Source organism: Sceloporus undulatus, chromosome 4 (assembly GCF_019175285.1).
Source record: "Sceloporus undulatus isolate JIND9_A2432 ecotype Alabama chromosome 4, SceUnd_v1.1, whole genome shotgun sequence".
In the NCBI taxonomy this organism is placed as follows: domain Eukaryota; kingdom Metazoa; phylum Chordata; class Lepidosauria; order Squamata; family Phrynosomatidae; genus Sceloporus; species Sceloporus undulatus.
This window is the reverse complement of record NC_056525.1, coordinates 129285726-129357814: the sequence shown is the minus strand read 5'-3', so window position 1 is coordinate 129357814 and position 72089 is coordinate 129285726.

Below are 72089 nucleotides of genomic sequence, written 5' to 3'. Positions count from 1 at the left end.
AGTTTTCTATTCTTGAGAAGTTGACTATCTTTTTCTTTTATATGGGTCTCTTGTAGACAGATCACACTTGCCTTAAACTTTTTAACATAATGAAACACTTTGCTCCGCTTTTGTGGGGAATTCATTCCCCCTATATTCCATGATAGTATTTTCATTTTTTCCGTTTTACTTCCTTATTTTATTTAATTATTTATCTTTTTTTAAATCTTATTGGTTAACCTGTGTAATACTTTTTTCTCTAAATCTCTCCTTCCTCTTCTTCCTTTCCCTCTTCTTCTTCAGTTTCTGGCGTATTGTCTTTGTTATCTTTGCCCTTCTCTTCCTGTGGTTGATAATTTCTTTTCTCCAGTTCTCCTCTATATTTTTGAAGATAAAGTCATGAAACCTTTGTTTGCCAGGCTGCCATAGCCTGAGGTTATGTTAAGGGGTATAAAAGGACCCCTTTTGCAACCCTCCAGTGGGCTTGTACATTCAGTTCAGAGCCTGTGTTCCTCACTTGTAGAGCAGCCTGCTCCAAGCTTGCGTTCCCTGAGCATTTTGCTCTGCTGAAATCACTTGAGCAAAGCCAAGCTCACTATTAGCTTTGCCCGTCGGAACTCAGCTCCTAGCCACCCCGGCTGCCGCTTTCTTTCCTCGTTCTCATGGCCGTATCTCACCATTCACCATCCTTCACATCCGTCGCTTTGGAGAAGACTCCTAAGTTAATTATCCCAACGGTGCCTCTATCCTTTTCCTTTACTCCCGAACTCACCCCTCCCTTGCTTTAGCATTGAATGTGTGTGTGCGTGTGTGATTCCCCTTTGTTGTGTGGCTTTAATAAATGTTTTATATTTTTATTGCAACTCATTGGCATTTTGAGTCTTTTTCTCTCTGGAGGTGGACTAGATGACCTCTGGTATACACACAGGGACCCAACCCCCTGGCGTTAGGACATGCCTATCATAATATTTGAGCTAATTAAATTCCCCTGATTCGATCCTTCCGCTGGGAGAGGTAGTCTGGAGTTTGGGGGTGTGGTGTCAATCAACTCTACTACTCTTTTCCTCCCCCTTTCCACATCAATACAAGGAGGCTGTCCTGGACCTAAACCAGTGTCTGTCACCAGTAATTCACTGGATGAGGACAAACAAGGTTTGACAAGGTTCCCCATGACATTCTTGTAAACAAGCTTGTAAAATTTAGGTTACACAAGTAACTGTTACATTGATTTGTAATTGGTTGACCGACCAAACCCAAAAGGTGCTCAACAATGTCTTCTTTTCATCCTGGAGAGAAGTGACCAGTGGGGTGCCACAAGGGTCTGTCCTGGGCCTAGTGCTATTCAACATCTTTATCATTGACTTGAATGACCATATTGGGAGCATAGTTATAAAATTTTCAGATGACACCAAATTAGTAGGAGTAGCTAATACCCCAGAGGACAGGATCAAAATTCAAAATGACCTGAATAGACTGGACAGCTGGGCCAAAGCTAACAAAATGAATTTCAACACAGAGAAATGTAAGGTACTGGGGTGGAAAAATGAAATACACAGATATAGGATGGGGGACACCTGGCTGAAAGAGATTACATGTGAAAGGCATCTAGGAATCCAAGTAGACCATAAGTTGAACATGAGTCAACAGTGCAAAGCGGCAGCTAACAAGGCCAATGCAATTTTAGGCTGCATAAATAAAAATATAGTGTCTAGATCAAGGGAAGTAATAGTGCCAGTCTATTCTGCTTTGGTCAGGCCTCACCTGGAATACTGTGTCTATGGACTGATTTTGAGTTCCTGCATGGCGGGGGATTGCCCTTGTGGTCTCTTCCAACTCTATGATTCTATGATTTTATGATTTTATATGCATGTATACAGGGACGTAGCCAAGGGGGGGGGTTGGGGGGTCCAGACCCCCCCTTCAGGCGTGGGCACGTTCAAGCTCCTTCCTTCTCCTCCTCCCCTCCATCAAAAGTGCAGGGGACTCGGATGGAAATGGAGAGGGAAAGGGGGAAAGAAGTCGCATTATAAACAGGTCATGGTGCAGTGTGATAAACCAAACTCCTTATTTTTTGTTGTATGGTAGAGCACCAAACCTAAAGTACTTAAGGGTTTTTGGACAATTTGTCTCAGTGTACATTCCACCCCAATTTAGGAAAAAGAACGAGCCCAAAAGCCAAAGATTGTGTTTTGTGGGTTATGAAGGGAATAAGTACAGGTTCCTAATGGCTGAAAACAGGATTTTATATTCCAGGAGTGCTAGTTTTGAGACCCATGCTGGGTGGGAAAAAGTGTACCCTGATCAAAATGTTGTTGTCAAACAGGAAAACATTGTGACAAATAAAAAACAATGGAAATGGAGGGATACATACATCCAGGGATGTGGCAGATGAAAAACCAGGTGTGTTACAACAGACTGGAGGTTCAAGTCAACAGGACGCTTTGAAAGTGCATCATACTCCAGAAGAACCGAGCACTTCCTTAGACTTGCAACCAAAACCAGAGATAGTGACTGTAAAACAAGAACAAGTTGAGACTCATTGACAAGACACTGAAGCCAGTGTTAATGATAGTGACATTGAGGGTGGTCAAGGCACATTCATGATTCCCATGAGCCAGGGCTCTGGCATTTGTGGCAGAATGTAGCCAAGATATATTTGGTGGGTTGGCAAGGTCTGTTGGGCAAAAGAAATTGAGGATTGATAGCACCAGGGAAGATAGAGCCAGGTGTGCCAATAGCATGGGCTATCGAGTAGTAAGGAAAGGACAATGTAGCGGACATTATAATGAAACCTTTATCTGTAGAAAGGCACACGAAACTGGCCAACAAGTTAGTTTTCAGTGATTAAGCTCACAGTTTGTAAAGGATAAGTGTAAATGACACATGGGACACACCACATGTCATTTGGAGGGGAATGTTAGGAAATGACATTTATGTGTCCAGAAGATAGAGCTGTAGTGGAACCTATTACAGTTCCAGTGGCAGTTGACAGTTGACATTTGCATTATGGAATGTTGATGCTGTCAGTCCTTCTGAGAGAGTGTGTCAGTTGTGACAGTTGGTGTTAGCCTCTCTGGTTTTGTTGTTATGGTTGTTTGGTTGGCAATGTAATTTATTTATTAAAATCCTCGTGTAGAGTGAAAGCTTGAAGTGCTCTTGTCGTTATTTCTCAAGCTGGGAGCTTAAGGCCATTTGCAGTGGTAAAGGAATATTTTCCTTCTTGGCCTGAATACCTTTGCAGACATCTCTTCAGATTCCTTCTCCCTGGCGTCCTGTCGACATGGTTCAACTCTGTAGGTGGTTGTGGTGGACACAGTGCGTCTTTCCACACCCTAACAGCAAGCTGGTCCACACCAGTTTGAACTCTGATCTGAGCTGGCTACGTGGTCTGCTCACTTTTAGGTTAATGGCGGCTTGCTGTGGAGTCAGTCAGGGGTCATGGCTTCAGACTGCATGGCACCCAAAATTTTATATAAAACCATACTCGGTAACAACTATTAGCCATGATGACAAGGCATTTTCCCTTCAGTGCTGAGTTATGGGAAGTGACATCAAGAGATGGCCACCAAGTGTAATAAAGGGATGCAAAAGGGCTGTAAATGTGCAGAGTCATCTTGGATAGAGGACAGAGAACAGTGTGACACAAGAGGAAGAGGCCACATGGAGCCCTTGCTATAATAAGTGGAGTGCCTCAAGTCACAGTGTGGCTCAAGTCACAGTGTGGGTTGTGTTGGTAGAAGGTGGACGGTGTTGGAATTGTATGATAGTTGCTGTCCAAGCCTTGTTAGGAGACACCTGTCTGCAGTGTCTCTTTACTCATTTTGGAAGGGGAGAGGTGCTTCTCCAGTTTTGCACACAGTTGCCTGCATCACGGAAGGTGGTAATTGTGGTGCCAAATGTTGATGTGGTACATCATGGACTGTGCAACAATGCAAACAGTTGCTGCCCCCAAGCCAACCATCACACCACTCAACCAATCAGATGGTGTTGCAGTGCTCCAGCATTGTGGCGTTTATATAATGCACACCACAGAAGCACCATAAAGGTGCAGCAGAAAGGGTATCCTTTAAATCTTATTTACGTCATTCCCTTCATCCATCAAGCTGGTAATTTTATCAAAAAAAGAGATCAAATTAGTCTGGCATGACTTATTTTTCTGAAACTCATGTTGACTTTTTGTGATTGTGGAATTGCCTTCTAGATATTCACAGACTCTCTGTTTAATGAACTGCTCTAGAATGTTTCCTGGTATAGATGTCAGGACGATAATTTTAGGATCCTCTTTTTTCCCCTTTTTCAAGATGGGGGACAACATTTGCCCTCCTCCAGTCTGTTGGGACTTCTCCTGTTCTCCAGGAGTTCTCAAAGATTATTGCCAATGGCTCCGATATTACATTTGCCAGCTCTTTTAATATCCCTGGAAGTAGTTCTTCTTGTCTGGAGATTTATAGTCATTTAGATTAACCAGGTATTCCTGTACTATCTCTTTACTTATTCTGTGCTGAAATTCCCCTGTTCTGTCCTCTGCTCCATTATCTTCAGGTTGAGCACCCTTTGCCTTTTCTGAGAAGACTGAGGCAAAAAAAGTGTTGTGTAATTCTGCTTTTTCTCTGTCCCCTGTTAGCATATTGCCGTCTTCTCCACACAATGGCCCTACCATTTCCTTCTTCTTCCTTTTGCTGCGGACATACCCAAAAAAGCCCTTCTTATTTTTCTTAACTTCTCTAGCAAGCCTGAGTTCATTCTGCCCTTTAACTTTTCTCACTTTACCCCTACACATGCTAGCTATTTGAATTTCTCTTTGGTGATTTCCCCATTTTTCCATGTCTTATACATGTTCTGTTTAAAACTTAGCTCAGTTGAAAGTTCATTAGTCATCCATCCTGGTTTCTTGAGACACCTCCCATTTTTTCTTCCTCATTGGAACTGTTTTAATTTGTGCCTTCAATATTTTCCTTTTGAGAAACTCCAATCTGTCTTGAACTCCCTTCTCTTTTAGTATACCTGACCATGGGATTACCCCAGTATTTCTCTAAGTTTATTGAAATCAGCTCTCCTAACATCTAGAATGTATGTCTGACTATGCCTGGCTTCTCCTTTCCACTGTATAACAAACTCCAGGAGAACATGGTCACTCCCACCAAAGCATCCCACCACTAGCACCCCATTAACCAAGTCGTCCCTGTTGGTAGGAATCAGATCTAAAATAGCTTATCCCTTTGTTGCCTTTTCCACCTTTTGGACAATGAAATTGTCTTCCAGGCAAATGAGGAATTTGCTAGACCTCCCCCCCCTTTTTTTTTCCTTTTTAAACATTTTATTACAATTGACATTACATTACACATATAACAACCGTTCTTGATCTTTCAAATCAAGCATTCTTTCTCACACACTAAAACTGACTTCCTAATGTTTGTAATTTCCCAGGTATCTTTTGTTCTACTTCAATTAGAACTGAGAGGGAGTTCACCAGGCAGGTCCAGCTCCATCAGGACTAGCCTGGAAGAAGGAAGAGCCCTTCCTCCAATCCATCTGCCTTGGTCCAGGCCTCAGAGGGAGAGAAGAACCACTGGACCTCATCCCCTTTCCCTCCACCATTCCCTTCTCCTTTTGTTTCATGTCTTTTAGATTGTAAGCCTGAGGGCAGGGAACTGTCTGATTAAAAATAATAATTGTAAGCCGCCCTGAGAGCCATTAGGGCTGAAGGGCGGGATATAAATACCTAAATAAATAAATAAATAAATAATGTTCCTCATTTACTTCATTTACCTCATTATGCAGCAGTTTCAACCTAGGACCTTTCTTGCATTGTTTCACAAGTATTTACTTATCTGTCTAGTTAAACAGTTTTCTAAATTAAAGAAAAGAAACAATCTCTGTCCATATTTGGTTTTCCTTAAAAAAAAATTTCGATTTTTAAATCTTTATTTGAAATATAAAAGACAAATATACATATATGTACAAAAAGACATATATACAAACATCATAAGTCAAAAATAACATAATTATACCAATTATTCATCTTACTATCCACCAACTTCCAAATCTCCCTTCCAATGCCAGATTACATATATTCCACAAGAGGTTCACTCAAAACTAATGAAAAGAAAAACCCTCCATTGACTACATCCTTTTGATTAAAAAAAGTAACACCAATAATTGCGAAAAGAGGAAAAAATTAATAAATAAAAAAGCAAAATTTTAAAATTTCTGGCGTATGCCTATAAAGTACCTATTATATACATATATTCAAATATTGATCTACATGATACCATTCTTCTATCACATTTTTCATCGCCTTATCCTGCAAAGCGGCTGTTCAAATCAAGATTTCTTGTTTCTTTCAACTTAGATAACCAAACTTCTATTTTAGGACATTGTAGATTTTTCCAACATTGTGCAAATAATAATCTAGCTAAATGTAATCATATATAAAATTATCCTAGAGTATTTCTTCTCTATCACATTATCTAATTTATTGGCCATATTAAGCAAAAATAATAACGGATCCAAAGGGATAATGGTACATAATATCTCCACCATTTTCTCATGAATATTTTTCCAGTGTTCTACAGATATTGAACAAGCCCACCATATATGAAAGAAAGTGCCTTCTTTAACCCCACATTTCTAACATTTAACACATCCTGTTTTATAAATCTTATTGATCTTGGTAGGAGTCATATACCACCTGAATAGCATCTTCATATAATTTTCCTTATAATTTTGACAGACGGTAAATTTTTTTGTTACCCTCCAGGATTTTTCCCAGTCTTCCAATTTGATAGGGCTCCCCACATCTTGAGCCCATCTTATCATTGAGTGTTTTATGATCTCATTCTCTAAGTCCCTTTCTTTAAGAGATTTATAATACTTTGACAGATGTTTCCCTTTTTTTTATCTTCAACAATGTTATCCAATACGTTCTTCACAGTAGTAAAACCCATTTTATCTGAGTCAGTTTTAAATCTACTACATAATTGGAAATACAAATACCAATCAATCTCAAATCCCAATTAACTTAATTGTTCCCTGGTTTTCATGATCAATACCCTTTTATTATTCATATCTAATAAATCTCCATATTTTAACCATTCTGTCAAATTAGCCTTGGTCCTATTATAGAAAGCTTCTTGGGGAGATACCCAATAAGGCAATTTAACATAGTACATTTTTAAAATTCTGTTCCATACCCATAACAGGGACCTTCTAATAAAATGATGTCCAAACTCTCTGTTTTCATTACTTTTTCCAAACCATAAATAAGCATGTAAACCATATCTCAAGTCACAGCTTTCTAAATTCAGCATTTTATCATTAGTTAAGGAAATCCAATTCTCTAACCAACATAAACATGCAGCAAAATAATATAGTTTGAGATTTGGGAGTGCACAACCCCCTCTTTCCCAATCATCTGTCAAAATTTTCCATTTTACTCTAGCGCGTTTCCCTTCCCACAAAAATTTAGAGAGTTCCTTCTGCCATGTTACAAAAAAGTAATCGGGAGATTTAGAAAGAGATATATAAATCTTGGGAGAATATTCATTTTTATGGCAGCTATTCTACCAGAAAGAGAAAGGTGTAGCTTAGACCAAGTAATCAAATCACTTTTAATATTCTTCCAAAGTTTACCATAATTATTAGTAAACAGATCAATATCCCTATTAGTCAAGTATATTCCTAAATATTTTGCTTTTTTACTCACTTTAAAACCTGATAAATTAGTTAACACACTGTCCTCCTTAGCTGAAAGATTTTTGGTTATAAATGTGGTTTTTGCCTGATTATTTTTTAAACCTGAATAGCCTGCAATGATCTCTAATGCCTTTTTAAGGTGTTCAACACAATATAACGGATCTTCCAAAAAGCAAATCAAGTCGTCCGCAAATGCCCTTACTTTATACGTGAAATTTTTGATTTTTACTCCCTTTATTAAAGAGTCCTCTCTGATTATATTAAGCAGGACTTCGAAAGCCATAATAAATAAAATAGGAGACAAAGGACATCTCTGTCTAGTGCCACGTTCAATACTGAAAGCTTCTGTTTTTTCATTATTCACAAGGAGTTGCGCTCTTTGTTTCTGATATATTGAGGAGATCCACATATACATATTTGGCCCCAAATTTATATTATTCAACAATTCAAGTAAAAAAGGCCAACTTAGCCTATCAAAAGCTTTTTCCTCGTCTATTAATAATAATGCTAATTTTTTATCATTGTGACACTCGAAATAGTCTATAATATTTATTACCACCCTCACATTATCTTTAATCTGACGTTTAGGAAGGAACCCACATTGGTCCTCGTGGATGTGATTGACTAATACTTTCTTGAGTCTTTCCGCCAGCACCTTGGTATAAATTTTGTAGTCTGAGTTAGTTAGGGAGATTGGCCTATAATTGCCTAATTCAGATTTGTTAACCTCGCTTTTGGAAATTAAAGTGATTGTCGCATCTTTCCAAGACTCAGGTATACCATTTATATGGATATCATTTATGGTCTCTTTTAAATAAGGGACCAGAATCTCTTCCATCTTTTTATAGTAGATCATTGATAACCCATCAGGTCCGGGGGCTTTATCAGTTTTCATACTCCTAATTACAGAGGAGATTTCTTCTGCAGTAATCTTTAAGTCTAGGTAGTTCCTTTCAAATTCATTCAATTTCATCATTTTTTGTTTCTTAATATAATCCTTAATATTCTCTCTTTTACCCTGATCAAATTCAAAGTTACCATAAATTCCTTCATAATAGTTCTTAAACAATTTCTTAATGTCCTCTTGATGTGTATAAGTTTTACCTGAATGCTTAATTTCCGTTATAATTCTATTGTCCCTCAATTTTCTTAACTTATTAGCCTCTAGAATTATAACGGAAAACTTCCCAGCTTTATCTCCACTCTCAAAATATTTTTGTCTCACATAGAGTAGCTTTTTCTTTACCTCCTCAATTTCCAATACTTTCAGATCTTGCTTAATTGCTTCAACTTTAATTTTTAGATTTTTATCACCACTAAGTTTCCAGTGTTTCTCAATCTCTTCTAAAGCTTCTTTTAGATCTATAATCCTTTTAAGATTTTTCTTCCTTTTTTCCGAATTTAATTGAATTAAAATACCCCGTACAACCGCCTTGCTAGCATCCCATAAAATATTACTTCTAATGTTCTCCGTCTTATTTTCTTTGAAATATAGTTTCAGCGATTGCTTAACCTTCTCATTAACGACCTCATCATTCAGTAGATCCCTTGGTAATTTCCAAAAATATTCTGTTCTTTTTTTCAAAAAGTCTCATATTTAATAGATTGTGGTCAGAGAGAGTGTTTGGTTCAATATCCATGGCTTGGATATAGGGAAGAATCTTTTTGGACGCTAACATAAGATCAATTCTAGACCACGAATCGTGTACCTCTGAGTTTTCCTTAAATTTTGCTTGTCCTTATTCTTACTATATTTTATAGTTCAACATATTTTTCCAGTAATTCCAGTGTATATTCCAGTATGTGTTATATTTTTAAGTAGAAATAAAAACAATCATCATAATATAATTTAGATTGACAAAGAAGCTATAACATAAAACTAGTTCTAGTCAAAAAAGCATTTCTTAAATATACCACTTATTTTCCTTTTGTTCTTTAACCTAAATCATATTTTATATTCCATTAAAGATGAATGGAATATAACAAAAAACATTATTCCAAACCTTTATCATTTTGCTTGTATTTTGTTTGCGTAAACTTCTGGTCATTTTATCTGACTCAATTGTGTCGAGTAGTTTCTTCATCCATTGTTCTGTACCTGGTATCTTTTGTTGCTTCCAAAATTCCGCCAAAGTCATTTTAGCTGTCGATATTAGATAGAACAACACTCTACCATAAGTTTCCTCCAGTTCTTTCTCAGTAACATTTAATAAGAATATTTCTGGAATCATTTTCAAATTTATCTTTAACATCTTATTTATTTCTTGACTAATCTCTCACCAATATTTTTTAACTTTAACACAGGACCACCAGAGATGGAGAAAGGTACCTTTTTCTTTACCACATTTCCAACATCTGTCAGAATTTTTATTCAAAAATTTTATGTAATTTTTCAGGAGCACTATACCAAATAAAAACATTTTATAGTACTTTTCTCTTATTACTTGACTTGCTGTGTATTTTAGTCTAATTTTAAAAAAATCCCATTGTTCTATGTCAATATTATATCCAAGATTCCTAGCCCATTGTATCATATTTCCTTTTATTACTTCATTTTCCATTTCATATTTCAGTAAGATTTTATACAATTTAGATATCAATGAGCCTTTACCTGTACTTAATAAGATACAGTGGACCCTTGTTATACACTGGGGTTTGGTTCCAAGATCTCCCGTGTATAACAAAATCCGTGTATGCTCAAGTCCCATTGAATATAATGACATAGCAAAATGGTGTCCCTTAGGTTGGTTTTAGGTTGGGTACCGACAATCCGCCCCTTTCTTGACTGTATTGCAGCTATCTGTTTAATACTGGGTTTTTCCCATTCCAGATGAAAGCAGCAAGTTCCTTATTCCAGTCTTTAAATGGTTTGGCATTTGTTTTTATTGGTAGATGTTGAAACAAAAATAAGATCTTAGGTAATATCACCATTTTAAAAGCAGAGATTCTACCTAACAATGACAATTGTATTTTTTTTCATTTTTCCATTTTTCCATTTGAAGTTTTATTTTCTTCCCAGGCAAGTGAGGAATTTGCTAGACCTTGAGGATTTGGCTGAGTCTGACTTCCAGAAAATATCAGGATAGTTGAAGTCACCCATCACTACCACATCTCTCCTTTCTGAATGTGTGGTCATCTGTCCTAGAAAGGCATCATCCAATTCCTTCATCTAACTTGGAGGTCTGTTGTACACAGTGGAACTTCTTCTAAGAATAAAAGCCTCATCTGAGAGGAGTTTACAGGGTCTCTTTGCTCATTAAGAAATGGTGAGGTGTTTCTCCAGCTCACAAGCTGCTGACTACAGTCACGAAGGTGGAAAATCTGGTGCCAAATGTTGACATGTTGCCTCAAGTGCTGCGCAACATCAAAAGCGTTATAACAAGGGTTATGGGCCCAATGTGCGCCTCAGGATCTACCTGTGCATCTGAGTGAGTGGCTGTTTTGTGAACAGTTATCCAGAAGAGCAGCTAAAAACTGTCTGAGGGCCAGAAGGAAAATAGTTAAGAAGCTGAGCTGCCAGCCATTTTCTTATATTCAGAAGATAGTGAGAGCTGTGGAAGGCTGTCAAGGATGAGCATTTGTTTGTTTTGTTGCTGGCATAGATTTTGTGAAGTTCCCAAAGTTAAATGACTCCAATGGGCTCTCTAAGCTGAGGCAGTCCTAATAAGAGAAGGATTCTGGGATGTAACTGAAGAAGGTTTAACTGTCAAAAATGCTGAAGAAGATCGAAGAGCTAGAGCTACATTATGTCTCACTCTGGAGCCCAGTCAGTTAGACCATGTAAGTAAGGGATAAGGTATCTGCCAAGGAGGTTTGGAATGCACTGAGAGAAGTGCATCAGTCTGACTCTGCATTGGCAAAAAATGCTCTGGAGCAAGAGACTGTATGCTTGTAAGATGCAAAAGGGACAGTCCCCAGAAGAGTATCTGTCCACCATGTTCCTAGAGGTAGAAGACAGAGGAATAAAGTTGGCTAAAGAACAAAAAGCATACATCTTACTAGGCAGCTTATTCATTGAATTTGGTCATATACCGTACAGATTACAGTGGGTTCCAGAGATCGAGCTCTCAATTGACTTGGGGTCGACATGTGTCTTGGAGGAATGCTAAAAGCGGCATTTTCAGATAGGCATTCAAAGACAGCAACATGCCGAACCAAGGTCAGCAAACAAACCATCAGAGGCAGTTGAACAAGCCAAGAGCGCAGCTGTTTGCAAAGTCAGGAGATGCTACAATTGCAGACAGCCAGGCCACCTCAAGAAGAACTGCAAGAATCCACCTGCTGCCAGAAAGAAGGAACAACACAGGTCTCCTGGGCACAGGAAGGGAATTGTATCTGCAGTGAAGAACAGTGACTGTCAAGCCCATCTCACCGCTAAAGCCAGATACATTTAGCTTGTTGACAGTGGAGCAACCCATCATTTAGTTAACAGGAAGTTTGTGCTGTAGAACTGCAAGCCATCATGTGTAGACTCTGTGGGTTTGGCTGATGGGGGTTCAAGCCAAATAAAGGACATGGAGACTATGTATTTTCCTGAATTTGCTAAAGACTTTGAGAATGTGTTGTGTGCTCCCCAATTGCAAAATAGTTGGGTCAGTGTGTTCTCACTGACTACAGACGGATATGCCCTACATTTTGAGGGGGATGACTGTGTCATTACTAAAGGAGGGCAGGTTTGTGCAAAAACATACAAGCACAACAAATTATATTTCTTAGAGGACCATGCAGAGTGTACTACAGTAAGCAATGTGCCTTTGCACTCAAATTGTGCACACTATTTTCATAGGGTGCTGGGACACACTAGTTTTACTAGTTTGTGGAAACTGGGAAGTGTTTGTCCTGGGCTGAAATTGAATGACTGCAGGAAACATCTGGATTGTTCTGTGTGCAGCAAGATAAAGCTAAAGACTTTTCCTGTTGCCAAGAAAACAAATGCGCCACCCAGAGACCTTTCCAAATGGTGCATGCTGATCTGGCCGATCACTAAATCTGTGGGCAATAGTAGATATCTGATGGTCATTGTCGATAGGCACATCAGATACTCCTATACTTACACACACAGGGAAAAGAATCACTGCTGCCACATTCAAGAACTGGGTGAAGATGGTGGAAAGGGAATTTGAGTACAAGGTTGGTACTCTGGTGACAGATAGGGGTGGTGAGTTTTTGTCCCAATGTTTGAACAATTGGATGAAACAGAAGGGCATCCATCATAACACCACTAATGCTGCCACTCCACAGGAAGATGGTTTGGAGGAAAGAAAGACTGGGTTGTTAAAACAGAGAAAGAATTGCATGCTGCTTGATGCAGGGGCCCCAGAAGGACTTTGGGGGAAGCAATCCTGGTTGCCTGCCACATCACTAACCGAGTTTGGAATTCTGCTGTGAAACAAACACCCTACTTCATGTTATTTGGGAGGACACTCAACCTAAGCTACCTAAGGGTGTTTGGGCAGTATGCCAATGTATTGGTTCCCCAAAATTTCAGGAAGAAAGGTGACCCCAAGTGGCAGAGATTGGTGTTTCTGGAGTATCAGGGGAATAGTTATAGATTTTACCTGGGAAATGGCCGCATCCTGTTGTCCAGGAGTGCAAATTTTGAAAAACACTCTGGGTGGGAGAAGATCCACACAAACCAGGAAGTGTTTGTGAGAATGGGACAACAAGGAATCAGTACTGGAACTGGAGGGGTAGGAACACCAGAGGTTAAGCCAGATAGCCAGCCTAGCACCTCCAGGGAACCCACAGGTACACAGACCTCACCCATCAATAATAGAAAATTAGTGAAAGTGCCATCTGAAGATGCAGAGGTACAGACAAGTAGTGACAGTGAGGATGATAGCGGGTGTACAGAGATAATAATCCCTAGGAGGACTCAGAGAGTCAGAAGACTACCTGATCATTTTGTGGTGCAGAATGTCAAAGTGTGTACTGTTGTGGCTGATGAGCTGGAGAGCTACCAGGAGCTTCTTACCTATCCCAGGGAAGAGCAGGAGAGATGGTTTGAGGTCATGGAGAGTGAGTTCTCATCCTTGGTGAATAGGGAGGTATTTGAAGTGGTAAAAAGACCAAGAGACCGGAAGGTTATAGGTTGCAAGTGGATATTTAAGAGGAAGGAGATGCCAGATGGAACCCACAAGGACAGGTTGGTGGCTAGAGGATTCTCTCAGCAGTGTTTTGAGAATTTTGACAAGGCATTCTCTCCAACTGCAAAGCCAGAAAGTCTTAGATTAGTGTTAGCATTGGCTGCAAGGAAGCGCCAGATAATTAGGCATTTTGATTTTGAGACAGCTTACCTGAACACACAGCTGGATGAGGAAGTGTACATGGAGCAAGCACCCAGATTTGATGGTGCCAAGGAAGGCAAGGTGTACAAGCTCAGAAAAGCACTTTATGGGCTTAAGCAGAGTGCACGCTGTTGGAACCTCTGTATCCATGAGGAGCTGGTGAGGCTGGGATACAAGTGCAGCGTTGCAGATGCTTGTGTGTACATAAAAGGAGGGGTCACACTTGTGATTTATGTAAATGACCTATGTGTGGCTGCTCAGACTGAGCAGGAAGTTAAGGCTGTGCAGAAGGAGATGGCGAAGAAATTTGTGTTGAAGGACCTGGCAAACTTCAAGGCCTATCTTGGGACTGAGGTGGAGAGGGCTAAAGATGGCAGGATCTTGTTGAGTCAGACCAAAAAGATAGAGAGGCTGGTGGAAAAGTACGATTTAGAGAGTGCTAAAGTAGTTAAGAGCCCTATGACCCCCTGGTTAAACCAGTAGTGAGTCTGAAAAAGTGTTTTGAACATCCTGATCTATATAGATCTGTAATAGGAAGTTTTCTTTTTGTTGCCAATAACACCAGACCAGACATTTTCTTTGCTGTAGGTTTCTTGAGCAGGATAGTTAGCAGTCCAAAAGTGGAGGACTGGATAGCAATAAAAAGGCTGCTGAGATACTTGAAAGTGAGCAAGGAAAAGGCACCCCCCCGACAATTAGAGAGGTGGGTCATGTTGCAGGGGGCGCATTGGAGAGTTGACGCTTCTGTGGCAGCCCTCAGGGAGAAATAACATGGGAGACTTAGGGGGGTGAGCTGAGGGGGATGAAATAGGATACACCTCAGTCTCTCAGTCTTGGGGATCATCGCGAGGGCTGGGAAACCTCAAGAGGATGCTGGGTGATGGGATAGCTATAAATAGCTTGCACACACGTGGCTCCAGCCTTTTTCGGGCAAAAGGACAAGCGACCCAGCCTACCCACCCTTTAGCTGCTTTTGTTAACCCGCTACCTCAGGCTTCGGCTGGTCGCCTTTGGGGGCCGGGAGGGAATTTTCCCATGTTATTGGACCATGGGTTTTTCGCCCTTCTGCTGGAGGTATGCGGACGGTAGTTTAGTGTAGTGGTTAGGGCAACTCTGTAGCGTTTCTGTTTATACTAGATATGGTGTAATAGTGGTCTTATGCTAGTCAGCTTAGCGTTTTTGCATGCATGCTTACCTGTTATCGACTGTGTATTTTAGCTTTAGCTGTCACAACTGAAGGGGCACAGTCATACAACAGAAGGACAGAAAAATGATTTATGGGGGTAATAAAATAATTAACGGCTTTTGACAAATGATTTATGAGTTTGTCAAAGATAATTTATGAGAGCAATTATCTTTGATTTATGGGCTAAATTTTGATGGATTGCAATTATGATTTATGATAGATTTATGGTTAATTATGAGTGATTTATGGATTATTTCTTGATTGATTTATGACCTGGATTTGGCTTGCCTGCTCTGTGCCTGTCACACATGTACTTAATATCCTATGCAATAAACTTGTGGCCTAATTTTAACCCAAGATAATAGCGTCCGGCTCATCCAGTCCCACTGCAAGAAGCTAGTGCTGCAGGGATCTGAAGCACAGCTGGAGTGTTTTGTGGACAGCTCTTTTGCCTCAGAGCTGTATGACAGAAAGTCAGTGACTGGTTTGTTGGTCAAGTTTGCAGATAGTCCAGTGGTTTGGAGGAGCAGAAAGCAGAGTTGCCTGGCACTGAGTACCATTTAGAAGCTGAGTTTGCTGCACTATCTGAGATGGCAGGAGAAGTGCAGTGAGTGAGGCAACTGCTGGAAGATTTGGGTGAGAAGTGTACAGGTCCAGCTGTTGTACACGAGGACTCACAGTCTTGTATTGCCATGTCTGAAGCAGAAAACCTAAAGAATAGGACGAAATATATAGGTGTGAGGTACCAGAATGTGAGGGAATTAGTGCAAAATGGTGTATTGAGTCTCGTCTATGTTAGTTCAGAGGACAATGTTGCAGACATCCTCACAAAGGACCTACAGGTAGACAGACACAAGATGTCAGTGCAGTTGGGCATGGCACCACGAGCGGAAGCTTAAAGCCTGAGATACTATGTGGAACAGGAAGGTTCATGCAAACACACATTGTTCATTTTTGGAGGGGATTGTTGGGATATAGAGTCACAAGGAAAATGTACAATGTGGGTTTTTAATAGTAACCAGGTGTCAGGCTCCCAATTGCAGTCTCCCCCTTGCAACAAAAAGACCGTACTTTTAAAAAGGAACAGTTTTATTGAAGAAGAAGATAAATACAATCAAAGTGACTTTTTTGTTAGGAATGAAAGTAAGCATTAACATATTGTTTTTATAACCCCATAAAGCAATCCCAACCCATCAACCAATAATGATAATGATAATGATAATGATAATAATAATAATAATAATAGGTTTTATTTATATACCGCCCAATCACTGGGAATCCAAGTGGTTTACAATAGAGGGGATAACAGACAGTTCCCTGCCCACAGGCTTACAATCTAAAAGACACGACACAAAAGGAGAAGGGAATGGTGAGGCGGGGAGGGAATCAGGTCCAGCATTCTTCTCTCCCTCTGAGGCCTGGACCAAGCCAGATGGACCGGAGGGAGGGCTCTTCTTCTTCAGGCTAGCCCCTGATGGAACTGGGCCAGCCTACTCTCTCCTTCAGAGGCCGAAAGATGACAGTTAGGGAGGGAGGAGCCTCTTTCTTCAGGCTAGCCCCTGATGGTACTGGGCCAGCCTTCTCTCTCCCTCAGAGGCCGAAAGATGACAGTTAGGGAGGGAGGAGCCTCCTTCTTCAGGCTAGCCCCTGATGGTACTGGGCCAGCCTTCTCTCTCCCTCAGAGGCCGAAAGATGACAGTTAGGGAGGGAGGAGCCTTCAGGCTAGCCCTGATGGTACGGGCCAGCCTTCTCTCTCCCTCAGAGGCCGAAAGATGCAGTTAGGAGGAGGGGAGCCTCTTTCTTCAGGCTAGCCCCTGATGGAACTGGGCCAGCCTCTCTCTCTCTCCTCAGAGGCCGAAAGATGACAGTTAGGGAGGGAGGAGCCTCTTTCTTCTTCAGGCTAGCCTCTGATGGAACTGGGCCAGCCTACTCCTCTCCCGCAAGGCCGAAAGATGACGTTAGGGAGGGAGGAGCCTCTTCTTTCTTCAGGCTAGTCCCTGATGGTACTGGGCCAGCCTTCTCTCTCCCTCAGAGGCGCCGAAAGATGACAGTTAGGGAGGGAGGAGCCTCCTTCTCAGGATATCCACGGAATGGTACGGCCAGCCGACTCTCGCTACCTCACAAGGCCGAAAGATGACAGTTAGGGAGGGAGGAGCCTAATTGGACATCTCTTTCCCGTGCAGTGATGAATCTCCTCCCTCGTGATGTAAGGTCCTCCAGTCAGGGCTCTTGGCAAAACTCTCAAAACAATTAAACTCTCACACAGCGTTATCTCTCTACTGCACTTGTGACCTTGAGTTATAAACCTTAAGCCACAACAGGACTAATTTATATTAAACCTTAACAGCCTATCCATATTTAAGCATAACAGAAAACCCCATCATCTCCCAGCACAACAGCATATTCAAATGTAATGAAGATATTATAACATCATATAAGCAATATCATAACGTCAATAGGCACTCTCTATGGTGTTTATCAGACGAGCTCTTAAAGAGGTACTATTCCAGTGTGACTCCTCTAGCTGCCTCCTGTTGCATGCTGGGATTGGCAGTTTTAAGGAGGGGTATTTAGAATTCTCAGGCAGAGAAGTTCAGCTCCTTAAAACTGCCAATCCCATCATGCAACAGGAGGCTGCTAGAGGAGTCACACTGGAATAGTAGCTCTTTAAGAGCATAGTGTGATAAACATCTATGCTTCAGTTCCCCCTCCCATCACAGAGACAAGTCTCTAGCCTTTGACAACCAAGCCTCTGCTGGCAGGGTAACTTCCTCAACATTCCAACTTTAACAAGCAAGCACATTTTTAACAGTCAGTCTACCTCTTTCTAGCACTTTCTATTAACCCATTATAAAATCTAACATTTAAACCAACTATCAACTTAATCCTATAATATTCTAACAAAACCCTAAACCTATAACCCTCATGACAGGAATCCCTACATGAATAAATGGACACATGCATGAATGAAGGGTATTCATGGCACCAGGCATTAAAGGGTTGCTGTGAGCCAAAATGATTAGGCATTTAAACAGGAAGTTCCATCAAAAAGATAGTCAGCAAGTGCTGTAAAGTACTGTAGAATGTTGCCAGTCTGAAAAGTCACTCAGGCAGGGTGGCTGGATTCTTTGTGAACCAGAGGGAGAGACAAGTAGGCCTCACGGAGCCTTTGCTAGAGTAGCAGCGAGCATTTTACCTCAGAGTGGGTTGTTACTAGTTTGGATGGTGGATGGTGTCAATGTATATATTGTTGTACACAGTGGAACTTCTTGTAAGATTAAAAGCCTCATCTGAGAGAAGTTTACAGTGTCCCTTTGCTCATTAAGAAAGGGAGAGGTGTTTCTCCAGCTCTCCTATTACTCTCCAGTACAGTGGTGCCTCGGGTTACGAAATTAATTCGTTCCGCCATTCCTTTCGTAACCCGAAAATTTCGTAACCCGAAAAGGCTTTCCGTTAGCACTGGAAAGCCTATAGCTGCACTTTGCAGCATTTGAATTTCGCGCCGAAATGAATTTCGTAACCCGAAAAATATTTCGTAACCCGAAACAGTTTTTGCCAATCCAACTTTTTCGTATCCCGGAAATTTCGTAACCCGATCATTTCGTATCCCGAGGCACCACTGTAATAGGTTACTACAGCTGATAAAGTTCATTAAAAAAAAAGTGCCCACCTTCCTCTGTAGCCAAGTAAACAGTCCCCATTTCAGTCCCGGTGCCAGCAGCCTCTCCTCTCTCCGCGAGTGTGTGTGTGAGATCCTTCAGCCCTCCCTCGCAGCTGGAGCTAACAAGAAGCTACTGAGGGAAGGGAGAAGGATGCAGAGAGAGGAAGCATGCCCAGGCTTGGACCCCATTTTGCAAATCATGGGTCTGGAAATGCTGGGGTTAAAGGCAAAGCTGGGGTCCTCCTTTTTTTCCATAGAAGCCATGGGTCTGGAAATGATGGGGTTAAAGGCAAGGCTGGGGTCCTCCTTTTTCCCTCCAAGCCATGGGTCTGGAAATGCTGGGGTTAAAGGCAAAGCCCAGTCCTCATGGCGGCATCCCCCCTATTCTCAAAGTGACTGTCCATCCATCCATCCATCCATCCATCCATCTGTCTGTCTGTCTGTCTCCCTATCTATCTCCCTATCTCTATCTATCTATCTATCTATCATCTATCTATCTATCTATCTATCTATCTATCATCTATCTATCTATCTTTCTAAACCTCATGGCAGAATACACCCTGAATGCCTGACTGAAGGTGGATTCTGACAGATGGAACCACAGCCCATGATCTAAATATCCAAATAGTTCCTGGGTGCACCATCTGCGGAGCCAGTTATTCACCTCTGCTATTTTCCTCTCCCTTCCTGGACCATGCTCTTCCACTGGGAGAATAGATGATATGACAACCTGTGCATCCATCTCTTTCAGTTTCCTCCCCAGAGCCTCATAATCCCTTATGATATTCTGAAGGCTGTGCCTTGCAGTATCACTGGCTCCCACATGGACCGAAAGGAAGGGGTATTGGTCAGTAGGCTTGACCAGTCTTCTCAGCCTCTCTGTCACATTGCAGATCCTTGCCCAAGGGAGACAACACACCTCCCGAGACATCTTGTCAGGCCCACAAAACACTGCTTTGTTACCCCTCAGCAAGGAGTCCCCCCCCCCACCACCACATGCCTCCTCCGAGGCTTGGCAGCGGCTGTTCCCCATGGCAGTACTCTCAGGGTCCCCTGCTCTGCCCTTGAAGTCTGTCCATGCTGCTCTTCCTCATCATCTCTGATAACAGAGATTCAAATCAATTCTGTATCTGAAAGCTCACAGAACGAACCCTGGTTTCCCTACTTCTGTGTGTGCCATTTCCAAGTGAGCAGATGAAAAGCCTCATGGATGGTTACAACTTTTTCCCACTTCTTCACATCCATAGACTGAAATAAGTATGGACGTCATATACGATCTGCCTGAAAATCACAAAAAAGACAATAATTTGAGTGCTGATGGACTTGGGGTTGTTTTTTGTTCCCTGTACCTCAATTCCAATGGCCTCCCAATTAAACAAAATGTTTATCCAACACATATACAAACTGCATGGGGTGCCCAACAAGATTATCTCAGATGAGAGAATACAATTGACATTCTAGTTTTAGAAAGCTGTCCTGAAAATGTTGGGTTTCAGCAAGGTCTGAGTTCAGTCCACCACCCACAGATGATGGTTACACAGAAAGGGTTAATCAAATTTTGGAACAGTATTTAAGATGTTATATTAATTTTCAGCAGGACAATTGGACAGATTTCCTACATTTTGTAGAAATTACCTATAACGATTTTGTACACTAGAGTACTGAGCATTCACCTTTTCAGGTTGTATATGGACGAGAGTCCTCAGTCCTTATTCACATTCACCACATATGGGCTGCAATCCTGTATGTATCAGTGTAGCATTGTAGAGCCAACTAATGCTAGAGACAACCATAAACCACCACTATCCTTGTTTTCTGAACAGCATCTGAAGCTCCAACCACCACCACCATGGGCATGACTATCACATACCTTGTGGGGAGTACCAGGACTGGAAGAGCATGTGGCTAATGATGCAAAATTATTGCAGTATTGCTGAGACCTCCAGTGAACCCCAGTGCTTTTGTTGCTGAGACCTCCAGTGGACCCCAGTGCTTTTGTTATCATTCCATGTCTCTCTAAGGGAAGATGCTTCTGTGACCCTATCCACTCCTCACAAAGCTTGGAATGGCTATACAGGGAGCACTGCAAAAGGAGGAAGAGAGTATCAACCCTTACAGCACCCAAAAAGATGACATACACAATGTATAAGGGAAATATATATATATATATATATGGCTATGCCCCTAATAGGATGTCAGCCATAGACATCAGAATTTTCACACATGTGCTCTTGTGCTTTGGTAAAATACAACACAAAAATAATCTTGATAGAACCATATATTCAGTTATGCCGGAGATTAGCTTTTACCCTATATTGCACGGCCTCATTCATTGAATTTTATGAGAATTCTTAACTCATGACCATCCTAATACATCTTCATTCTCCTTTTTATTGCATTGTATTACCTACACAGTTTATTCTATTTGCTAATGTGATCTGGAAATAACCTCACATCATCATGATCACTACCACCAGCATCATCAATGGAGTAGTGTTTTATGCATTGGTAATGCAAATGGTGTGGATACAAATAAATATGGATGGGCACAAAGCAAAGTAACAGTGGATGTATCCTGAGAAGGGACAAACAAAATGGTAGGTAGAGCAAGAACCCAGAAAGAGTACAGAGTCAGGGCCAAATAATTATGGTTTTGTCTTTATTCTCCTCCCTAATTACAGTAATAAAATTTGCTCTGTAATAAAATTCTCAGCTGTGTTACTAGATAACTCAGAACTTCAGCCTCCGGGGAGGCATTTGTATGAAGAGCATTTGGAAAACCTTTCTAGATTACATTCTTTCTTTCAAATGCCTACAGATATGTGGGATGGAGTCTTCTCTACATATTGTGAGCAATACACCTTGTTCAAGTATTCTCTAGTCAGATTCCATTGCTAGCACAAGCTCCCCAATCCTGTGAGTGATATTAATTTTTTTTCTAACAGCAAAAATGAGGAAGATGATGAAAGGGAGAAGGAAAAATGAGAATGAATCAATATATTAAGAGACAGACAGAAATAAGGCTAGAACAGGAACCTATAAGAGAAGGAAAGACAAAGTTTGTTTTCCTTTCAGATATCTGAGCATGCTGGAACTCTGCCTTCAGTAGCATCTTTAGGGCAGTGTGGTGCCACACTGGATGACATCCCCAAAAGAGAGGTGACACTGGTTGGGCCCTCCTCCCACTGTGCCGTTCTCAGTGTTGCTGCAGAGCCGAAGGCCTCCTTGCAACCTCCATCATTGCAGGAAAGGAACCAAGTAACTCCCTCCTGGCTTGCTGCAGTGGAAGAGACCTCCGCAGCAAAGGAGTTGAGCGACACTCTGCCACCTTGCAGTAGAGGCCTCCTCATGAGCAGACCACTGCAGTGAAGGAGAGGTCCTAGCATGCCCTTTTGGCCACTGCCACCCCAGCAGTCCAGCCCTGCACCACATGACACCAGGGGCATCTGTATTATTTGTACATGCCTGCTTTATTGTACATTCTATAGAGTAAAATGAGTGTTGGATTAGAGCTCCAGGTGAAGACAATACCAGGCTCTGAGATTTCAGCAATAACAAATAATAACTAAGGATAACCCTTTGCAATATCATAGGGGAGGGGAGGTCCAAGGGCAACTCCTAGAGACAGAAACGTCAACAACAGAGTGTACCAGTCAGGCAAACAAAAGTCAAGTCTAGAAGTGTGGAAAATATATTATATATTAACTTTTCAAGGCGATGCTCTTTCCCTAAGACTTCTCCACATTACTTTTAGGGCTAGAGAAGAGGGACAGGCCACCAAAATTGGGAACCCTATGGTAGATGCAGCAGACAATGCCCACAGCAATAAAGCTGGATCCAAAGCAGCTAGTCATATCTCCATGCATGTATTTTCTTGATCATAGATGGGGCAACCTGGCTTCAATAACGTGCTATTAATTTAAGTTTATGGTGGCAGTAGCCCTTTTAACCTTCTATTTCTTTACCTTTCTTTCATCTGTTTGTTTTTAAAAAATAACCTTGTTCCAAGAATAAAGCATATCTATACAGTTGTGGAAGTGGAATAAAATGTAATTTTATTTCAGAGGCTAGCCTGAAGAAGGAGGCTCCTCCCTCCCTAACTGTCATCTTTCGGCCTCTGAGGGAGAGAGTAGGCTGGCCCAGTTCCATCAGGGGCTAGCCTGAAGAAGAAGAGCCCTCCCTCCGGTCCATCTGCCTTGGTCCAGGCCTCAGAGGGAGAGAAGATTGCTGGACCTGATTCCCCCCCCCTCACCATTCCCTTCTCCTTTTGTGTCATGTCTTTTAGATTGTAAGCCTGTGGGCAGGGAACTGTCAGTTATCCCCTCTATTGTAAACCGCTCGGATTCCCAGTGATTGGGCGGTATATAAATAAAACCTATTATTATTATTATTATTATTATTAGGATCCAAAAATATGTAGATTATGTCCCTTGCACTAAATTTTCAAAGGTCTGGGCAAGAGACATGATTTGGATCTTATTACATTCTATCACACTCCCACTACTGTATCTGAGGTCTTAATACCACTTGATACTGCATCTGAAAAAGTGGGTTTATATCCATGCTACAAAAATTAAGATTCTATTTTGAAAACTACCATTTCCTTGAAGTTACCTTAATTTTTTGCTTCCATATTGGACCAAAACTTACCTATGTGTGAAAGGATAAAGCAGGTGGAGCTGGGATGTACAAAAGGCTCAGCAAGCTCTCCTTCTCATCTGCCCATGTGGCATAGCAGCAGGAAGCTAATAATATGCAAGGCATGAAGCAGGAGACTCTCTTGCAATTATGGACATCACAAACTGTCAAACAGCAGAGTGTGGTCAGCAGAAGGGCTGCTGTGTTGGCAGCCCTGGCATCTCTGAGGTAATAATTGGGTTATTATTGTCCTGCTGTTTGATGCCCATATCAGCATCAGTCTCTGTTTGCTCATTTTTTGAGTTCCCGCATAGAGATGGTGAGACAGCAATCTTTCCCAGAAAGAAGGAAGTTTCTATCTCCTCTAGAATTTTGCAAAACAAACAAATCCCAAACCCAACTATCAATAGGCTCCCTACTTCCTTGTGCTGAGACATTCCAGGGCTAACACTACTTTTCACCACTGTATCGTGGGAACAAAAACAGTAGTACAGTAGTAATAGTATATTGTATTATTTATATATTATTTATTTATATACTACTATATAATATATAAAGCAGTCATAATTCATATTATACAATTATGAAAGTGGGATAGAATGTAATAGAATCCAGAAAGATGCAAATCATAACCTTGCCCTAAATCTTCTCTTTCTGTTCTTCCTTAGAAATGTCCTTGTTCAAGCACTGCAACCTTTAAATCCCCTACTGTGTGTCCAGGAAAGCTGAAATGTTTTGGAATTGGTTTGGGGGTTACTGCCATTTCTAATGTTAGATTTGTGTCCATTAATTCTCTGGAATTAAGACTGTCCTGTTTTTCCAATCCAGAGTGTAGGGGGACATTATTGGCATAGGATGCCATATATCACATTGAGGAAGAGCAAACACATGTATTTCAGATGTTATGAATGGTGTTATTGGCACTATAATATTGCTCTCAGAATTGATGTGGGAACAGAGTTGACATCTGGGTTTGTGGCAGTTTGTCTTGTTCCTGTATGTTCCATGTTATGTGTCCTAATGTAAGTGAGTAGTTGTTTAAGAACCATAAAACTACCAGAGAGATGAAAGAAGTGGATGGGCGTATGATCCCACTAGCCAAATTCTCAGAGTTTGACATTCCAGATGACTCATGGAATATAATTTTGGTTTGGGAGTTCTGCCCCCAGCTCCAGTTCAATGAACAGTCTGTTTCTTGGGAGTGGGGGGGAGGGTCATCCACCCCCCCCTTCTATCATGAAGGAATACCTAGGAGTTGCAGTTGAAGCTGAGAGCATGTGACTTGCATAAAGTCACCCAGTGAATTTCTATGTTTGGATGACCCTTGGGAATCCCTTCAAATGCTAGGTTTTATCCATGACAGAATTCCTGCCATTGTACCCCACCCCGCCTCTTCTTCTCTTCTGTGGGGGTCACCATCTCTCAGCCTCAGAGGCAGGGCATGGCAAACCTCTCCCTCCAGCTTTCTCAAGCTGATGCTAAGGCAAACCTACTTTTATTTTGCATTTTATTTTATTTTTATTTTTTTGGCAAGGAGAGTTCAGAATATCCATGAATGAGAGAGTGTGATGTATCCAAAAAGGGGGTTGGATGAGATGATGTTTGGGAATCCCTTCCAATGCTAAGAAATGATTAAAAATCAAAATTCTTACTCATTGATCGAGAAGTGCTCAGAATTTCTTCTCTTTAAAATGCTTTCAAAATTTTCTACCAGTTTTCAAATTCTGAAGAATATTATTTACATCACTATCATTAGGCACTGTGTACATCCCAAATCTAAGGCAGAGATTGTGTCCATATTTATTCATTTATTACAACAATTTTAATTCTGATGCATAGATATAAGTAATAAGTAAGAATATGAATAAATAAAGAGATAGTACAGGAATAAATAGATAAATATAAGTCTCCAGGACCTGATGAATTACATCCAAGAGTGCTAAAAGAACTGGCAAATGGTCTCTCAATGTGACACCACATCAATACCAAGAAAGATTCTAGAGCAGATAATTAAACAGATAGTCTGTGATGATCTAGAACAGCAGTTTCCCAACCTTTGTTGGGCTGCAACCCCCTTGGGGGAGGCGACTCCCGCCCCCTTCCTTCCTTCCGCGGCTGTCTGGTAGCCGCGGGAAGGGAGGAGGAGGTGGAGGCGACCCTGCCCCCTTCCCTGCCCCCCCCCCCAGCTGTCTGGCAGCCACGGAAGGGGGGGGAGGGAGGAGGAGGACCCCGCCACCTTCCCTGCCTCCCCACAGCTGTCTGGCAGCCCGCGGGAAGGAGGGAGGAGGAGGAGGACCCCTCCCCCCTTCCTGCCTCCCTGTGGCTGTCTGGCAGCCGCGGGAAGGGAGGGAGGAGAGGAGGACCCGCCCTTCCTCCCTGCCTCCCTGCAGCTGTCTGGCAGCCACGGGAAGGGAGGGAGGGAGGAGGAGGACCCCTGCCCCCTTCCCTGCCTCCTGTGGCGTCTGGCAGCTACAGAAGGGAGGGAGAGGAGGAGGCGGCCCCGTCCCATCCCCTTCTCCTTGCGAGGGCCAACACTCGCAGGGAGAAGGGGAGCCCCGCCCCCCCCTTTTTCTGTGCAGTGCCTGCGCTAGCGCCAGCACCCGCAGAGAAAAGGGGAGGGGGAGGCGGGGGATTCCCAACCGGGTGACCCCACGAAAGGGTCGCACGACCCCCAAAGGGTTTGCGACCCCCAGGTTGGGAACCCGATCTAGAAGGTATTCCATAATCACAAAAAGTCAACATGGGTTTCAGAGAAACACGTCATGCCAGACAAATCTGATCTCTCTTTTTTGACAAAATTACCACTTGTTAGATGAAGGGAATGCTGTGGATATAGTATATCTTGATTTCAGTAAGGCCTTTGACAACGTTTCCCATGATATTCTTGCAAACAAGCTAGTAAATTGTGGACTAGACAAGGTAACTGTTACATGGATTTCTAATTGGTTGACTGGCCGAACCTCAACAATGGCTCCTTTTCATCCTCAAAAGAAGTAACCAGTGGGGTCCCACAGGGTTCTGTCCTGCACCCAATGCAATTCAACATCTTTATCAATGATTTGAATGACAGAATTGGGGGCATACTTGCCAAATTTGCAGATGACACCAAATTAGGAGGAGTAGCTAATACCCCAGAGGACAGAATCAAAATTCAAAATGACTTGAACAGACTTGAAAGCTGGGCCAAAGCTAACAAAATGAAATACAATACAGAGAAATGTAAGGTATTGTACTTAGCGAGGAAAAATGAAATGCATAGATACAGGGTGGGGGACACCTGGCATAATGAGACTACATGTGAAAGGGATTTAGGAGTCCAAGTAGACTACAAGTTGAACATGAGTCAACAGTGCGATGCGGCAGGTAAAAAAGTCAATGCAATTTTAGGCTGCATCAATCGAAGTATAGTGTCTAGATCAAGGGAAGTAATAGTGCAACTCTATTCTGCTTTGGTCAGGCCCCACCTGCAATATTGTGTCCAGTTCTGGGCTCCACAATTCAAAAAGGACATTGAGAAACTGGAGCGTATTTAGGGCAACTAAAATGGTGAAGGGTCTGGAAACTGTGCCCTATGAGGAACGCCTTAAGGAGCTGGGGATGTTTAGTCTCGAGAAGAAAAGGTTAAGAGGTGATATGATAGCCCTGTTTAAATACTTGAAGGGATGTCATATTGAGAAGGGAGCAAGCTTGTTTTTTGTTGCTCCCAAGAACAGGACACGGAACAATGGATGCAAACTGCAGGAAAAGGGATTCCACCTCAACATTAGGAGGAACTTCCTGACAGTAAGGGCTCTTCGACAGTGGAACACACTTCCCTGGAGAGTGGATGCGTCTCCCTCCTTGGCCATCTGTCGGGGATGTTTTGAGTGAGATTTCCTGCATGACATGGGGTTGGACTGGATGGCCCTTGTGGTCTCTTCCAACTCTATGATTCTATGATTCTATTATTCTTCAGACCCCCAAGTCAGACTGAGATATTGGATGATGCCTTTCTACAACAGATCACTACACATTCAAAAAGAAGAAATGTAGTAGTGATGAGAAACTCCTGATATATGCTGGAAGTCAAACTCTGTCAAAACTTTAAGGTCTAGCAAATTCCCCACTTGCCTCGATGACAATTTCATTGTTGAAAATGTGGAAGAGGCAACCAGTGGATTGAATTTTCTAGATCTGATCCTACTCAAGAAGGATGACCTGGTTAATGGTGTGCAAGTGGTGGGTTCCTTAGGTGTGAATGATCATGTTCTCCTGGAGTTTGTTTTACAATTCTGTCCTTTGAGAAGCCAGACATAGCCAGACACGCAGTCTAGCTGATTTCAATAAACTTAGGGAAACAGTGAGGGTTATCCCATGGTTAGGAAAAGTAAAAGAGAAGGGAGTTTGGGATGGATGGGATTTTCTCAAAAGGGAGATTACTGAAGGCACAATATGAAACTATTCCAATGAGGAGGAAAAATGGGAGGTGTCTCAAGGAACAGGATGAATAATGGAAAGAACTTTCAAATGAGCTAAACTTTCAATGGCACATGTATAAGAAATTAGAAAAGGGGGATATCACCAAAGAGGAATTCAAACAACCAGCTAGTATGTGTAGGGGTCAGAAAAGCTAAAGAGCAGACCGAACTGAGGCTTGGTGGAGAGCTCAAGAACAATAAAAAGGGCTTTTGGGTGTATGTGCATAGTAAAAGGAAGAAGAACGAAATATTAGGCCACTGTATGGAGAAGATGGCAAAATGCTAAAAGGGACAGAGAAAAGGCAAAATTAATCAACACCTTCAGTCTTCTCACAAAATACAATCCTCAGTCTTCTCACAAAAGGAAAATGGTGCTCCTGAGGAAAATAGAGCCAATGACACAATACAGTGGTGCCTCGGGATACGAAATGATCGGGTTACGAAATTTCCGGGATACGAAAAAGTTGGATTGGCAAAAACTGTTTCGGGTTACGAAATATTTTTCGGGTTACGAAATTCATTTCGGCGCGAAATTCAAATGCTGCAAAGTGCAGCTATAGGCTTTCCAGTGCTAACGGAAAAGTGTTTCGGGTTACGAAATTTTCGGGTTACGAAAGGAATGGCGGAACAAATTAATAGAGGAAATGGAGCACAGAATAAATAAAGAGGAATACAGGAATAACTGGTTAATCCAAATGAATTTATCTCCAGGGCCAGATAGACTACACCCAAGGGTATTAAAAGAACTGGAAAGTGTAATCTCAGAGTAATTGGCAATAATCTTTGAGAATTCGTGGAGAACAGGTATTAGGAAGGCTCTCAATTAGGAGAATTTTAATTAGCTCAAATTGCCCTTCCCCAAAATTGTGCCCTGTGATGTATACCAAAAGTCACCAAGAAATCCTTAGAGAGATGACGCAGATATCAACTATGTCCAATTAAATGTCTAAAGTTTATTAAAGTAGCAGCACACATACAGCAAGGGGTCTCACACACACACACACACACACACACACACACACACTCAATATTGGCGGAAAGCAAAGGGGTGAATTCGGGAGATAGGTTGAGAGAGAGGCACCACTATGGGAGATACATTACCATAGATGTCTTCTCCGGGAAGTCCAATGCAAGTTTGGATGAATGGAGATTCACGCTCGCCAGAACTTAATAATAATAATAAATAATAAAATGTTTATTTATATACCGCCCTATCAAATACCAGGGCGGTGTACAACATCAATACAATACATAATACATCATTAATACAGATTAAAAACACAATTCTGCCAGCGGCCACACTGGCAGGGGGAGGATCAAAGCATAGTCGGGGTAGGTGTTAGGAGAATGCCTGCTCAAATAGTAGGGTCTTCAATCCTTTCCTGAATTGGGCTAAGGAGGCGACAGCACGGAGCTCGACTGGTAGCGAGTTCCAGAGGTTAGGGGCCAAGATGGTAAAGGCCTTCTTTGATGTAGATATTAACCTTGCCTCTTGAAGAAAGATGGTTGAGGGAGCTAAAATCAGAGCTGAGACTAGGTTGGCCCATTCTGTAATCTGGTAATTGCACACTGTTATTTCAAAACCCTAGGTTTTTATAGGCTGAATCTAGCCTGTAGCAATAAAATAAAGCACAAGACAAAGGCTTGTTTACTTGGGATATTGTTAAGCTGAGGAGAAGTTACAACAATGCAGCTAGGTCTGGACACAATCAGGTGGGCAAACTGGATCATTAAGCTGATCACCGGCCCATTAGGTGTGAGGCCAAGGTTATTGTCTTACCTTTGGAAGCAGTGGCCATTCTTGTTTGGCAACTCCCAAACTTCCTGTGGGGTTTTCCAAGTCTATGTTCTCGGGATCCTGCCTTTTCTCATGCAGGCTGACTACATGTCCTCCTCGCTTTTGGGTTAATGGTGGCTCCTCTAGGAGGTCGGTTTGGGGTCATAGTGAAGTCCATATATTACAAAAATTTATTAAAATCCAAACTTGATAACAGTTCTCCCCCCCCCCCCCCGCTGCGTAAAAGCACATGTATAGGGTTTAATGTCTTTCAAATTAAACCTTTGTCTGAAATTTTGGGGTGACAGTTTGCAGAGACGTGGCTGCTGTAGCAAGTATCCAGATAATGGTGCCAGGGGCTTGGGAAAGGGGACTAACCATCCATCTGGAACCCGTGCACACAAGGGTATAACACAATAAGAACAAAAGCAATGACCAATAACAATCTGAAAGCAATCAATAATAGAACTGAGTCCAATGCACAGAGTAGGCAATATGAAAAGCGATTAGCAATAGCTCTGAGTCCAAAGGGAGTAGCAATGTGAGTCCCAAAACAGTTGATAGTCTGGGACAGAGTCTATATGCAGGCAATGAATAGCAAGTGTTTGTCTCTAGGGTGTGCCTGGCAATGTGGGCATATTGATATTTGGCTGGGTTGGCAAGAAGGTCCGTAATATGTGGGCATTTTTTTTCTTTGAACTGTCCATGAGATGGCAGTATATGTGCAGTGGCGGGTAGTTCCCTAGGTGAAACACTTGGGTGTGAGCAATGAGTCCTTTTCCAAAACAGCACTGAAAAGCTGACAGCTGAAAACATCTGGGGTGTAGACCATCAGAAGCGGAAGCAAGCGGAGGACACCAATTGTGTCGCAAATAGGCCTTTGCAGAGGGGAGTGGAGGACATCACTGGAGGACAAGCACATAGGAATCCCAGTCCTTTGGTGGGGAACATCTGGAGCCTGGGTGGCCTGGAACTGGTGAAGGGTTGTGGTCATCTGGAGCTAGGCAGGGAGCTGATGAGAGAACACCAGCTGTGTTCTCTGGCAGCCAAACTTGGAGGACATCGGGGGAACGCAGTCCTCAGTCTGGGCACATCAGGGGGCAGGAAGTCTCAGAATGGCGTTGGAGGCTTACCTTCCTCATAGAGTTTGAAAAATAGATGGAGGCCAAGGGTAGAGAGTCTGTGTAGTGGCGGTGAGGGTGGATTAACCTGTCCTCCCCCCCCACGTCTCATGGGGAGACTCGGATATATGGATAGTGACAGAGAGGTTTTTAAGAAATTGCCTTTGCTCAAAGAACCATCACCAAAATTTATGCAGGGAGACATACATATCTATATTGATTACCATAAAGGTACATGCAAACACAAGAAGTCAGAGGAAAGCTTAAGGCCCATACTTGTAAAATAGCAACAACAATAATAACAACAAATCTACCTTTGGGCTGAGAGAGTGTGACTGTCACGCTTTCTCCAAGCCTAGGCGAATCTTTTTGGGCATCATAAGGGTGCAACATAAGGCGGAGGGGCTCTTACGCCTCGGTCTCCATTTTGTGTCCGGTGCTCCGGTTTCACTTACAGTTAGAAGGACTTGAACTTAGTCCGGTAGGGATCCATCCTTTCCACGTATCTGGGAGAGAGGCTCCAAAAATGGGGGGAAATACAAAAAGGTCAGGGATAAGCTAGAACTGGTCATATGGACCATCAGGAACCAATCTCATAGGCTGGCTGAACTGTGGGCACTTGGTCTGCATGAGGCCAGCGGGGCCATGTTACAGTGGGGGCTGGGCATGCTGGGAAAAATATGCAAATTAGGAAAAATTCAGGACAAAAATTGCTAACAGCGACCAAACCAGGGCGTTTTGCTGAGACCTGGTGGGTTAGTGATTACAGACTCTGGGGATGTAACTTGGAGCCAAGAAGAAACTGGCTCATGGTGACCTAAAAGGTGGTTGTGAACAACGGAGAGAGGGAGGAAAGCAAGTGTCCAATTGCCCTAAAGAAGGATCCCTGTAAAGGGGCCTAGCTATCTACTGAGAATGACTATCCTTGGTGGTAAATCCCTGCGCAAGTACCGTATGCTGCTGTGACCCAGGGCAGACTAGCAGACCCAGGCACACTCTAGTGTACACCACCATGCAGTTGTCCAGGGATTTTCCTCCAAGGATGGTCTCTCTCATCAGACTGCAAACAAAAAGGTGGGGGCTTGTCCCCCATCTACTATTCCTGTAAAGAAAAGAAAAACCAAAAGCACATGGCTTGATTGCGGGAGAATGGTTGGGAAAGGGCACTGGGTAGCCGGAAGCCACTGTGGCCATATTTGGAGGGGTGATTTGCATATGAGGACCAGAGGATGCTGGGTAATTTGAAAATCAGCCCAAAAGTCTTTTTGGGCTGATTCTGGCTTGCCTCATAGGTGGAAACATTGCAATTATAAAGCGGGGAGCCCAGACCTCAGGGCTCGCACCAAGGGCTCTCCTTTTTCCTTCACTGTACTTTGGAGGATATTTTTTGCTTTGCTGAAAAGGTATCTCATAAGCATCTCTGTGAAAGGGCCCCGCCTCTGTGGGTAGTGATAGGAAAGATCGAATTAGGGGAATTTTAATTAGCTCATATACTACGAGGGGCACACGCACAGGTTCGTGTCCCTATGTGTATACCAGAGGTCGCCTAGTCCACCCCCAAGAGAAAGATGAGGTGCCAATGAGGTCTAATTAAACTATGAACATTTATTAAAGCCACACAACAAAAGAGATCTCACACACACACACACATTCAATGCTATAGTAAGGGAGGGGTGAGTTCGGGGAGTAAAGGAAGGAAGAGAGAGAGGCACCATTGGGAATATTTACCTTAGACATCTTCTCCAAGAAACCGGGTGAGATGTAGGATGGATAGTAGATCACGGCTGCGGGAACGGGGAAAGGAAAGAGCGGCCGCAGTGGCTCAAGAGCTGAGTTCCGGCGGGCAAAGCTAACTAGAGGTCCAGTGACATTGAGCTTGGCTTCTCTCAGGGATTTCAGCAGAGCAAGATGCTCTTGGAATCTCAGGCTCGGAATGCTCAACAAGCCCACCGAAGGGCTGAAAACTTGGACCTTATATAGGGCTAAACATATCCTCAGGCGATGGCTGCCTGCGAGCCAAAGGCTTTGATTGCTTGGGCTTTTGTCTAAGCCGAAGCTATACAATGGTTGTACAATGCAAGAGGTCTGACACTTTTCAGGAGAGCAGATACCTTGATGGCTGAGCCATTAAGTTAATCATTGGCTCATCAAGAAGGAAGCCACTTCTATTGTCTTCCTTGTGCTGGTCCCTGCGAATCTGGTTTTGCAACTCCCAGAACTTCCTCTAAAAGGTTTAAATCTACCTTTTTCCTGAGACCATGCCTTGGCAGGGCAGCTGGCTACGTGGTCTCCTCAGTTTTGGGTTAATGGCAGCTGGCGGTGGGGTCAGTCAGGGGTCATGGCTTCAGATCGCATGGCATCCAAAATTTTATATAAATCCATACTCGGTAACAGTAGACTGTTGCTTTCCTTGGCCCGGATGATGGCTGCCACATGGGGAGCCACAAGACATGGCAGGTCTTGGCTAGCTTGCAGAACAATTTACTACCAAGGATCGCAATGGTCTACCTCACAAAGTGGGGTGGGTGCTCTTCCCCCTCCCTTCTCTTTGGGGGAAAGAAAACTAAAACACAAGCAAGGAGCGCAGTTTGCAAAGAGGGCTCTTTTTCTCCCAGGGAGGCTTTTAAAACAAAAGGGTTGCCAAGTCCTGTGCTTGCTGATGAATCGGGGAGAGCCTTTCTCTGTGGTGAGAGATCTAGCGTGCACCAAATGGCATGTACCAAAATAACTGAACCTATGATGGCTATAAAAATGACCAGGGGATTGGTCAAGAAGTTTAAGATTGCTTGCATTGCAGTGAATCATAAAATCATAGAGATGGAAGGGCCATCCAGTCCTGCCCCTGCCATGCAAGAATTCTCAATCAAAGTATCCCCGACAGATGGCCATCCAGCCTCTGTTCAAAGACCTCCAAGGGAGTATGTTCCACTGTCGAACAGCCCTTACTGTCAGGAAGATCCTCCTAATGCTGAGGTGGAATCTCTTTTCCTGGAACTTGCATCCATTGCTCCGGGTCCTGTTCTCTGCAGGAGCAGAAAACAAACTTGTTCCCTCAATATGACAGCCTTTCAAATATTTAAACAGGGCTATCATAATACCTCTTAACCTTCTCTTCTCCAGGCTAAACATCCCCAGCTCCCCAAGTTGTTCCTCATAGGACATAGTTTCCAGACCCTTCACCATTTTAGTCGCCTTCCTTTGGACACACTCCAGTTTCTCAACATCCTTTATGAATTGTGGTGCCCAGAACTGGACACAATGTTCCAGGTGGGGTCTGACCAAAGCAGAATACAGTGGAACTATTACTTCTCTTGATCTAGACACTATACTTTTATTGATACAGCCTAAAATTGCATTGGCCTTTTTAGCTGCCGCATCACACTGTTGACTCATTTTCAACTTGTGGTCTACTTGGATTCCTAGATCCCTTTCACATGTAGTCTTGTTCAGCCAGGTGTCCCCCATCCTATATCTGTGCATTTCATTTTTCTGCCCTAAGTGTATTACCTTACATTTCTCCATTATGTTAGTGTAGCCAAGTGTCTGATTAGGGGAATTTACTGTTAGCTCAATATTGCAAGATGAGCTGGCTACAACAGCCCTGCGAGGTCGCCTCCCATTGTGTATACGGAGCAGACCAGGGAATCTAATAAATGGAGCAAAAGCAGACTCTTCTAATTAAAGTTCATTTTATTAATATGGGGAAAAATATACAATTCACTAACACACTCTCACTCATACAAGGCTCAGGAAAATCAGGGGTTAGTGTGGAATATGATTTCAGGCATTTCAGGGTGATATGTACCAGAATGTAGACTCCCTCCAGGAATCGAATGAGATGAGTGGCAATGGGACAAGTCCATTCCGCAGTGTGGGTTTGAATGGAAATGCCAGCATCCAAGTCAAAGGTTTGACTGATGTGAAATGTAGAGTCCTCTCAAATGGCGCACAGACTTCAAAAGTCTGGGGTTTTTATAGGGGCAAATGGCCCATTTCTGGCAAAGGTGTTTGATTGATTGCTTCACACCTGGATAGCTAGGTTTTATTGTCTTTTAGGCTTAATCTGCTCAGGCAACAGACTCGAGGAGGGGGCAAGCGCCTCGGGGAAGGCAAACATTGCTATTCTTGGTGTTACCGAGTATGGATTTATATAAAATTATGGGTGCCATGCGGTCTGAAGCTATGACCCCGACTGACCCCACCGCAAGCCGCCATTAACCTAAAGGCGAGCAGACCACATAGACAGCTGCCCTGCTAAGCCATGGTCTCAGGAAAAAGGTAGATTTAAGCCTTTCAGAGGAAGTTTTTGGGAGTTGTAAAACCAGATTCGCAAGGGCCAGCAAGAGGAAGACAATAGATGTGGCTTCCTTCTTAATGAGCCAGTGATTAACTTAACGGCTTGGCCATCAAGGTAGCTGCTCTCCTGAAAAGTGTCAGACCTCATGCATTGTACCACTATTGTGTAGCTTTCGGCTTAGACAAAGCCAAAGCAATCAAGCCTTTGTCTCGCAGGCAGCCATCACCTGAGGGCCTGTTTAACCCTATATAAGGTCTGAGCTTTCAGCCCCTCTTTGGGCTTTTGAGCATTCAGTTGTTTGAGCCTGAGATTCCAAAGAGCATCTTTGCTCCTCTGAAATCACTCAGCGAAGCCAAGCTCACTGTCACCGGGCCTCTAGTTAGCTTTGCCTGCCGGAACTCAGCTTCTAAGCCACTGCGGCTGCTCCTTTCCTTTCCCGTCCCCACGGCCATGATCCACTATCCATCCTACATTGCATCCGACTTCCTGGAGAAGACGTCTAAGGTAATATTCCCAACAGTGCCTCTATCTTCCTTCCTTTACTCCCCAAACTCACCCCTCCGCCTGCTATAGCATTGAATGTGTGTGCGCGTGACTGATCCCTTTTGTTGTGTGACTTTAATAAATGTTCATAGTTTAATTGCACCTCATTGGCAGTCGAGTCTCTTTCTCTTGGGGGTGGACTAGGGACCTCTGGTATACACATAGGGACACAATCCTGTGCGTGTGTTGTTAGGACACACCTCTCGTATTTGAGCTAATTAAAATTCCCCTAATTCGATCCTTCCTAACATTTTGGTGGAGAAAGCTTGGGAAGTAATTCGGTCCCCCGAAACCTAGACTTTCCAGACTGATCACCTGGACAGACTAGATCTCGGAACGTAGGAACCAATCCACCCCAGAGACTCAGAGGAGAGTGTGTGTTTTCTTGTCTGTTTGGCCATCAGGGCATGTATTGTGGGTGGGATGCACTTTCATTCGTGTTTCTGCTATCTTTGGTTGGGAGACAGAGGCAGCCCCTTTTCCCCACACTTTCTCCTTCACAACACACCACAGGCAGTCACAGAGACCCCTTGTTTAGGCTGAGGTAGGCAAAGGCAGGGAGATGTCTCACTGGAGGCTGTAAATCCTAGGCGCAAGGCAGGTATGCTGGAGGGCGGTTGGTTCCCATTTAATCCAGCAGGGCAGTTGGTCCCACATACCGGGTGGTTGGTTCCCAAGAAAAGCAAAACTCAAGGCAAGGATCTAGCTGGTGTCCAAAGGAATAGTGTCTGCTAAGGATACTATCAAGGGAGGTCAACCCGATAGGACGGCCACACTTGAACTTCCCAGTGAAAAGTTAGGAGGAGGAACTAACCTGATCCTTGGGTCTGGGTCTAGCGGCATTTTACACATGGCGCTATTCGCGGTAGTGACCCGGTATATGTCATGATAGAGAGCGGTGGAGGTACCGGCTCTGACCCACGAGTTAACGGGTGGTTGGTCCCAAAATGGGCAGTTGGTCCCAAATAGCACTGATGGGCGATTGGTTCCCATAGGTCAGGCATCGGCGGGCGGTTGGTTCCCATCGGCTGAAAGTAGAAGTAGCTAACGGGCGGTTGGTTCCCACAGATTGGCTACAGGGGCGAGGTGGTCCCAAGTGTTAGTTGGAGGAGAGTTTTGGAGATAGAGAGAAACATGGAGATTGCAAGTTTGTGGAGAGAAGAGAAAGTACACGGCAGGCTGAAGAAGTGGATAGTCAAAAAGGGGCCCAATCCGTGGCTTGCTGGTGGTTTCCTTATGGACAATCCCTTCACAACCTTCCTGGAGGCCTATAACCTCAAGACAGCGAGCACGGGATTGAAAAGCGTTCCCCAGGCCGAGAAAGATAGGTTAGCTTCGTGGGGTCTTTGGGTGTTAGCCCATGATGCAATAGAGGAGTACAGGAAGTACAAATTGGAGGCAGAAGTGTCCAAGGGACAGGTAGGCGAAATGGTCACCCAAATTTGAGAAAAGGTCAGCGAAAACATCCTCCTAAAACGGACAGCACATGAGGCTGAACAAAGAGCCGATAGGGCTGAGGACAAGAACAAGAGCTCAACATTCAGGTGAAAGAGCTCCAACACAAATTGGCCCAAGCGAAACAGGCGGCAGAATTCATCCCGTCCCAAAGGACGGAGGAAGTGACCCAAGCCGACCACACCAAGTGTGAGGCAAAAATTCGGGAACTGGAAAGTCAAATTAGTTTGAGGAGCGCCATTGTGGCCACTGTACAGCCAGGAATATTGGAAATGGCTGTACAGGCAAAAGTTCTTGGGGAAAGATCCGTGCTGCAAGAAGCCTGGACTCCCTCCCCATAACTCCCATTGGAAACCCCCTGAAAGGAATGAACCCACGGAGGGGAGTCTTCCAGGAATTCCCCTACACCCTGTTAAGACCTGAAGCATGGTAGAAACCAAGGAAACAGCCAAAGACAGCACAGTCACCAAGACGGTTGTAGAAATTGTTTCTTGGACTCTGTCCGAAATCAAAGCCATTGCAGACCAGCTAGGAAAGCTGAATCCCCAGATTCAGCTTTGGATGTCCACAGTCCACAGTCATCCACTTATACCCCAAAGCCAAGGGTCAAGATCTCACACAGATAGCTAGATTGTGCATAGATCCGGTATATGCAGGACCATTTAAGGCAACAGTTTCCAACTATTCACTAGCGACCGTATTATTATTATTAACCTTTATTTATAATGCTCCTAAGTGCCGTAGACCTAAGCGAATGGGTCTCAGTAATGGTAAAAGTTTTCTGGCCAAGGACCACCATGCGAGCCAAGTACCAGAACGAGATACAGCTCCCAGAGGAAGCCCCAGACACATATGTAGCCAGGAAGAAAGTGTTAGCAATTTTAGTGGTAGAAATGGACTTAAACGCCAAAGGGCAACCCCTCCTGGATGACACAGTTTTCATATAAGAGGTATACCAGGGACTGAACAAGACAGCCAAGATTTACTTAGGGCCAGCTGCACAAAAACTCCACAACCTCCCATGGAAAGATTTCCTAAACCATATATGCACAGCCTCACAGATATTTTGGACAAAGGAAGTGCAGAAAGACATGGCCAGAAATTTGCTTGCTGCCACTTCGGACCGCAGCTCCCAGCACACAGGCAAAAAGGTAGACAGTGACCCAGTTCACACGGTTACATACTGGAACAATGGACTGCACTCACAACCCACCCCTAGAGAACCCGGATGTTTTGGGATTAACAACCCATTCTGGAGAAATGGCCACAACAACGCCAAAGGACCCCGAGAAAAGGTAGACATTGCGCAGGAATTTAGAAATGCAGTCTGGAGATACTTAGAGAGCATGGCTTTCCAAAAGAGGAGCTCCATGGTAAACCCACTTTAGAACTCCTAAAATTGGCAGAAGAAACAGGAGGCTTCCACCCAGAAGGACCCAGCCAGGCAGCAGCCACGTCTTCCCCAGACCCCCAGAATATAGGACACTCGGGTTAGAGATGCCTGGGATCCCTTCGCTCGTAGAGAGCATGGGCAGACCACAGGATCCCTTGGGCTGCAACCCCCACTGCCTGAAAAGAGACCCCCCTTCCCAGAAATCCCCCAGAACGGGACCCATTAAGGCCACCCCACACCCATTTTCTGCAGTTCTCCCCCAGAACACCCCCCCCCATCCAGAGCCCACACCCAAGCCGCCTTGCCAACAGATTGTAGCAACACTGAAGCCAGACATATGGGGCCGTCCCACAGTAAATGTAAAAGTCAGTCCCCTAGCCAAACCAAAGCCAGCCCAAATGCTAGTAGACTCCTGTGCCGCAGTCAACACCATGAACCCCAAGTTAGCCGCTTCAGGACACAAAACCTCCGACAGTATGGAATTAGTAGGATTTGGCAAAGGGAAACACCAAGCCGCAATCTGGTCAGACATTCCCCTGCAGTTAGGACCCCTCTTTGATTTGATCAGAGCATGTGAAAATCAAGGAGAGGACGACGGGATACTTGGAGTAGGATTCCTCAGAAAGAATAGGCTCACCATAGACCTAGCCAACAGTCTCCTGTGGCAACTGGAAGAAGGCCCCCTAGTAATCTCAGCCATTCATCGCTGCGCAGCCCTTAAGGCTCCAGCACCCATCTTCCCCATAACAAACGACCCCTGGATCATAGATTTCCCAGAAGTATGGATCAAAGACAAAATAGAATGTGGCAAAGTAAAAGGATCATAGACCAGGGGTAGGCAACCTGTGGCCTGCGGGCCGGATGCGGCCCGGCAAGGCCTTGGGACCGGCCCCAGCCCGGTCCTGCCGCCGATTGCCGCCGGGGCCTTTGGCCTCTCGCGTGCAGGGGCAATTGTCTATAGAAGCCTCAGAAACATGCATTTATATTAACATTTTAAAAAAAATCAGCAATTTTTTTTCGCGTGTCCTCCACTTTTTTTTTAAAAAGTGTCCACCATTTGAAAATTTTGTCCTACATTTGTCCTGGTTTATTTATTTATTTAAAATGTTAAAAAATTATTTAATTATTTATTTTTTAGCTTCGGCCCCCCAGTTGTCTGAGGGACAGCAACCCGGCCCCCGGCTCAAAAAGGTTGCCTACACCTGCCATAGACGGTCTACTGAAATGGGATGTAATTTTGCCCATGCAGTCCATCTGCAATTTGCACCTATGGCCTATACTGAAAGCAGATGGTGTCACCTGGAGAATGACCATTGACTTTAGAGCCCTCAATGCAGTCACTCTACCAGTAGCCCCAGTAGTTGCCAAATACAACGACATCCTGGCCGCCATTGCCGCCAGAGCAAGATATTACAGCGTGATAGACCTCGCTAATGCCTTCCACTCCATCCTGCTCCACGATAGCTGTGACTACAAGTTTACTTTCGAATTCCGAGGCATCAGATGTGCTTCACCCGCACGCCACAAGGTTTTCACTCCAGCCCACGTAGTCAAAATATGGACTAAGCTGCGCCCCCACATTTTGTCCTACATAGACGACATTCTGGTCCACTCAGATTCCCAGGAAAAGACAGCATACATCACCCGAGAGGTGTTAGAAATCATTCAGGACACAGGCTTCAAGGCCAAGAGGGAAAATCCTGGCACTTAAACAGAATTAGGATTCTGGTCTTGCCCACAGTGATCCACAGCAGTCCTATTCTCTGGAGCTCAGAAAACAAGCTTTGTTAGGAAGGATCGAATTAGGCAATTTTAATTAGCTCAAATTTAGCTGAGAGGTGGCCCTAACATTACCACGTGCCGGAATCGTGTCCTGATAGTGTATACCAGAGGTTGCTAATACCCCCCCCCCCAAGAGAAAGAGACGCTGATACCAACTAGGTACAATTAAACGAATACATTTATTATAGCACAGGGAGAACCACGCAGCAAAAAGGGGTACACACACACACACACTTAATGCTATAGCAGGGGAGGGGTGAGTTTGGAGAGATAGGCCTGAGAAAGAAAGGCCCCGTTAAGGAATATTACCTTAGAAGTCTTCTCCGGAAAGTCCGATGCAGCTTGGATGGTTCACGGCCACGGAAGCAAGGGGGAAGAGGGCCGCAGGAGCTCGGAGCAAGGTTACAACTGGTATAAACCAATTTGCAGCCTGAGGACAGTGTGATCTCAGCTTTAGCTTAGAGTTTAGCTCAGCTCAAAGCTCTACTCCGAAAAGCTCAGGCTCCTAGCTCAGAGAGGGTCTGAAAACCCAGGGTTTATATAGGGGGAAACGTATCCCGAGGCTATGAGAACTCGCTAGACAAAGGGGTTGATTGCCTGGGCTTTGTTAAGCCAAGAGCAAGCAATGTGTTGCACAGTGCATTAGGTCCGGACACAATTCAGAGGGGCATCCCATTTGATTGCTGAGCCGTTAAGCTGATCACTGGCTCATTAAGCAGGAAGCCAAGTCTATTGTCTTCCTTTGGCAAGCAGAGGCGAATCTGGTTTGGCGACTCCCAAACTTCCTATGGAATATTTCTACTTCCATCTCTTCCTAGGGCTCTGCCTGTGTCAGGTGAGCTGTCTACGTGGTCTCTCCACTTTTAGGTTAATGGCGGGTCCTCCATGGGGTCAGTCAGGGGTCATAGCATAGACCACATGTACCCAAAATTTTATTAAATCCAAACTTGGTAACAGCTTGCTCCATCTTCAATATACATCAGTATACTGTTCTGCATTTAGGGTTTTCATATCGCCTCAAGCTAAACATACCCAGCTCCCCATGAGGGATGGTTTTCAGGCCCTTCACCATTTTGGTCACCCTTCTTTGGACATGCTCCTGTTTGTCAACTTTCTTTTTGAATTGTGGTGTCCAAAACTGTATTCTAGGTGGGGATGATCAAAGCAGAATAGAGTGGCAATATTACTTCCCTTGATCTAGACACTATACTTCAGTTGATGCAGCCTAGAATTGCACTGGCCTTTTTAACTTCTGCATCACACAACATATTGTGTTGGTGTCCCCTGGTATACAATCTCTCTTCCTCACATAACTCAATTTAAAACCCTTCTGGTCAGGTTTGCAAAACCCCTACAAAACACTTTTTTTTCTGATTTAGTTTTGTTCACACTGACTTTAATTTCATACATGTAATCTTATCAACAAGAGCTACTGCTCCCAAAAAAGATTGGGAAGCCCTTCATAGAATCCCTCTCTTCCTAATACATATCACAATTAATTGTCGTAATGGAGCCCATATGGAAGTCAGCTTTGGCCCCAGTCTCAGCTTCCAGGTTCCACCTTTCCACCTTTTTACTAAGATACTGCATAAGTTCTTGTTATAGGCAATTCAGATAGCCCAAAAATACCAGATTGGGGCCACCGCAGCACCGCAGCAACACTACATCACATTCCAACTCGGTATTTTTCCAGCACAAAATGAAGCGGCAGAAAGCCACTCCTTTTTCTGCCTCGAAAAAGGTGCTTTTGCCACTGCCACCGCCATCACCACCACCGTGGTTTTTCACAGCTCAGCATGCGGCATCTAAATGCTAAATCATTGTTTATTCTGAAATTTTATTGGATGGGGGGGTATAGGGATTGATATGAATTTTTCAAAACTCACTAAATTTATCATAATTTAAACATAAATATTTTGAATATTTAAGCAATCCTGAATGTGGGAGAAACTGGAAGTGACAAATTTGATTTGTTGTTTGTATATGTCTTCAGTTTAACTCCAATTTATGGCAACCCTATTCAAGGGTTTTCTTGACAATATTTACTCATACATGGACTCTCCAAGGCTGAGAGAATGCCACTTGCCCAACCTCATCCAGTGGGTTTGCATGACTGAGCAAGGACCCTGGTCTTCAATCATGGTGCCCATTTAAAGGTGCCAAATCTCCTCTAGCTCTCTGTTTGCAGGATCCTGATATTTGATAGCTATATCTCTCTGGCTTGGCTTTGCGAATGAAGATTCACGAAGGACTCATCCTGCGCTTTGTACAAGTGCGTTGGTGACTAAAAAGACCAATCTGGGATAAACAGGTCCAGTTGCAGAAAGCACAGCGGAAAGTCTCTTTGGGTGATGTTTCCGGGTTGTGGTTCTTTCTGTGTTGTCGTTTCTCTTCGAGATTCGTTCGGCGTGAGCTTTCGAAAAAGGCTGCAGCATCGTGGATAGTGCGCCTCCATGTCTCCCGATGCGAGGCCAGGACGGACCATTGTTGGTGATCAATTTGGCCAAGCCTGAGATGTTGTTTCAGAGAGTCCTTGTATCTCTTCTTTGGGGCACCCTTCTTACGCTGACCCGTGGCGAGATCACCGTAGAATTTTTGGGAGGCAATGGTCCTTCATCCTAGAAACGTGTCCTGACCAGCTGGTGATTCCTGCTTGCTCAAGGACAACAACATTTGTCACATAGTCAGTCCAGTTTATATTTAGAATTGTGCGTAAACAGCGCTGATGAAAGCGTTCGAGGAGTTGTAGGTGTTGGTGATAGGTGACCCATGTTTCAGACCCATAGAGGAGAATAGACAGTACAATGGCTCTATATACACTGATTTTTGTGCTTCGCCTCAAGTTATTGTTACTCCAGACTCTTTTGTGAAGCCTTCCGAATGCACTATATGCCTTTGCCAGTCTATGATTGACCTCTTTATCAATCTTGGCGTCTGAGGAGATGATGCTTCCCAGGTAGGTAGCAGGACGGACTTAAGCACAGATTTCCCTACAGTGATGTGAGGATGGAAGTGTTCTTCCTGTGGTGGTGGCTGATAGAGAACTTCTGTTTTCTTCAGGCTGACTTCCAGTCCAAAGAGCTCTGCAGCTGGTGCAAAACAAGATGTTAGAGCGCTGCAGAGCTGCTTCCGTGTGAGCAACAAGGGCAGCATCGTCAGCAAAAAGCAGCTCACGGACTAGATAGTTTAGAGTCTTAGTGCAGGCCCTCAGGCGCTTAAGCTAAACAGGCTAACCTCAGTATGGTACGTATAAATGCCGTCTTCTTCTTTAAGATCTGCCGTAGCCCTTTGGAGCATCATGTTGAAGAAGATTGTAAATAGAGTTGAGCGAGAACACAACCTTGTTGTCACACATTATTTAGTAAAAGGGCTCCGAGAGACGTCGCCATATCTGACTTGACCTTGCTGGCCTTCAGTAGGCAGATGATCATTTTGAGGAATTGGGGGGGCATCCTAGTCGTTCCAGGATCTGCCACAGACCTTATCTACTCACAGTGTCAAAGGCTTTGGTGAGGTTCGACAAATGTATTAGAGTCCTTTGTTCTGCTCTCTACATTCTCTGTACCATCTCTGTAGTGCTCCTATTAGCTCTAAAGCAAGGGTAGGCAACCTTTTTGAGCGGGGGGCCAGGTTGGTGTCCCCCAGACAACTGGGGGGGGGGGAGAGCCAAAAAAATAATATTAAATAATTAAATAATATAGGACAACATTTTCAAATTAGGACACATTTTTAAAAATGGAGGACATGCGAAAAATTTGATGATTTTTAAAAAATGTTAATATAAATGCATGTTTTAGGCACGATCAAAAATGGAGAACATTTGGGCATTATCCTAGACAGATGGCAGAAGATGGACTTCCCTTTCTGGCCAAACATCCCCCCACCAACACACACACAACACACAATTCCAAAACACACACTAACACATTTGGGCATTTCACTGGCTTTACTTAACATGGGCAATCTCTTGCATATTTAATCAGAGGCTTCTTGCAGAACCAAACTCTTTGGTTTCACCTGAACATGGTTTAATAATTGAACATGTCCGGTGGTTTCACAAGAAGTGGATTTGCTGTTTCAGGTTTCTTGATTCGCACCAACTATCTTCTCAAAAGTATGTACTTGGTCAGGGGCTTGGTTTTTCTTCACTGGCGCATGAGTTTTAAAAAACACAGCAATTACACTGGCCATGCATGAGAAACCAAAAACACACAGAAAAGGCACTTTGGAAATCACACTCTCCTCGGCTTCTGAAACAGTGCCCAAGCTGACTCATATCATCACTCATCATCATCATTGTCAAACAAGGGAGACTTGTTAGCATTAAAAGCACCCCCCCCAAAAAAAACCTTGAGCCTCTCTGGCCACTCACCACCTCCTCCTCCTCCTCCTCCTCCTCCTCCTCCTCCTCCTCCTCCTCCTCCTCTCCTCTCCACCCTCTCCCTCTTCTTTCCTCCTCCCTGGGGGTGGGCAGAGGAGGCAGAGGAGGCGGAGGGGAAGGGGAGGCCGCATGTGGCCTGCCATTCCCCTCTCCGCCCCGGCCAGCTGCACGCCCTGCTCTTCTCCGTGGGTGAGGAGGAGGAGGCAGCGCGGGGGGCGCGCTGAGAGGGCGGGGGAGGGCGGAGAGGGTGGCGCACGGCCTCTTCTTCTCCCCTCCTCTGCCCTCAGAGCAGCCCAAGCACCGCCTCCTCTTCCTCCTCCACGAGGGGAGGAGGAGGAGGAGAAGGCAGCACGGGGGCGTGCTGAGAGGGCGGGGGAGGGCGGAGAGGGCGGCGCACACAGCCCTCCTCTCTGCCCCTCCGCCCTCAGAGTGGCCCAAGCACGCTCCCTCTTCCTCCTCCCGCGAGGGGGAGGAGGAGGAGGCTGCGCAGGGGTGCACTGAGAGGGCGGGGGAGGGCGGAAGGGCGGCGCACAGCCTCCCTCTCCGCCTCCACCCTCAGAACGGCCCAAGCACCGCCTCCTCTTCCTTCTCCGTCTCCGCGAGGGGGAGGAGGAGGAGCAGTGCGGGGGAGTGCTGAAGGGCGGCACATGGCCTCCCTCTCCGCCCCCTCTGCCCTCAGAGAGGTCAACCCAGCTGCAGCGGGGGCTGCGGCAGGACCAGGCAGGGGCTGGTCCAAGGCCTTGGTGGGCCGGATGCGGCCTGTGGCTGTAGTTTGCCGACCCCTGCTCTAAAGCCACATTGGCTTCTGGGAGAAGCTCTTCTGCAATAGCAGGGACTAATCTGTTCAGCAGTATCCTTGCAAGGATTTTTCCAGCGATGGAGAGCAAGTGTATACCTTGACAGTTTGAGCAAACCGATTTGCTCCTTTTTTCTTGTACAGGGTGATGATGACGGCACTCGGAGATCTGATGGCAGTTTGCCTTTTCCAAGCAACTCACAAGGAGCTGTGGAGTTTAGCATGGAGTACATGATCTCCATGTTTCCAAGCTTCAGGTGGAATTCCATCAATCCGGCTGCCTTACCTTTTTTTCATCTGCTGTATGGCCTTAACGGTTTCTTCCAAAGTGGGAGCAGGTCAGAGTTCTTCTTCATCGGTGCTGTGTCATATGTTGAATAGCTAGTCTTGGACTATTCAGTTGGCACTAAAGAGGCTTTGGAAATGTTCAGCCCATGCAGTCAGAATGGAAGCTTTAATCTGTGATAGTGTTGACCATCTGTACTGTATAGGGAGCTTGAATCTGATATGTAGGTCCAAACACTGTTAAGAGCTTCGTAAAATCCTCTGGAAACACCCAGATCTGCACATGTTGGGTCTTTTCTGCTAAGTTGATCCACCACTGTTCTGAATGGTCTCAGAGTTTTTGTGGGTGATACAGCAAGGCGAAAGGCTGCTTTTTTACATGGCAGGAGGCTGGGCGAGGTGTCCTGGTGAGCAGTTCTCTTCTTGCAACAGCTCTGGATCTCTGGTTGTTTATCATCAAACCAGTCTTGTTTTCTTGAGGGAGAACCCTAAGGATTCTCGGCAGATTGCGTATGCTGTATTTGAATGTGCAAAGCACTGTAGGAGAAGAGTATACAGGAGGTCTTCAAGTTTGTTGCAAAATTGCTGGAAGAGTCTCTCATGGAAGCTTGTTGAAGATTGTTGACTTGGAGTCCCTCTAGATGCACCCTCTTAGGTTTGAATGAAAATGAGGATTTGTAGTTTAACATCGTAAGAGCGTTGATCAGTTTGACATTCTGCAATTGGGCATCAATTGGGTATGACGACAAATCGCGAATATTTCTCTGGTGCACTAGGATATAGTCAATGAGCTTCCTGCTATATAGCAGGAGTTAAATGGCCTTTGATTTCTGTATCTACTGTAATTTGGCCAGAGAACATGTTTAAGAACTCATTCATGTTCCAGCATTCCAATGTTTGCTCCCAATATTTTCTAGGAAGAACGTTGAAATATCAAAAATCTTAATGTAGTAATTTCATGATTCACAGAGAAGAAACATATGATAGCTCAAAGTTGGAATGTGGTAGAAAACATCTGCTGATTATAGTACAGTGGTACCGGGTTACGAAATTAATTCGTCCGCGGTTAATTTCAGTAACCCGAAATACTTCGTAAGCCGAATTCCATAGGCCGCTGGAAATGGAAAAATAGCTCTCTGCTGCCCTCCGGTGGCGGAAAATAGCGCCGCGGTTTTTTCGTAACCCGAAGAAACCTTCGAAGACGAAGCAAAATCCCATGGGATTTTTCGTATCCCGAAAAATTCGAACCCGGCGCATTCGTATCCCGGGGTACCATGTACGGCAGCCATGCATACAATATGGCTCCAAACCAACCAGCCTCATTCCCATGCAGCAACATTTTTTCTTAACACTATATTGACAAGGCATTGAGATAGGGAACTGTAGGGGATATCCTGTAGAAACATCCCAGAGTTGTGGGGTCATAGCTTCCACAACCCTCAACAAAAGCCATATCAATTGAGGCGAATGGGAACAGACTCAGAAAAACTGGAAAGCTAGGTGATCTTTGTTTCAGCATTAGAGTTAGTAAAACCTTCAGAATTCCGGAGTAGTGTTTCTGCTTGCAGCTTCTTGGTTCAGCTACTATTCTACATCAGCTCCTCAACAAACTCTTGTAAGTGATCACTCATTTTCAAGAATAATCTTTTCCACTTTAATCTCAAGTCTTATTTCCACCAATATGACAGTCCTCACAACTAGTTACATTCTATTACATTCAGTAGTGTACAGTAAGCTGAAACAAAAACAAAGCCTACTACAGCATTATTTATAGCCATTTTTCATTAAAAACATGCTCTTTTACATAATTCAAAAATAAAGCGATAGGTTATCATACAAAACAAACTATAAAGGATGATGAGGCTCTCTGAAAATCTGAGCAGTGGGTTTAAAGGAAGGAAAAATCTGAGGAGAGGAATATACAGTGTGTTTTATTTGGTATTTTGGCAAGAGATATGATGTCCTTGTAATTATGATTTTTACATAGAGAAATGTAAGGAATTGGTTCACTATAGTTCCAAAAATATCATGATTGAACAAGAGGTTTTCTGGGCATGCAGAGCATTCTTGACTCCCCCCACCCATTCTTCTTTACATACAAACAGGCACATGTTGAATCTCTCCTGCTTAACAAAGTGGAAACGGTGGATCTGAGGAATGAAAAAAGCTGCTGATTCATCAAGGTGGAAGTTGGAAGTAAAGACTTGTTGAAGATAATACATGCTGGCCCAATGCAAAAGGCAATGGGTAGGAAACTGACTATACGGCATTTGCAAAACGGTTCTGCATTTAGAGGGCCATAAAAGATCCACCAGTGGACTTCTGCTGGCTGAAGAGAAAAATGAGAAGGAATTAAAGATTAGGTGAGGGGGGGTGATCCAACTTCTCATTTTAAGTCCACCCAGTAGGCCAGAACAGGGGTGAACAGGCACCTCTGGAGACTAAAGTTGGGTGGAGAGATGATATTAGGTGCTACTTAATATGGAAAAGATTCAGTCTCTCATGCTGCTCTTCTGGGAGGCTGCAAACAGTAACTCTCAGACGTTTTCCTCTCTCAGGTTCCAATAAATAGACAAGGAAGGAGGTTCCTATTAATGGGTTCCGTCCAGCATTTTAAGGTATAGCTACATGGGGCCATGATCAATGATGATTGTCTCAGAAATCTAGAAAAGAAATATTTATTGAATCGTTCATCTTAAGACTAAATAGTAGTAGCTGGAAAGAGCTAGGATCTTAGAAACTACATCCTCTGTCTTCATATGGGCCATAACCAAAAGAAGTTGTTTTAAAAGTAATTTTTAATGACTGTAGTGGGAAAGTTTGAGTGGAACGCAAATGAAAGGTTCTTTTCTTGGTTTTAAAAAATAAAAACCTGTTTTAAAATATATAGTAAATTGAGGTTTTAGTTGTAGAAGGAAGCAAACATTTAGATATTAGAAGCAATAGTAAAAAAATACCTGTGTTAGTTTGTATCATCATAAAGAGAATTTGTTGCAACGCAAACTGAGGATAAGAGAAAAAGAAAATCAATAAAATGAGTAGAATAACAGAATCATAGAAGTAGAAGAGACGTGCAAGGGCCATCCAGTCCAACCCCCCTGCCATGCAGAAACGGCAAATCAAAGCAGCCCAGGACAGAGGGCCAGCAGTCGCTGGGGGTTAAAGACCTCCAGGGAAGGAGAGCTCCCACTAAGTCCGAGGTAAACTTTTTTAAAAAAATATTTTTTATTGATTTTAATTTGTTTTTCTCCACATAGTTACATTTATAATATATTTTTTTGTACTACATGGGCATTTGCTTTCAGAACTAACTCTATGCTGTTAGAGGTTGCTGATACAGAGTTAGTTCATTCGTCCCAAACTTCGTATGCCAACTACAAACCATCGCAGTAATAAAATAACTTTACCATATACGCAGGATAAATGATCCTAAAACAAAAAATATCAAACATTCCTACATTTCTGATGAGGTGAATATCATAGGTGTTATTTCCTATATTCAATCCAATATTTTATTACAGGGAGCCATTCTGTTTCTCTTTTTTCCTTTTTTCCATTATTTATTAAAGCCGTCAAAGTGTCCATGTCTTTATACTCTATTATTTTATCTAACCAGTCTTCTATTGTCGGCATATTTTCTGTCTTCCAAGTTCTTGCTATTAAGATTCTAGCCGCCGTGATTAGATAAAGAATGACTCTCCAGGAAGATTTTTCCAGTTTTTCTTCCAAAAAGGATGTCATATTTAGTAAATAAAGTTCCGGGGATAAAGGGTATTGTGTCTTAAATATTTCTTGAATACATTTGTGGATTTTATACCAAATTTTTTTGATTTTTTGACATGACCACCACATATGATAGTAAGAACCTTTTTCTATCTGACATTTCCAACACCTCTCTTCCTTTAAGTTATAACAATTAGCTATCCTAACCGGTGTGTAATACCATCTGTTCACTATTTTAATGTAATTCTCTCTAAGATCTTGAGATGCAGTGAACTTGTAGGACTTTTTCCAGGATTGTTTCCAGTTCTCAAAAGCTATATCGTGTCCCATTTCTTGTGCCCATTTGATCATGTATGAGGTGACTGTCTCTTGTTCTAATTCTCTCCTTAAAAATAATTTGTATAGTTTGGATATCTTTCCTTTATCGCCCTCACGTAGTATTTTATCTAATTCATTAATTTCTTTCTCGAAGCCTTCACTATTTTGATCTTTTTTAAATCTTTGTGTTATTCAAACCATGTTATCCTTTTCCCATTCTCTTCCAGAGAATTTTTGACTTTAATCTTACATTACCATCTCTTTCTTGTACCCATAAATCTTTATATATAATCCATCTGTCTTTCTCTTTTCTTCCCAATATGCCAAAGGCTTCATCTAGTGAAACCCATTCAGGGATTCCTCTGTAAAATTTCCTTTTTATTGTGTTCCATGTTTTAAGTAATGTTTTCCTTATGATGTGTTTGTTTACATCCTTATCTTTGATTTCTTTTGGGTACCATAAATGAGCATGCCATATTATGTGCTTCCAAGTTAAGCAATTTTGAGTCATTCAACAATATCCATTCTTGAATCCATAATATGCTGCATGCTCTATAATATAATTTTAGGTCTGGTAGTGCACAACCTCCCAAGTCCTTTTCTTTCTTCAAAATTTTAGATTGAATTCGGGCTTTTTTCCCTTTCCATACAAAGGTAAGTATTCCTTTTTCCCAACATTTAAACATATTATCATACATAACAATTGGCAAATTTAAAAATAAAAACATGAATTTTGGGAGTACATTCATTTTTATCGTGGCAATTCTGCCAAGTAACGACAAGTTGTATTTATTCCAGTTTTTTAAGTCTTTCTCTATTTGTTGCCAAGTTAGTTTGTAGTTATTTTTAAACAAATCAGCGTTGCTTTCTGTTAACCAAATTCCTAGATATTTTATTTTCTTTTCTATTTTTATGCCTGATCTAATTGTCAATTCTTCCTTCTCTTTTGTACTCAAATTTTTTGTCAATATTGAGGTTTTGCTTTTGTTGATTTTTATTCCTGAATAGATTCCAAATTCATTCACTACTTTCAACAAATGTTCTATATTTGTCAGGGGGTCTTCTAATGTAATAATCATGTCGTCGGCATATGCCTTTATTTTGTGTTCTTCCTCCTTTATTTTTGTGCCTCTTATTTCTTTATTTTCCCTTATTGTATTATTGAGAACTTCTAGGGTTGTAATGAACAGTAGTGGAGACAGGGGACATCCCTGCCTCGTACCTTTATTTACTGTAATGTCCACCGTCTTTTCTCCATTGATTATTATTTGGGATTTTTGTTGTTTATATATTTGCTCAATATTTTTTTATAAAAAAGTCCCAATTCCGAGATAAACTTTTGTAGATCTCAGTCTACTTCACCAGATGCACAGAATGGAGCCTCTGAGGACAGACTTATGTGGAGGGGGTGGTGGAGGAAAGGTGTGTGACTTGTAACAGAAATGCAAAATATGGGTAATGCAGAGATAAGTTCTGTTTCAATAATGGTTGTAAAGAATCATTAAAGGGATAAAGCTAAGTATAATGTTTACATACAAGAAATATGAGCAATGTGAAAATTGAAGATAATACTTGCTATAGTACACTGATATGACACAGAACAGGTAAAGTATTACAACAAAGCAAGCATGAGAACTCTACTTAGTGTCTGGGATTTTTAAATATGTGTAGAGTGCCAAGAAACTTATTGTCTCTATTTCTACTAATGCCCTTAGTTCATTACTCATCTAAGGCCTGAAACAGACAGGCCAAATAAAGTGGCTTCCAGATGCTTTAGATGACACATGCTCCCTGGGGCTGACTTAAGGGACATTCTTTGCAAAAGCGGATCCTGGATTTCTGTGTCCACTTTGCTTGGGTAAGAACTTAAAATTTTTAAAGTATGAGCCACTTCTTTGGTCACTGGGAGGAGGAGGAGCTAGAAGACTCATTCTACAGAACTGCTGGCAGAGGAATTCTGGGACATTATTTGCAAAAGAGGCCCCTGGTTTTCTGTGTCTACTTTGTTTGGGTAAGGTCTTAAATTTTTAAAAGTGTGAGCCATTTCATTGGTCACTGAGAGGAGGAGGAGCTAGAAGACTCATTCTACAGGACTGCTGGCAGAGGAATTCTGGACATTCTTTGCAAAAGAGTATTAAAAGAACTGGCAAATGTAATATCGGAGCCATTGGCAATAATGTTGAGAACTCCTGGAGAACAGGAGAAGTGACAGCAGACTGGAGGAGGGCAAACGTTGTCCCCATCTTCAAAAAGGGGAAAAAAGAGGATCCCAACACAGGGCCGGCTCTTCCATATAGGCCAGCTAGGCGGCCGCCTAGGGGCGCCAAGCTCTAGGGGGCGCCGGAGAGAGAGAAAGAGAGAGAGTGGCTGGAGCCAGAGGATCATAGAATCAGGCAAGCAGAGCAGCCAGCAGCCCTGCCAGCCTCCAAATAGCAGGGAGAGAGAGCTGCTTGCTGAGGCTAAATGGAGGGAAGAAGTTTGTTGCGCTCTGCAACTCCTGGGCTGCATCCACACTGGAGAATTAACCCAGTTTGGCACTGCTTTAACTCTTTCTGGCTCAAGGCTATGGAATTCTGGGAGCTGGAGTTTGTTGTGGAGTCCAGAGCGCCTCCCTTCTCCTTCCTTCCTCTCTCCCTTTCTTTCTTGCCAAGAGAGAGACTTTCAGGGAAGGCTTGCCATGACCTTCCCCTGAGGCTGAGAGAGTGTGACTCCCTCAGAGTTACCCAGTGGGTTTCCATGGCCCCATTTCTCCCTCCCCATTCCCTTAACTCCTTCCTCCTTCCCAGACTTTGGCCCTTCCCACCCACTTTTGCCTCCTTTCCCACTCACTAACCTAGACCCTTATTGTTGTTGTTTGTTGCTGTGTGTCCTCAATTCCTTTCTGCCCCCTGGCCACCCTCTCTTGGGGTTTCCTTGGCAAGGTTTGTTCAGAGGAGGCTCGCCATGGTCTTCCTCTGAGGCTGAGAAAGTGTGATGCTCCACCCAGTGGGTTTCCATGGCTGAGCTAGGATTTGAACCCCGAGTCATAGTCCAACGCTCAAACAACTAGGCCACACTGGCTCCAACAATACGCTTTAAAAGCTTGGCCTTCTTCCCAAATGTCTTCATTGTAAAAGAAGGCACCACAAAATGGAAGACATTCAAGAAAAAGGGAGGACAGGACTCAAGAAAAGCTCAAAACACTCCTAGAAATGTAAATGCATGCTTTTTAGTCATGCTCAGAATGGAGGATGTTTTAGACTACCTCCTGGACAGAAGGTTGGAATGGAGGACATGTCCTGGAGGAGAAGGAGGTCTGCCCTGCCCTGAGGCAAACCTACCATGGGGTTTTCTTGGCAATATGAGTTCAGAGAAGCTTTTCCATGGAATCTGAGGCTGAGAGAGTGTGGCTTGCCCACTCGGTGGTTGTGTCTACTCTATGTGTCTTTTCTTTCTCGCCCTGGAGCCATTCCCATCCTTTTTTCATAGGCTGCATCTACACTGCAGAAATAATGCAATTTGAAACCGCTTTAACTGCCCTGGCTATGGAATCCTGGGATTTGAATTTTTGGAGGAGAATTCACCCTCTCAGTCAGAGAGCACTGGAGCCACAACAAACTACAAATCCCAGGGCTCCATAGCATGGAACCAGCAAGATGACCAGATGTCCTCTTTTTCTGGGGTATATCTTACATTTCGGTCTTTCTGTCCAGGAGGAATTCCAAAAATGTCCTCCCTTTTGAGCATCACTAAGACGCATGAATTTATATTTATATGAGGGGTTTCAGTTTTTACTTGGTCATGCCCTCCATTTTACTTGAAAGCTCTACATTTTGTGGTGCCTTGTCCTCCTCTGCAGTTAGGACACATGGTCACCGTGGGCGCCAAGGGAAGCTAAAGTGGTGTCAAACTACATTAATTCTGCAGTGTGGCAGCAGCCCTGGTCCTCTCACTTGGTGATCCTATTGGTTTTCTTCTCTTTCTTGTCACACCCTTTTCTGTCCCTTGGGTGAAGATTTTTAGTTTTTAGGGGTCATAGATGGACCACTACTATCCCATAAATTCATGGGGATGGGAACCAGATTTTTCCACATCATTAGAATGAATAATGCTTCTAGTTTGCAAAAGGAATATGTGTGCATTAGTCTCCATTCCAAATATCACAGCAGTAAATAAGTTTTTAACCTGTATCTAATATCTAATTGGCTTTTTGAGTAATTCTCAATACTGATGAAAGATTGGAACCTAAGTTTTATGTCATGTTTAACTTTAACAAATGAAACAACGGAAATCAAGGAGTGAAAATAATTATGAGGAGCGACAGGGGTGCCGAAATATATCTGTTGAGATATTGAATTATAAAGAAGGACACTGTGTGGGGATTGAATTTAAAATATGGGATCACAAAGTATTAATTGTAGGGATATATGGCCCACTGGAAGAAAAAGAAAAGATCTACCAGAAATTAATGAGTGAAATCCTAGATTTAAACTATGAATATGTCATTCTCAATGGGGTAATAAATTCCCTACTGGACAGGAAATCAGAAAAAATGTTTAAAAAACCAAGAGAAACTCCCACAAATTATTGATAATATGATAGAAAATTTAACAATTACAGATGTATGGAAATATAAATATGATGAAGAAAAGCATTTCACTTTTTACTCTGAAAGTCACAAATCTCTATCTAGATTGGACATGTTTTTTTATTTCCAAAATTTGGGTGAAAAATATCATGAAAATGGAGATCCTACCAAAAACCATTTCAGCTCATAACCCAGTTCAACTGACATTGAAAAGGCTGTAGTCAAACTTCTTGTAGCAGCTTAAAGATAATTTATGTTTTAAAAAAGAAATAACAGAGAAAGCCATTGGAAAGTTACTTTCAAGAAGATTTGGATAAAGAAACAGATAATATGATTGTATGCAAATCAAGCAAAGCCGTCATGACAGGTCTTTTTATCTGACAAAATGTAGAATGGGGAAAAAATTAAGAAGAAAATTTTTAAAAATTAGTGATGCCATAAAGGAAAAAGAGGGATAATTATGTAGAAATCCAAAAAAGAAAGAGTTAATGAACGAAATAAAAACTGCGAAAAGAAGTTTCAATGTGTCTGAGAAAACAGAAATGAGTATGAAATATACAAAACAGTATTATTTTGAAAATGCCAATAAGCCAGGTAAATGATTGGCATACAAATTAAAAAAGAAAAAGAAAAGACTTAATTACTAAAATAAAAGAGGGGAGTGAAATAGTAAGTGAACAAAATTTTTTTAAAAAATATTTAAAATATTTTACACAAATTTATGAAAGTCAGGAAAAAAGGAGAATATTAAAGAGATTTTTTTTAGATAAGATAGAAATTAAACCTATATCAGAAGAACAAAAGAAAATCCTCAATCAACCAATTGCAAAGGAAGAAATAAAACAAGTACCAAATAGACTTAAAATTGGGAAAGCCCCTGGCCCAAATGGCTATTCAACCATTTAATATAAAACATTTGAAGAGCAATTAATTGGCCCATTTCAGATAAATATGAATGAAATAAAAGAAAGGAAATTCCCAAAAACTTGTAGAGAAGCTAACATAACTTTGATGTTGAAACTATTCAATAACAACAATAACAGGGAATTGGCATTAATATTTATACATATGGAGAAAGTATTTGATAGGGTAAATTGGGAAATAATATTTGATATTTTAAAGCAAATGGGAATAGGAGAGACATTTCAAAACTGGATTAGAGCAATATACACAAAGCAGGAAGTACAAATAATAACAAATGGAGAAAAAACTATTGGAGTAAAAATATATAGGGGTACAAGAAAGGTATGCCTGCTATCTCTACTATTATTTTGTATGGTATTAGAAACATTAGTTAAGAAAATAAATTCAGATAAAAACATTCAAGGAGTAAAAAGTAAAGGGGTAGAATTTAAAATTTGAGCACTTGCAGATGACCTAGTAATAATCTTGGAAAAACTATTACTTAGTATAGAAACATTAAAGAAGGAAGTAAGAGAACAGAGAATTGAAACATTATCCTCAAAGGTTTTTGGCTTTCACAGAACTTTCCACATGGGAAATGAAGTTAGCAATTACATAACATTATTATCAATTTCTGATTTCACACATATTATGATTTCTAGTGAAACTACCATATTTAGCTGTAGTCTTCCTCTCTCTAGTTGACATCTGCACTGAACCCAGCATTGGATCTGTTCAGAGCCTCATGTGAAATAAGAGCTCTGCATTGAGTAGAGGTAGTCAATGGGGTTCCCCATTCTTGATTGTAAGGGTCCAGATTCTGTAGTTGCTGTGACACAATCGTCCAGATTGCTGAGGGAAGCATCATCACTATCCAGCTCACAAAAAAGAGGTTCAGAACCTTCGGGACAGATGAAGAATAAGTTTTGTTCAGTTGAAAAAGTCCTTTGGAAGGGTCCAAAGATGTAAGAACCATTGGAGTGATTGGAAGCACTAGTAAAATGCTGTTTACATTCATTTCCATCTCCAAATTTTGTCATCAGAACTTTAACCAAGCTATTCCATTTTGAATAACTTTTTTAAATAATTAGTTTTTATTGAATATTTTACAATTACATAATGATTCATTTTTATTTTACTCCCCCAACCCCAACCTCCCCCCCCCCCCCCCCTCCTTCTTCCTCCTTCTCAAGGAAGACCTTTTTGTTTGCAAGACTGAATGTACACCCCTCAAATGTGACCGGGGCAGATATCTGCAGACCCCATTTTTGAATTGTGCATGTCACTGTGATCTAGCTCCAGATGTTCTCCATCATATTGTATTGCCTTGTCCATTGTATATATTTCCGAGGGGGAAATTGTTAAGAAGGTTATTGGAAATGAATATCTCTTTGAATGGGTTATCAGTGGAATACCTATTGGAAGATCAGAACCCACACATTATGAGGTTAATGGCCAATTTTCTGGTGGAGGCAACAAGATTATGGTTTAAATTTTAATAACGATCCTGAAGTTTTATTGTAAATGTTGCAATGCATGTTGTTTTTCTATGCCTAATAAAGGTTGACTGACTGTCTTTCTTAATAGCTATAGAGTATATCCACATAGCACTTCATGATCCATTTCCCATAATATGGATAATAATCCAAATCATATTGGTTATCTCTCTATATGAGGGTTGCTATTTCCTGTTTTTTCCTGGGACAATTCCGGATTGGAGGGTCCAAAAAAATGTCCTGGCCCAGCTGGGCATTTTTGGCCCTCCAATTAGGGATTCCTACTTGGTCCAGGCCACATTTTGTCAATTTCCAGTCGGACTGGAGATTGACAAAGTGTGCCTGCCTAGAGCAAGGCAGGATTGGCTCCTTCCCTCACATGACCTCCTCTTCAGTTGCAGCCCTTCCTTCCCTGGCCTTGGACTCAGCCTTCTGACTGTTCAGATGCCTCTGAGGGAGCCAATCAAGAAAAGATGGCGGGGCCAGGCACTGCCAAGATGGAGCTGAGGAGGGATCCAATGTGGCTTCAAGACTGAGGAGGAGGAGGAGGGAAGCCGCTCCTCCTTTTCATTTTCTTAAATGAAGAGGGAGGGAATTTCTGGGCCTGCCAAAGTGGGGAGGGAGGGAAGGTTGGAAGAAGACTGGAAAACAGGAAAAAGATGAGGGTGAGCCTGGAGCGGAGGCGAGGCTGCTGCTGGAGCCAGAGTTACCAGGCTTTTTGTCCTCCACTTCTCCGGGCCGCTCGCTAGTCTGGACTGGAGGTGGAGGCCAAGGAGCAGTGGCTCTTGGAGTCAGAGTGGCGCTTCCCTCTGGGGCTGTTGGTAATAGTAGTAGGGGGGCAAGCTATGGCTGAGCAGAGGACGGAGACAGCAGAGACAACAACAGCAATAGCAGAAGGTGGCAGTTATAGTGCAAGAGATGGCCAAGACAGCTTCCTCCTCTGCCACTACCTCAGCCAGGGCTGGGCCTCATGAAGGTCTGCTCCCTTGTACTCCGGAGGAGAGCCATGGTCCCCTGGAGCACCTTCGCCTCCTTCTGCAGCTCCTTCTCCCCACTTTGATAAACCACTGACTAAAGAGGGGAGGCAGATGATGGGGAGCGATGAGACAGCAGGGCCTTGGCCCCCCCCCCCCCACACACTTCTTTTCCTTTGTTCCTTGTTGTGTACTTTCAAGTTGTTTTCGAATTGGGAACCCTAAAGTGAAACTATCCGGGGGTGTTTCCTTGACAGACTTATTCAGAGGAGATTTGCCATGGCCTTGTGATGAGGCGGAGAGAGTGTGACTTGCCCTGGTCACCCAATAGGCATGGAATCACACTTGGGTGTTTACATCAGACGAGCTCTTAAAGAGGTACTATTCCAGTGTGACTCCTCTAGCTGCCTCCTGTTGCTTCTGGGATTGGCAGTTTTAAGGAGGGTATTTAGAATTCTCAGGCAGAGAAGTTCAGCTCCTTAAAACTGCCAATCCCAGCATGCAACAGGAGGCTCGCTAGAGGAGTCACACTGGAATAGTACCTCTTTAAGAGCATAGTGTGATAAACACCTGGTTTCCAGAGCCCTAGCCCACACAACAAACCAAAAAGTTACATCCCAACCTCTGTCCAGGAAGAATGTCAAAATGCCTCCATTTTGAGCATGACTGAGAAGCATGAATTTATATTATTTTTTATTAATGTTTTTGGCTTTTTAGTTGGTCATGTCCTCCATTTTTTGAATGTCTCACTTTTGTACCAGTTTTTGTGGAAGACAATTATGGCAACCCTACTGTATACCAATTTTCTCATCATGTTTTCCATTCATGGTCCATGTTTCTAACTTATCTGTCCAATATATTTCAACTTCTTTTTGTAAGAAAATAAAATAATAAAATTTGGTTATATATTTTTCAAGAATAAATTAACTCCTTCCATGTGCTGCTTTCAATATCTGCTTTAATCACATACCTATTCTTTCTTATTCATCACCAATTTCTTAAATGAAGTGTGATGCTATTTTCCTTACTGAGCTATCTATATTTCCCTAGAATCCATTTATTTTCTTACTCTCAAACTTCTGAATGAAGGAACAGGGCCCCCACCACATATGGACTAAGATGATCCTTTAAGGCAACATCATGCCCAGCAGTTAGTGAACAATTTCCAATTTAGTAAGGACATTGAATACCACTGATCCCTCAATTTCAATTGTTTATTTTTAAAGAGCAAAGGTACAAGGTAGTCCCGGTAGAATGATGTCTAGTTGTAAACACGGTAGGACGCAGTGCTCATCCCCATACTAAGCTGAGAGCATCATTGCGTTCCAACAATTTACTCATATCCCGAATCTTCCCATTAATTTATACCCTATTAGTTTACTTTTTGCTATTTTGAACTGGCTAGGTTAGCGAAGCGTGAACTAGTAGGGAAGCTTCATCCCATCATGCATTACGTGGGCCTCGAACTGCTGCCAGCCTTCCAACCAATCATGTTCATCATAACTGACATTTTAACAACTACATCTTAACCACCAAGCCACCACACACCCCATTCTTTTACTTTCATATTTCTTTACTATTTCTTAAATCCATGTTTTGGTCGCGTCTGCCTGTAATTATTAAATCTGTGTCCCATGAACTTGTCAATCTCAACCTTCTCAATACTAATTTTGTCTTGAGCACAGCCCAATATATTATCTAGTTAACTTTTTTGCTTGTAAATTTTCTTTTATTATACCCACTAGTCCTGTATTTCATCTTTAATGAATTCTATTCTTACTTTTTTTTTTTTTAAAAAAATAATGCCTTCTATCTGAAGCCAGTTCTGAGTGCCAAATAATTAATTCAACTCATTTTCCTTCCCTAGATTTTCAGGTTTCATCATCGTATGGATCACCTATTTTATATAACCTTTTTCTTTATTGTTTAAATATTTTCCTTATTCTTGACGGGTAGTTCTGTTTATGCCATTGAACTGGAAAGGTTTCCAATTTTTGTATTAACAAATCATTTCTGCCATTTATCTCATATCATAAAAAATTTAAATCCAAGGATCAACTATTATTTTTTTATTCGGACAGGCTTTTAAAACAGAAAGGTTTTAAGATGGACAGGATGTCGTATTATTTTAAAATAGCTTCACTGAGCCTCAGAAGCTTCTTACCACCACTCCTCCAGTCTCTCTGAGTCATCTCCACCGAGGAGGAGTTTTACAGAGCTTCAGAGGCTTCAAACCAGCCATTCTCCCCTCCTTTTTCGAGTCATCTCCAGCAGAGAAGACTTCAGAGGCTTAGAAGCCATTACTGCCTGGATTTTTTCTAATTCCTTGAAATAATTTCAGAAATTACTTGACTACTGTTTTGTAGCTCTTACGTACTCAGAGTTAGTTCACCCACTGGAAACCTTTTATTATTATTATTAATCTTTATTTATAAGGCGCTGTAAATTTACACAGCGCTGTAATACAATCTTTTAATTGGACGGTTCCCTGCCCTCAGCGTCAAATCTAAATGACACGACAAAAAGGGAAGGGAAAGGTGGTGGGGAAGGGGCCTCTCTAGTAGGATAATACAAATAAAATACATAGCAAACAGGAAATGATTCAATAAAACCGAACAAAACAACAACAAAGCACAAGTGACAGTTATGCAATGCCTGGAACGCTTCTCTGAACAGGTATGGTCTTCAGCTCGTGTTTTAAAGCTGGTTAAAGAAATGATGGCTCTTGCTTGTGGGGGAAGAAGGTTCCAGAGTTAGGCAGTGATTGAAAAGGGGCGAATCTGAGATGGGGCAGAGGAAATCCTCGGCTGGGACAGCAGACCTTACTACCAGAACGGAGGGCCCTAGTGGGAAGGTGAGAAGAAGTCAATGGTCTGATAGTAAGGAGGGGCCAGCCCATGGAGGCTTTTAACGTGGACAGCGGGAGCTTACTGAATACGAAAAGGGAGGGGGAGCCAATGAAGGGATGCCAACACAGGAGAGATGTGGTCAGAGCGTGGGGGGTGTGTGATAATGCGTGCAGCTAGATGCTGGACAGAAATTAAAGGACGGAGGTGAGAAAGGAAGCCCAGCCAGGAGGACGTTACAGTAATCGAGTCGTGAGACCACTAGGCACGGACCAGGATCTTGGCCTAGTAGAGAGCAGAGAGATATGGTCGGATTTTGGTAATGTTGTATAAAAAGAATCTATACAAGCTTGGCTGTGGTCTGGATCGAGGGTACATGACAGAGAAGAATCAAGATGAACCCAAGACTGTGGGCTTGCTGGACGGGGTGAATAGAATGAACTTAGTGAACCTTCTGTAAGTGCCTTTCTTATCTGACTAGTTTATTATTCATAGACTCTTTAGCTTCTAGGGTGACGGCAATGGCCCGGTACAGATTTTAGGGGCCGGTTTTAGGGCTCAGGAGTGCAGAGTGTCTGCATGCTCCCGAGTCCTACAGCACACCTCTGGTGCCTTCATGGGGGCTGCCATGATGATGCAGGTGCAGCGCAGCATCCAAATGTCACCACACTGTAGTGTGCGTCATCGGTGCATGTGAGTGTGTCAATGGTGCACCAATGGCACCCGGTGCGTGTTCTTTTTAGTCCTGAAGAAGGCCGTGGTGTTTGGTTGGGTGTGGCCTCCTTGCAGAAAAAAAACGATTGCTGCGGCCTCTTTTATGGGAGGTCTGTCATGCCCCAAGTTATGAACACTATTAGCTATTATTTTTCTGTATTTTTCATGTTACATCTTGTGCTGCTTCTCTGGGTCAAGAATCCATTTACTTTCAGACCCCTCCATCTCCCTAATCTGATCCCCATCGGCCTCTTCCCTCTTCCTCAGTTTCCAGTTTCCATTCTTCTGTCCCTTTGGGATGTGTCATTCTGCAGCTCCTAAAGCGGCAGCATTCATTAACTTTTCTTTCAAAATCCTCAATCTCCATGCTCTTACTGAAACTTGGCTTCGGCCCATGATACTGCACCTCGCAGCCCCCCTCCCTTTTGTGGTCTCTCTTCAACCATGTTCTGAGGGAGAGGAAAAGGGGTCAGCATCTTACTGTCTAATCCTGCCAGTTTCAAGTGCTATCTTTTCCCCCATGCAACTGCTTCTCTTTATTTGGTTTCATTTCTATTAGACTTTCTTCTTTTACAGTTGTGGGTTACTGTTACCTATCATCCCACCCTGTTCTGTTACTCAGTTCCTCTCTCTGACTTTGGCGGGTACAGACCGCCGCTTTGCGGCGGTCTGCTGCCGCCGCCAGTAAGTCCCGGGGAGCCGGAGCCTTCGAGACGGCCCGACTCCCGCGCGGACCGAAAAAAGAAGCTCCAAAATGGAGCTTTCTTTTTCGTCCGTTTGCGACGTAGCGAGACGCCAGGGGCGCGCTCACTACGTCAGCAGCGGCGCGACGCGTACGGAGCGAAGCGTCCGATACGCAAAGATGGCGCCGGCCATTTAGAAGGGCCCGCCATCTTGTACGGACGGAGTCCGTACTAGGCCATGGGGCGTCTAAAAGAGACGCCCCTTTTTTAAAATGGGACGTCCTCCGGACGTCCCAAATGGCGGTGCAGAAAGCACCCTTTGTGTCTGGCCGACATTCTTTTTATCAGTTCCATCCCCTCTCTGATCTTAGGTGTCTTTAGAATCCATTTGGACAACCCACAATCGGCAACCTCTCACTTTTGTTCTCTTCTTAGCTTCTTTTGATCTTCAACTCATATCAATAATTCTGCCACTCATTCCTGGTCACTGTCTGTAGCTTCTTGCTGCAAAATGGTTGCTCATCTTACTACCACCGGCCAACAATATTCTGTTTATCTGATCATTATTATCTCTTTACTCTTGCTCATACCACACATCTCCTTGTCATATCATTTGACTTTTGCGATCTTCAATTGTTAATCGTTAACCCATTCGTCATCGTCCTGGACTTCTCTTCTTCTTTTATATTTGGGGACTCTGCGACTCCACAATGTCTTTATTTAACTCTACACTTTCATAAACTCTTTATAGCAGGGTACAAACCGCCGCTTTGCGGCGCTCCCCCGCCGCCGCCATTTGCTCCGTGCGCGAGCCGCAGCAGCCAAACGCCGAGTCCCGCGCGGAGCAAAAAAGAAGCTCCATTTCGAAGCTTCTTTCTTGCTCGCTGCGCTCTATGACTCGCGGGCCCGCAGGGCATTCGCGACGTCATAGGCGCCCACACGTCTGGACGCGCTATGCGTCCAGTACGTAAAGATGGCGGCGCCCAGTGGAAGGGGCGCCGCCATCTTGTACATACTGTATACGTACTAGGTTAGGGGTGTGTGGAAGCACGCCCCTTCCTACCCTAGTACGTATACAGTACGTACATATGGCGGTGTGATCCGCCATAGGTTGTCCCATTTCCATATGTGTGTTTTTCTTACATCTAGGTCTCAGCCCTGGCTTACTCCCATAGTTGGTTTCTCTGTTCTTGTTCTTGAGCAGCTGAGCATTTGTGGAAAAAATCGAGGGAGGTGTGAGCTGATTTCATCATTATAAATTATCCTCTTCCGTTTCATGGCCATGTCCCATGGCTAAACAGAACTATTATCTTTGATATGTGTCAATGAGAGGCACCTGTAGCATTTGTTCTCCACTTTAAACGCCTTGTTAAAACCTTCTTCCCCTCCTGTGTCTTCATTATTTTCTCCTAACGACTTTGCTACTTCTTTCATTACTAAGATTAATACTGTTCTCTCTGAGATTGTCCCTCCTGTTTCTTGAGCTATAATTAATTGTCAAGCATTATCTTCTAAACAAAAATTCTCTGTGTTTACTCCTGTCTCTTTCAGTGAACTCTCTACGCTGCTAAACTCTTCCAAACCTGTAACTTGTTCTCTCAATCCAATTTCTTCTTGTCTTCTAATTTCTCTCACTTCTTCTCTTCTGCCTTCACTTCTTTATAGCTTTAATCTCTCTCTCTCTACTGGCACTTTTCCTTTTGTCTTTAAACATGCTCTAGTCTCCTGTATGCTGAAAAAACCCTCTCTTGAGCCTTCTTCTCTGTTTAGCTGTCATCCTATTTCTTATCTTCCTTTTCTCTCTAAGGTTTTGGAATGAGTTGTTTATTCTTGCTGTCTAGAGTTTCTTGAGATAATTCCATTTTAGATCCTTTTCAGTCCAGTTTTTGCCCATGTCAAGGCTCTCACAAAGACCTCTGATGATCTCTTGCAGGCCAAAGCAAATGGCCTTTATTCTGTTCTTGTCCTCCTAGATCTGTCTGCAGCTTTTGACACCACTGACCACTGTTTTTTAGTTGATATACTCTCTGATCTTGGGTTCTCAGATTATATTCTTAATAATAATAATAATAATAATAATAGAATTTATTTATATGCCGCCCAATCACTGGGAATCTGGGAAGCTTACAACAGAGGGGATAATAGATGGTTCCCTGTCCTCAGGCTTACAATCTAAAAAGACACGACACAAAAGGAGAAGGGAATGGTTGGATGGGGGGAATCAGGTCCAGCATTCTTCTCTCCCTCTGAGGCAGATGGACTGGAAGGAGGGCTCTTTTTCTTAATTGAGGCCAGGCCTGTTGGCATTGGGCCTGTTCTTTTGCTCCCTCCCAGGCCCGAAGATGACAGTTGGAAGGAGGGAGGGGAGGGCTCTTCCTCTTCAGGTCCGATGGTGTTGGGCCTGTCCTTTCGCTCCCTCCCAGGCCAGAAGATGACAGTTGGAAGGAGGGAGGAGAGGGCTCTTCCTCTTCAGGCCCGATGGCGTTGGGCCTGTCCTTTTGCTTAAGGGTTTACCTATTTGTCTGAGTGGTTCTTAAGTGGTTTAAACCCTATTTGTCTTTAGGTAAATTCATAAATTCCTTTGGCTTTTCTTATCATCTGTATGCTGATGATACCCAGCTCTATATTTCCACCCCAGTCTTTCCTCAGGTCTTGAACAGCATCTTCTTGTCTTAACACTGTTTCTCAGTGGACGCGGCACCGGAGCTTATAGTTCAGTACTTTTCCTCCAAAGCCTACTGTTCAATACTCTTTTTCAATTCTTGTCAACGATATCTCTATTCACCCTGTGCAGGAAGCCTGCAGTCTTGGTTTCATTTTTTATTCCTCCCTCTCATGTATTCCCCCAGATTCAAGCTATAGCTAAAACATGTAGATTTTTTCCCCTTTTGACCATTTCTTTAGGCCTCCTCCACCAAGATTCTAATCCATTCCTTAGTAGTCTCACGACTGGATTTCTGCAACCTTCCTCTGGTGGGGCTTCCTCTTTCTCATCTCCGTCCTTTGAGCTGCACGTATCATTCAGCTGCACGTATTATTATGTCGGCTCACCATTACGATCAAATTCTCATATTTCGTCATCCCTCCACTAGCTCCCCCTCCCCCTCCTTATTCATTATAAACTCCTGTTGATGGCTTTTAAAACCCTGCATGGGCTGGCTCCTCCTTACTTATTGCATCTTCTTTTCCTGTACCTTTCTATTCCCTCCCTCCATTCTGGCAATCAAGGACTGTTGTCCCAACCAAGCTTTTCTACTTCTCCAGCTCAGATCTGCCCTTTTTCTTTGGACTGCCCTTATTCCTGCTACCTTCTTCCCACTCAAGCATGGTTCATCTCCTCTTTACCCAGCTTTAAAACTGAGATAAAGACAATTCTGTTCAGGGAAGTGTTCCCAGATATTACTTGATTATTATTTGATGTTTATTTTAATTTGTTGTTTGTATATTTTTGTTGAATTATATTGTGTATCAATTTTGTATTATATTCTATTTTCTAGAATGTATGCCTCTGGCAGGTCCATTTTATTTTATTTTATTTTATTTTATTTTATGTACAGCGCTGTGTAAACTTACAGCACTTAATAAAATTTAATAATAATAATAATAATAATAATAATAATAATGTATACTCTTTTAAACACTTTTATCTTTTTTTAACTGTACAGTTGGCCCTTGATAGTTGCAGGTGATCTGTTCTGGATGTCCCTGCAGATACCAAGATCCACAAATGCTCAAGTTCTCTTGTCCCCAATTGTAGCATGCACATGTGACCGTTCCGCCATTAGGGACAACAGAACTCGAATGGTCACACATGCACATGGTCTCACCACCATTAGGGTCAGCCCCTGCCACAGGACAATGGGAAGGGCGGGGGGGGGTTTGAGGCCCAAGTGCTGCATGATGAGGTGAGCTCCCATCACTAGTCCCAGCTTCTGCCAATCTAGCAGTTCAAACGCATGTAAAAGTGCAAATAGATAAATAGGTACCACTTCAGTGGGAAGGTAACAGCATTCCATGCAATCATGACCATGAATTCATCTTTGGACAATGCTGGCTCTTCAGCTTAGTTACCGAGATGAGCACCGCACCTTACAGTCAGTTATAACTAGACATTCATGTCAAGGAAAACCTTTACCTTTACGTTTAACATGAGGTGGAGGAATATTCCCAAAGACATCATGATGGGGAAAGAGGAGAGAGAGGAGGAAGAGCAAGGGCATGGAGGAGCTAAAGGGGAAGGCTGGGGAACCGCCAGGGGAGGAAAGATGCTGAACAAGAGGGGGAAAAGGAGAATGGGAAGAGGAGAAGAGAGAAAGGCAGACAGGATGGAGAGGTCAGGAGAATGGATTACATTAGCCAGGGAAAGGACCAGTGAGGTGAGGGAACCCAGAAGTCCTGACCTGAAGGAGGCTGGTGCACCCTGGTCATTGCTGGCTGCAGGGTCGGCAAGAAGGGGGCTAGAGTACCGAGTAGGACCTGGGGGAAGCCGGAGACTGAGGAAGAAGGGGGGCGAGTAACACCTGAGAAATGAGGCTGGTATTCACCTTCTTCTAGTATTGGGCGGCCAAGTGTGGGAATGTCCAAGCTGATAGAAGGAGAACTAGTGGGATGCTGTGGATGTCAGTGGAGCCTGGCAAGACACCATTTAAGCAACATAAAGGTGGATTGGGAGGCCTCAGAGGAAGGGTGTGGTGGCCGGAGAAGAGGATCTCTACCCGATGGGGCACGAAGGTGAAGATGAAAGTGATAACAGTATAGGTACTTTGAGTGCCTTGAGATCAGGAAGAAGTTTAAATTTGTGTAATGAATGGTCGGATGACCTAAGGCAGGGGTTCCCAACCTGGGGGACATAACCCCTTTAGGGCTCAATCGACCCTTTCTCGGGGGTCGCCAGGTTAGGACTTGCCCCTCCTCTTCCTCCTCCTCCACGCGGTCAGGCCTCCTCTGGCCTGCCGCCTCCTCCTCCTCCTCCACGTGGCAGCCACCATCGCTGCCACTGCACGGGGCTGGGGCTGAGGCTGCCTCCTCCTCCCCCTCCTTCTCATGGTGGTCACCACCGCTGCCGCCGCCGCCACTACCACCATGCGGGGCTGGGGCTGGAGCTGCCTCCTCCTACTCCTCCATGCACCTGCCACCACCGCTGTATCTAAACAGCCACCACTGCCACCGTGCGGCGCTGGGGCTGTCACCTCCTCCTCCCCCTCCTCGTAGCTGCCGGCACCATTGTGCAAGGGTGCTGCTGATGCTGCCGCCTCCTTCCCCTCCTCCTCCACGCAGCTGCCGCCACCACTGCTATTGTGGGGGGTTGCCACCGCCCTGCACAATGGTGATAGTGGCAGGCCAGAGCAGGCCTGGCCAGCACTGGAGGAGGAGGGGTGAGGAAGAGGTGGAGGTGGAGGCAGCAGTGCTTCCATTAGCCTTTGTGGCCAGAAGTCCCACCCCTTCTTTTGGCTGGCAAACTCCCTGATTGGTTGGGAGTCCGGGAAGGGGCGGGATGTCTGACAGCAAAGGCAGCTGGAGCTTGTAGGCGGCCAGATGTCCCACCGCTTTCTGGCATCCCAACCAATCAGGGAGGCCACCAGGCGGGACTTTCGGCTGCAATGGGAGTCGCGGTCCAATAAACATTGGAAACCGCTGACCTAAGGTCTTAAGATAATAAAAGAGTTGTGTTGCAAGCATCCTTAGCTCTATGGTGTCCATTCATGAAGGAACTCTGAATGCCAGGACCATCTCCAACCCAGAGAAGGGCACAAATCTGTTTTACTATTGGTAATAATTTAATTCTATTTTAATACATCACTTTTCTATGTTTTAAGTGTACCGTTCTTTTAAATTGTAAGTCACCCAGTTTTGGAGGGAAAGTCAGATACAACTAAATAGTATCATCATCATCCTCATCATCATTTAATCTTTATTTTTGTGGACTAGTACCTTGTTTTAAAAAAGATCTATATTCCATATTATTAATTTGCTTTTTAATACTAACCATTTTTTTCCTCATGATATTCAAGAGCTAATATTCTTGACATTTATATTGCAACAAAGTATGTTTCAAGAGTGGGAACTCCCATTCTTTGTTTTGATTATCATGCAATAACCTGATAGCAATTCTCGATTTCCCCTGAAATCCACCTACTAATTGATCCATCCCAGCTTCTTATCAATTTTATAGGTGTTTAAAAATTCCAAACACCCCTGAGCCTTATCACACAGAGGTTTTTGCAGCTTTCTGCAGCTCAGATCCGACGTGACTGCAGGTCCAAAGATGTGAATTCACGCGATAATGTGATGGGTTATCACACGCGATTCCTTTCTATGGGGGCTCCTTCCGTTGTGCTTCTGCAGTGATTCCAAAGTGACCCCTCATTTTGGTGAAATTGATAACAAGTGAATTCACAAAAATTGCTTCCAAGCTCACTTCGATTTCACTCTGAATTGGTCTGGTGTGGAATGCAACTTTGCTTCGGCTCTGGTACACCATCACAAACCCCTTGGGTTGCAAATTTCCCATGATGTGGCGGTGCAATTTTTTTCCATTTTCTTTCAGTGATCCTTTCACTTTCAGGGCTACTCGTTTTTGGGGAATATATATGTGTGTGTATGCACGTGAATGTGAATATACAGATATATCTATCTATCTATCTATCTATGTGTGTGTGTGTTGAAACTGCTGAAATGGAGGGGAAAATAAAAAAGGGGGATGAAGAAGACACAGAAATATTCACGAGACAAATATTCACGCAATCACGCAATTATGCGAAACAGGGAACAAGAACTTGCGCCCCCTTTCACCCCAGAAACGTTCAAAGTCACAATGCATTCAGACCCCCACTGAGCATGCGCAAGGGTGCCAATTTGAATAATTGAATCCCACCGGTGTGGTAATACAATTTGTGCTCACTCCGCTTTGCTTGAATCCGCATCATGTGACTTGCCTTGGATTCGATTCCCCCTCGATTTGGAAGGGCAACGGAAGGGCAACCAGGTGTGATAAAACATTCATGTTATAATGTGAATTCGCATAGCTGAACCAGGAGTAACCCCGGATATGAGCTGCAAAATCCTCCGTGTGATAAACACCACTATCTTAAGTCCATTTGCATAAAGATAGCATCAATGCCATATTAGATAGCTTCAGAAAATCTGAAAATTACTTCTAAGAAAGGGACTCTCATGCAGTGTGGAGAAATTTGAAACATATTTAAATTTTGTTTCTGATATTCTGTGTTGGTGTTGAGGTGTTCCCCTTGGTCCAGCTGAGACATTTCAATGGGGCATACCAAAAGAAGATGTGCGTTTATGAGTGAGTTGGACAGAGAGAGGGAGGGGGAATACAGCTTTAAATTTTCAATCAGTTTTGACTACTTCAGAATATGCTGATCTTCAGTCCTTACCATAAGGATTCATATGGTCACCGGGCATTGGTGATGGAGTGAGCCTTTGCAGGATGGGATGTGAGCCATAGATGTCTTGATCAAACACCAAAATTTGCTGTGAGGGTAGTTGCAAGTTGGTGTGTGAGTTCATAATTCCTTCAAGACTAGTGCTGCTGCAATTGTTTGTCTGGACTGGAGGAAATGGGAAAGTCAATGGTATGAAATCCTATGATTAATCTCCTCTACTGAACCATCGATATTCAGCCGTCTCACAGCACCACCTACTGCCAGAGCACGTTTTTGTTTAATTTTTCTAATGATTTTTCTTAATGACCTTCCTGAACTCCTGGTATCAGGATGTAAAAACTACTGCTGAGCTCCCCTGTTTTCAACTTCAGGATTGTCAAAAACTCCCAGTCTTACAAAATGTGTTCCTTCTTAGGGAAGCAACAGCATGTAAGTGGTCCTAGACGTTAGGATTAAGTGAATGAATATATAGCGTTCTCAGGACTTTCAACAGCCTGCCCAAATCAATAACTTTTTCCAGGCACAATAATGACAGCTCTATTTCTCATCATTTAGGGAAGTATGTACAGAATATGGATTTGAAAGAAGGGGACACAGGAGGGGAGCTAGCTGCATCTATTGATGTCTCCTTGTCATATAGAAATCCAGGCTTCAGTAGTGAAAACACAAAAAAACTTTTATTCAGAAAACTATAGCTGCTCTCCATAGATGCATGTTGTCAGAACTTTTAATAAAAAGACCCCAGCATTAGCAAAGCCTAGTAAAACACTCACAACTTGAGATCTTAGATAGAGTATATTCTTATTAATCAGAAAAGCAAAACATCCCCCATTTCCCTTGAGAGCCCTCTTCCACTCTCACACCATCTGTTCGCAAGAGACTGATTTTGGATCTTTCAAGCACAGACTCAACTCCCTTCCCAGCAATGTGAACAACAGTTTTAGCAATTAACACACTACTACATGTCCCATCATTTAGTGACAGTACTCTATATTACATTATATGCCAGCAGATAATACGTAAGCAAAGCCAGTTCTCAAAACCATGACAGGCAGGCTGAAGGACTCAGCTCCTGACACCCCTTTCACATTCAGAATTATGATTGCAAGTCAGGTTTTGAGGGCATGGATGGTACATAGTTCCCATTATAGAGGAGGGTTGAGGAAGGAGGGGAACTTACTGGAAGTAAGCCTCTGTGTGCTTTGCTGATCCTGCTGTTGTTGCTGTTGTCGTCTTGCTAGCTTCTTAATCTTTATTAAAAGACAAAATCTATTATTAAAAGACAAAAAAAAATAGAGCAAAACCAACCCCCCCCCCCCTAGATTTCTTACATGGTGGGAATTAGCAGATTAAGAGAGCCTGATTTACCAGCTTCCTTGTGATGCTGCTTTGGCACTTCACAAAGCTTACTTACGTACATAATATTTGCAGCATATAGAAACCTGAAAGGTTCTACATCTGTAGATAAGTGACTCATTCCTGGCTCACACACTGTCCTCCATGCTCACTATCTTTGCCCTTACCCCACTCATTTCTGCAGTTATTTAACTCTTCCTTCACTCCATTTTCTCTTTATAAATATTATTTCTCTTTTCCTCTGCATAATTCTTTGCAAACCTTTAACATATCTCTAGTTGCAGTGCAATGGAAGGCAGGCTTTGTCCAAATTTCCAGAATTCCATGGCATAGAGCCAAGGCAGAAGTATCAAACTGGATTATTTCTGCAGTGCAGATGCAGCTTTATCAATGAGTCAATGGAAACCTGAAGTCTGAATGTTCATGGAAGTCAAAGGATGTTCATGGAATATTCCATATTCCTGGGAGCAAGATTTCACAGAAACCTTAATACAGGCATATGTTATATGTGTGGTGTGTGAATAATTTTTTCTGCCTTCAAAGCTGCCTAAGGAGCACCAGCCTTTTAGTTCAAGGAATGCAAAGTAACAAACCGACACAAATATATCAACCTGGTGGTAGGTAGGAGCCCTGGTTGCGCACTTGTTAAATGCTGGTACTGCAGCCACTCACTCACAAACCACAAGGTTGTGAGTTCAATTCAAGTCAGGAGCTCAGGGTTGACTCAGCCTAGCATCTTTCCAAGGTTGCTAAAATGAGTACCCAGCTTGCTGGGGGCAAGTAGCTTACAGTTGTAAACCGCTTAGAGACTGCTTACTGCAATATAAAGCGGCATACACATGAAATTGCTGTTGCTATATCAACATGCTTCCTACAGAAATTTCAGTCCAGAATATTTTCAACTATCCAAAAGTTACATCTAGAGATCCAGCTTTCCATATACTGATTTTCAATCTCAGAATTTCCATAATTTTTTATTACACTGGAATACATGGCAAATTGCATCCAAATCGCAGTAATTTATTTGTGATCAAGAAGGGTCCCAAATAACAGGTTCATGTTTTCAATGATATTTTGAATTTTTTTTAAAAAAATTGACCTTCAACATCTACTGTTCTGTAAAAGTAAATAATCTAACCATAATTTAAGCACACAAGAATGTGCACACATGCACACACACACACACATTTCTAGATACCAAAATTTATTTAGAACTCTAATTCCTTTTGAGTCTTTTCTCCAAATGTGATTTTATTCTACCATGTGATGAAAATTTTGATTTTCATATTTAGAGTAACTGCCTTCTTTCCAGGTATTTTACAATTCACAACTTTCTTTAATTTGCTATTCATAATGTTTTTTAGAATGTAAGC